This window comes from Monodelphis domestica, chromosome 3 (assembly GCF_027887165.1).
Source record: "Monodelphis domestica isolate mMonDom1 chromosome 3, mMonDom1.pri, whole genome shotgun sequence".
NCBI classification, from domain to species: Eukaryota; Metazoa; Chordata; class Mammalia; order Didelphimorphia; family Didelphidae; genus Monodelphis; species Monodelphis domestica.
In genome coordinates, this window is record NC_077229.1 from 107235308 (window position 1) to 107307396 (window position 72089).

General features: G+C 40.4%; 2 protein-coding genes across 2 annotated transcripts; both read left to right on the top strand.

Annotated features, from left to right (window-relative positions):
- The first annotated feature begins 10379 nt into the window (after positions 1–10379).
- LOC103099053 (zinc finger protein 135-like) lies at positions 10380–46409 on the top strand. Its single transcript, XM_056820746.1, has 4 exons — positions 10380–10631; positions 38067–38193; positions 39974–40075; positions 43602–46409. The coding sequence occupies exons 2-4, from the start codon at positions 38160–38162 to the stop codon at positions 44585–44587; spliced, it is 1122 nt and encodes a 373-aa protein (XP_056676724.1). The 5' UTR covers positions 10380–10631; positions 38067–38159; the 3' UTR covers positions 44588–46409.
- Positions 10485–30575, top strand: JRK (Jrk helix-turn-helix protein). The gene is made up of 2 exons (XM_016431928.2): positions 10485–10617; positions 17083–30575. Exon 2 carries the CDS (start codon positions 17720–17722, stop codon positions 19430–19432), a length of 1713 nt encoding a protein of 570 aa, XP_016287414.1. The 5' UTR covers positions 10485–10617; positions 17083–17719; the 3' UTR covers positions 19433–30575.
- Positions 46410–72089: the final 25680 nt, after the last annotated feature.

A 72089-nucleotide genomic window follows, 5' to 3' on the forward strand; every position in this document is an offset into this window, starting at 1 on the left:
TCTATCCACTGAGCTATCTAGTTACCTCTATATCTTCATGGACCCAAGCCTCATTACTCAGCAGCTACTCCCTGGCTGACTCCAGTACTCAAATGGAACTGTGATCGAAAGGATATTGTCCTACTCTTATTATTGTGTTTATGTTTTTGTTTCCCTTGTTTGAAAATCTATTTTTGTAACCAGAATTATGTTGGAAGCTTTGGAGAGACATCCGATGTTTGATGGGCACAAGGAGAGAGGGACCTGATGACTTGTTATGGACTATGCAACTGATGCCAACTCATTGTGCCTTTCCTAAAATTAATGCAGGAAAGGAAAGAGTTAACTAACTGTTTCGTATTTATGTAAATAGTTTGATGAGCTCCATAATAAAAAGAGAAGAAAAAAAAAAGATGCCCAGCAGCTAGCTGATGAGGCAGAAATGGAATTCAGAAGAAGACAGTCCTTCTAGCATGCAGATCACAACCTCTCTGTTTCTTCCTCTTCTCTATGACTCTAAGTTTGCTGCAGGGAACCACTGAACATGCTCTCCTTGCTTGGGTTGAAGCAAAAGGATCCCAGTAGAAATGCATCAGTTATTTCTCACTCTCACTATGTGACCAACCCATCTTTTTCACTTGTACTTTTTTTTTTAACCCTTACCTTCTATCTTGGAGTCAATACTGTGTATTGGCTCCAAGACAGAAGAGTGGTAAGGCTAGGCAATGGGGGTCAAGTGACTTGCCCAGGGTCACACAGCTGGGAAATGTCTGAGGCCAGATTTGAACCTAGGACCTCCCATCTCTAGGGCTAGCTCTTAATCCACTGAGATACCCAGCTGCCCCCTCACTTGTACTTTTTAAGAAATACATTTTTGCCCAGAGATTCTAGAACAAGGGGGCAATACAGCCACTGACAGAGCTCACAGAACACCTTCTACACTAAACCCCCAAAAGACAACTCCCAGGAATGTAATTGCCAAATTCCAAAGCTATCAAACAAAAGAAAAAATCCTACAGGAAGCCAGAAAAAGACAATTTAGATATAAAGGAATGCCAATCAGGGTCACACAAGACCTTGCAAGTTCTACTCTGAATGATCGTAAGGCATGGAACATGATCTTCAGAAAGGCAAGAGAGCTGGGTCTCCAACCAAGAATCAGCTACCCAGCAAAACTGACTATATACTTCCAAGGGAAAGTATGGGCATTCAACAAAATAGAAGACTTCCAACTTTTTGCAAAGAAAAGACCAGAGCTCTGTGGAAAGTTTGATACCGAAAATCAAAGAGCAAGGAATACCTGAAAAGGTAAATATTAAGGAAAGGGGAAAATGTTATCTTCTTCTTTTACTCAAACTCTCTTCTATAAGGACTACATTTATATCAACCTATGTATACTAATATGTGGGGAAAATGTAATGTATAAATAGGGGGTAAAGAAAGACCAAATAGAATAATCATTCTCACACAAAGATTCATATGGGAAGGGGAGGGGAAGAAAACTCCTATAAGAAGGAGAGGAAGAGAGGGGGGGGGGGATTTACTTAAACCTCAATCTCAGGGAAATCAACTCTGAGAGGGAAAAACATCCAGATCCATTGGGATCTTGAATTCTATCTTACCCAACAAGGGTAAGGAGAAGGGAAAACCAAGGGGGGGAGGGGGAGAGGGAGAACAAAAAGGGAGGGAAAGAGAGGGGGGAAGGGGAGGGAACAAAAAGGGAGGGACTAAAAAGGGAAACATCAAGGGAGGGGACAAGGGGGACTGTTTCAAAGTAAATCACTGGACTAAAAGGTAGAGCCAAAGAAGAATAGGTTAGAATTAGGGAAGGCAATCAAAATGCCAGGGAGTCCACAAATGACAATCATAACTTTGAACGTGAATGGGATGAACTCACCCATAAAACGTAGACGAATAGCAGAATGGATTAGAATCCAAAACCCTACCATATGTTGTCTTCAAGAAACACACATGAGGCGGGTTGACACCCACAAGGTCAGAATTAAAGGATGGAGTAAGACCTTCTGGGCTTCAACTGATAGAAAGAAGGCAGGAGTGGTAATCATGATATCCGATAAAGCCAATGCAAAAATAGACCTGATCAAAAGGGATAGGGAAGGTAATTATATTTTGTTAAAAGGGACTATAGACAATGAGGAAATATCATTAATCAATATGTATGCACCAAATAATATAGCACCCAAATTTCTAATGGAGAAACTAGGAGAATTGAAGGAAGAAATAGACAATAAAACCATACTAGTGGGAGACTTAAACCAACCATTATCAAATTTAGATAAATCAAATCAAAAAATAAATAAGAAAGAGGTAAAAGAAGTGAATGAAATCTTAGAAAAATTTGAATTAATAGACATATGGAGAAAAATAAATAGGGATAAAGAGGAATACACCTTCTTCTCAGCACCACATGGCACATTCACAAAAATTGACCATACATTAGGTCACAGAAACATAGCACACAAATGCAAAAAAGCAGAAATAATGAATGCAGCCTTCTCAGATCACAAGGCAATAAAAATAATGATTAGTAATGGTACATGGAAAACCAAATCTAAAACCAATTGGAAATTAAACAATATGATACTCCAAAACCGTTTAGTTAAAGAAGAAATCATAGAAACAATTAATAATTTCATCGAGGAAAATGACAATGGCGAAACATCCTTTCAAACCTTTTGGGATGCAGCCAAAGCAGTAATCAGAGGTAAATTCATATCCCTGAATGCTTATATTAACAAACAAGGGAGAGCAGAGATCAATCAATTGGAAATGCAAATGAAAAAACTGGAAAGCGATCAAATTAAAAACCCCCAGCAGAAAACCAAATTAGAAATCCTAAAAATTAAGGGAGAAATTAATAAAATCGAAAGTGATAGAACTATTGATTTAATAAATGAGACAAGAAGCTGGTACTTTGAAAAAACAAACAAAATAGACAAGGTACTGGTCAATCTAATTAAAAAAAGGAAGGAAGAAAAGCAAATTCACAGCATTAAAGATGAAAAGGGGGACAGCACCTCTGATGAAGAGGAAATTAAGGCAATCATTAGAAATTACTTTGCCCAATTATATGGCAATAAATACACCAATTTAGGAGAAATGGATGAATATATACAAAAATACAAACTGCCTAGACTAACAGAAGAGGAAATAGAATTCCTAAATAATCCCATATCAGAAATTGAAATCCAACAAGCCATCAAAGAACTTCCTAAGAAAAAATCCCCAGGGCCTGATGGATTCACCTGTGAATTCTATCAAACATTCAGAGAACAGTTAATCCCAATACTACACAAACTATTTGACATAATAAGCAAAGAGGGAGTTCTATCAAACTCCTTTTACGACACAAACATGGTACTGATTCCAAAACCAGGCAGGTCAAAAACAGAGAAAGAAAACTATAGGCCAATCTCCCTAATGAATATAGATGCAAAAATCTTAAATAGGATACTAGCAAAAAGACTCCAGCAAGTGATCAGAAGGATCATTCACCATGATCAAGTAGGATTCATACCAGGGATGCAGGGCTGGTTCAACATTAGGAAAACCATCCACATAATTGACCACATCAACAAGCAAACTAGCAAGAACCACATGATTATCTCAATAGATGCAGAAAAAGCCTTTGATAAAATACAACACCCATTCCTATTAAAAACACTAGAAAGCATAGGAATAGAAGGGTCATTCCTAAAAATAATAAACAGTATATATCTAAAACCAACAGCTAATATCATCTGCAATGGGGATAAACTAGATGCATTCCCAATAAGATCAGGAGTGAAACAAGGATGCCCATTATCACCTCTACTATTTGACATTGTACTAGAAACACTAGCAGTAGCAATTAGAGAAGATAAAGGAATTGAAGGCATCAAAATAGGCAAGGAGGAGACCAAGTTATCACTCTTTGCGGATGACATGATGGTCTACTTAAAGAATCCTAGAGATTCAACCAAAAAGCTAATTGAAATAATCAACAACTTTAGCAAAGTTGCAGGATACAAAATAAACCCACATAAGTCATCAGCTTTTCTATATATCTCCAACACAGCTCAGCAGCAAGAACTAGAAAGAGAAATCCCATTCAAAATCACCTTAGACAAAATAAAATACCTAGGAATCTATCTCCCAAGACAAACACAGGAACTATATGAACACAACTACAAAACACTCGCCACACAACTAAAACTAGACTTGAACAAATGGAAAAACATTAACTGCTCATGGATAGGACGAGCCAATATAATAAAAATGACCATCCTACCCAAACTTATTTATCTATTTAGTGCCATACCCATTGAACTACCAAAATACTTCTTCACTGATTTAGAAAAAACTATAACAAAGTTCATTTGGAAAAACAAAAGATCAAGGATATCCAGGGAAATAATGAAAAAAAACACACATGATGGGGGCCTTGCAGTCCCTGACCTAAAACTATATTACAAAGCAGCAGTCATCAAAACAATTTGGTACTGGCTAAGAAACAGAAAGGAAGATCAGTGGAATAGACTGGGGGAAAGCGACCTCAGCAAGACAGTATACGATAAACCCAAAGATCCCAGCTTTTGGGACAAAAATCCACTATTCGATAAAAACTGCTGGGAAAATTGGAAGACAGTGTGGGAGAGACTAGGAATAGATCAACACCTCACACCCTACACCAAGATAAATTCAAAATGGGTGAGTGACTTAAACATAAAGAAGGAAACCATAAGTAAATTGGGTAAACATAGAATAGTATACATGTCAGACCTTTGGGAGGGGAAAGGCTTTAAAACCAAGCAAGATATAGAAAGAATCACAAAATGTAAAATAAATAATTTTGACTACATCAAACTAAAAAGCTTTTGTACAAACAAAACCAATATAACTAAAATCAGAAGGGAAACAACAAATTGGGAAAAAATCTTCATAGAAACCTCTGACAAAGGTTTAATTACTCATATTTATAATGAGCTAAATCAATTGTACAAAAAATCAAGCCATTCTCCAATTGATAAATGGGCAAGGGAACTGGATAGGCAGTTCTCAGATAAAGAAATCAAAACTATTAATAAGCACATGAAGAAGTGTTCTACATCTCTTATAATCAGAGAGATGCAAATCAAAACAACTCTGAGGTATCACCTCACACCTAGCAGATTGGCTAACATAACAGCAAAGGAAAGTAATGAATGCTGGAGGGGATGTGGCAAAGTAGGGACATTAATTCATTGCTGGTGGAGCTGTGAAATGATCCAACCATTCTGGAGGGCAATTTGGAACTATGCCCAAAGGGCGACAAAAGAATATCTACCCTTTGACCCAGCCATAGCACTGCTGGGTCTGTACCCCAAAGAGATAATGGACACAAAGACTTGTACAAAAATATTCATAGCTGCGCTCTTTGTGGTGGCCCAAAACTGGAAAACGAGGGGATGCCCATCAATTGGGGAATGGCTGAACAAACTGTGGTATATGTTGGTGATGGAGTACTATTGTGCTAAAAGGAATAATAAAGTGGAGAAGTTCCATGGAGACTGGAACAACCTCCAGGAAGTGATGCAGAGCGAGAGGAGCAGAACCAGGAGAACATTGTACACAGAGACTAATACACTGTGGTATAATCGAACGTAATGGACTTCTCCATTAGTGGCGGTGTAATGTCCCTGAACAACTTGCAGGGATCCAGGAGAAAAAAACACCATTCATAAGGAAAGGATAAACTATGGGAGTGGAAACGCCGAGAAAAAGCAACTGCCTGAATACAGAGGTTGAGGGGACATGACAGAGGATGGACTCTAAATGAACACTCTAATGCAAATACTATCAACAAAGCAATGGGTTCAAATCAAGAAAACATCTAATGCCCAGTGGACTTACGCGTTGGCTATGGGGGGTGGGGGGGGGGGAGGAAAAGAAAATTATCTATGTCTTTAACGAATAATGCTTGGAAATGATCTAATAAAATATATTTAAAAAAAAAAGAAATACATTTTTATTGATGTCTTTGCTTTTACAATATCCAGATTTCCTTTATACCCCTTCCTCTCTTTCGTTCAGTCATTTTAGTTATCTGACCCTTCCTGACCCCATTTGGGTGTCCTTAGCAATGATATTGGAGTGGTTTGCTGTTTTCTTTTCCAGCTCATTTTACAGATGAAGAAACTGAGGCAAACAGGGTTAAGTGACTTGCCCAGGGTTGCACGGCTAGTAATTGTATGAGGATGAATTTGAACTCAGGAAGAGGAGTCTTTCTGACTCCAGGCCCAGTCCTTCATATGCCACCTAACTTTCCTTGTTTCAGAGGGACATCCTTTTAACAAAGAATTTTTATTTAAAAAAAAAAGTTTCAAAAACAACAAATGCGGAAGAAATCTGACATATGCAATGCAATGTTTTCCATGAAGAAGTAATCTTTCTGCCCAAACTTTCCTCTCTTCTAAACTTCCATATAATTGTGGATAACACCCAGGCTAGCAACTTTGGTGTCATCCTTGACTCTCATCTATCAAACAACATTGTCATTTCTCCTTTCTAAGCAGATCTTTGATACCTCTTTTCTCCACTATCAGCTACCACCATGATACAGGTTTTGTTTTGTTTTGTTTTTTTAATCACTTCCATTGCTGTTCAGTCATTTTTCAGTTATGTCAGACCCCTTTTGCAGTTTTTTTTTGTAAAGATACTGGAGTATTTTGTCATTTTCTTCTTTAGCTCATTTTACAGATGAGAAAACTGAAGCAAACAGGCCCAGGGTTTTACTGCTAGACAATGTTTGATTGTAAGCTTCTTAAGGGCAAGGACAATCTCTCTCTCTTTTTTTTTTTAGTAGTTGTGATGCCCAGTGTCTAGTTTTTTTTTTAACCACTCTTCTGCCTTATAACTTATATTTAGTAGTGATTCTAAGATAGAAGGGAAGAGTTTAAAAAAAAACAACAACAATCTAAAGTACATTTAAACTATTCATGGATTTCTTTTTCATAAGCTCTAAGATAGATTGGCCCCCAGAAGGTTCCTATCATTTCTTCTCAAGCAACTAGTTCCTTCCTGTTTTGGGGAGAATCAAGTCCAGAATTGAATTTTCCATTGTTGGTTTCTCCACATTTTGAAGGATGGAATTATTTTTAAGGTAAGCCAGAAAATTATTATTATCTGATCTGACTTTGTTAGAGAACTTAAGCAGATATTTAGATAACTGAAGTTTCTATTCACCAGTATATCATACTCCTGTACCAATTTTCTGATCTATTGGTCCCTTAACTCCTCTGTTTGTTGAAGAGAGCAAGGGATTCTAAAGGATAGAGGTGAATATTAGGAAGAGCATTTCAGGACTGGTACAAAGACTCAAAGATGGAAAAAGGGAATGCTGTATAAGGTTTAACTTAAAGACCAATACAGATGGATAGTAAAGTATGTGGAGGGAGTAATGGATAAGAAAATGGGAAGGGGTATAGCTAGTTCAATGGATAGAAAGCCAGTCCTAAATATAAGGAGTCTGGGTTCAAATGTGACCTCAGATCCTTCCTAGCTATGTGACCAAAGGCAAGTCACTTGACCTTAATTGCCTAGTACCTACCACTCTTCTGCCTTGGAACCAATTCTTAGTATTGGTTCTAAGACTGAAGGTCAGAGTTAAAAAAGGAAGAAAGAAAGAAAGAAAGAAAGAAAGAAAGAAAGAAAGAAAGAAAGAAAGAAAGAAAGAAAGAAAGAAAGAAAGGAAGGAAGGAAGGAAGGAAGGAAGGAAGGAAGGAAGGAAGGAAGGAAGGAAGAAAGAAAGAAAGAGAGAAAGAAAGAAAGAAAGGAAGGAAGGAAGGAAGAAAGAAAGAAAGAAAGAAAGAAAGAAAGAAAGAAAGAAAGAAAGAAAGAAAGAAAGAAAGAAAGAAAGAAAGAAAGAAAGAAAGAAAGAAAGAAAGAAAGAAAGAAAGAAAGAAAGGAAGGAAGGAAGGAAGAAAGAAAGAAAGAAAGAAAGAAAGAAAGAAAGAAAGAAAGAAAGAAAGAAAGAAAGAAAGAAAAAAGAAAGAAAAAAGAAAGAAAAAAGAAAGAAAAAAGAAAGAAAAAAGAAAGAAAGAAAGAAAGAAAGAAAGAAAGAAAGAAAGAAAGAAAGAAAAGAAAGAAAGAAAAGAAAACTGGAAGGAAAGTATTTATATTTGATCCTATAACTAATAGAGGCAGCAGAGTTTATGGCCTTAGAGGGACTAAGGTAGGAGGAAAGACACAATAGGTTGTGTGATAGGTTGTCTATTATAAAGTTAGGGAGAGAGATGAGAAGGTATGTAGGTTTTGTGTCTACAAAGATCCGTCTAGATGTGGCTCAAAGGGAGGCATAGACATCTCTAGAGACTTCTCTACTCACCTTCCTCCAAAAGAGGTTGATTTATTCTAGGGAGCAAACAGGAATTTGGGGCCAGAGGCTGGTCACTCTGTTTTTCTCAGAGAGAGGAGTATTGGAGTAGAATTATGTATATTGAGCAGCTAAGTGGCTCAGTGAATAGAAAAGCCAAGCCTGGAGTCTGGATGACCTGGTTTCAAATTCGGCCTCAGAATCTTCCTAGATGTGTGATCCTGGGCAAGTCACTTAAACCCAATTGCCTAGCCCTTACAGCTTTTCTGCCCTAGAAAAGCTAAGTAGTATTAATTCCAAGACAAAAAGTGAGAGTTATGCATTTGTATGTATACATAGCTAGTCAAGGGGAAATATTATTTAAATTTAAACTGTGCTCCTGATCATTTTTCCCTAGGCTACCATTCTTTAATTACTTTAAAGGGGAAGATTACTTTAAAGGGGAAGGAGTACCCCAAGCTATATAGTCAAGCTTGATTTCCTTTCCACCAAATTTCAGTTCTGTAAAGAACAAATGAAACAAATAGCATATAAACCCATTTATTTAAGCTGATGGCAAACAAAGGTCAGAATAGGTATACAGATCAGAGTACATCTAGAGTTGTTTTCTTTTTTTTCCCTTCATGGACCTCTCCTGAAAGAGAATTGGGAATTGCTTATCTTCTCTTTTAAAGTTTGAAGCCAGAAGTCTATCATTCTTATCAAATCCACTCCTCATGTAAGTATGGAGCACTGAGTAATCAATCTCTATTAATAAAAAAATGCCTTATGTAAATGGACTTGAAGTCTCAGATCATCTATAATTTATAGACAACCTCTGAAGTATGGCCAAGTTTCCTGAATCTATACAAACAATATTATTGTACAATGCTAAAACAGAATTTTGCAAACTCTAAAGTTTGTTATTGAGCATCTTATCATCTAGGTTAGGTGGAGTGATTGATTTACATTTGTAGGCCATAAACATGAAAAGGTAGATTAGGAGAGAGAGTGAATATTAATTAGCTTATCTGTGGCAAGGGTTCCTTTGGCAGGAAGAGCCACCTCTTAATTGTCAAGTCTTGAAGCATTTTGTTAAGTGCCTACTAAGGACCAGGGACTGTGTTAAGTGCTGGGGATATAAAGAAAGGTAAAAAATAGTCCTACTCTCAAAACAGATCACAGTCTAATGGAAGGAGATAGTCTGGGATAATGTCAGGAGATGAGAAGGGGAGAAGAGGGAGTTCCAGGTGAATGGCCTCATTTTTTCACTAATGAATGTATCAGTGGAGGTCCTTAGCTGAGAGTGGAAAAGGGTAGATGGTGCTTTAGAAGGTTTGAAGAGAAAAGAGAAGGTTTAGAAGAGCCACTGTGATGAGTTGGATAGAGAATCAATAGGGATGCATATAGGAATTGCCTGGCTGTAGTGAATGCCCAATTGAGATGAGATAATCTGTTTATACAAGAATTGGGTCACCTTCTTTATTTATTATGTGCCAAGTGATCAATAATAAAGCCCAGGAGAGGGCCCTTTTTAAAATTTGGGAGCTGAATGGCAGAGAAGTGATGACTCCTAGCTGTTTCTACTTCAAATTTCTTTCTTCTCCTCCCATCTTTTCTTTCCTACCTCCCCCCTCTTCTTCTTCTTTCATTTTTCCATCTCCCCTTATGCTTTTCTCCCTCCCCTCCTCTTCCTTTTCCCCCCTTATCCCTCCTTTCTCTCCCTCCCTCTTCTCCCTTCTCTCCTGTTGCCGTCCTCTTTTCCCACCTTCCCTTTTCTCCTCCTCCTTTCCCCTCCTCCTCCTGTTTCCCTCCTTCTCTTCTCTCCCCTTTCAGTCCCTCTGCTCCTCCCTCTCTTCGTCTCCCCTCTTTCCTTCTCTCTTCTCTCCCTTCTCCTCCCCTCCCCTTTCCTCTATCCTTCCCCTCCTCCTCTCACTCCCCACCTCCCAGACCACAGAGAGCAGCGAGATGCTCAGTCCTCCGGATTTCCTAGAGCGTTCCCGGAAGTAGCCTGAAGGGGGGACCAGCTGCAGCGGCTCGGTTGGGGAGGGGAGGCGGGGTCGAGAGGGTGTGGGGTCCACTTCCGTCCGGGGGCGCGGCTCGGGCTCGGGGCCTGAGGAGACTGGGTATAGTGTGTGCCTTCCTCTGGGTGCCCCGTTTCCCCCTCAAGCAATTTCGGTTCCGTGTGTCGGAGCCCCACCCTCGGGTCTGCGGGTCCCGGGGCGTCTGTGCTCCGGCCTCTGTCCCGGGGGGTCCCGCGGGGCCGGGGCCGGGGCTGCCCGAGGATCCTACGCGGAGCCTCGCTGGTGAGCGACCGCCGGTGAGTCGCACAGGGGTTCGGGGCCCTTGCGCACCGCCGGCGGGGAGAGGGGGCACGGAGGTCTGGAGGGTGGGATGGGGAGGGGGCGCCCTGTGTGGCTCATCTCCTCTAACCTCTTCCCATCTGTCTTTGGAACATAAATCTCCTCCCCATAAAGGCCGATCTAATTGTGTCTCCCTGCCCCGACCCCTCCATATCTTTGAGGTACCCCTCCTTCAAACTCCCCCCCCTTCCCCTGCGAGGACCCCCATCTCTCTCTCTCCTCTCCCCTTCTCTCTGTCTCACTACCCGCCTCCCTCCCGTTTCTTTCTCTGTACGTACATACAGACACATACACGTATATTTGACTCTTGAGTTTCAAATCCCAGACAAGAGCTGTGCTTTGGTGTCCCTTTTGCCCCCCTGTAAAAGCTCCTCTATGACCCTGTGTCATCGAGGCAGCTCCCTTTACTCCTCATACTCAGGTGCAAGGGCTCTAAACCTTTTTTGTGTCACGGACCCCCCCCCCCCCCCCCCGACTGTGGACCCCTTCTCATAAGATTTTTACATATATAAAATTAAACATGTAGGATCACAAAAGAAACTTAATTCTATTACAATACAGTTTATCAAACTTAGAGAAATCAAGTTCAGGACCTCTGCTCTAGTCACTCCTTCTCATACTACCTTTCCTTTCCCATCCATTTTTTATGGGATAACGGTCCCCTTGGCCCTGGTTTCACAATTTAAATGAATTATCCCTTATGATAATGCCAATGATTATGTGCCTAGTCCTACAAAGAAAAACTAAGAGACTAACTTTAATTACAGAGTTGTACTCTAGAGGTAATCATCTGACTCCTCCATCATAGAAAAAATAATAGAATTTTGACTTCTTTTTCTGACATAACTGAAGTAAGTCTTAGTTTTATGTCTTTAAAGCCCTAGTGTCAAATTCAAATAGAAATTAATCTCTGCTGGTCTCATATTAACTTAGAAAATCAAAGATTATCACAAAATACAAATTTTATATTGTGTTTTTATTTATTTTGTTAAACATTTCCCAATTACATTTTAACTTGATTTGAGCCACAATCCAGTAGCCCTGAGTTTGATACTTGTCTTTTTTTTTTTTAAATCCTTACCTTCAGTCTTAGAATCAATACTGTCTATTGGTTCTAAGGCAGAAGAGTGGTAAGAGCTAGGCAATAGGGGTCAAGTGACTTGCCCAGGGTCACATAACTAGGAAGTGTCTGAGGTCAAATTTGAACCTAAGACCTCAGGTTTCTGGGTCTGGCTATCAATCCATTAAACCACCCAGCTGCCCCCTGTCTTTTTTTTTTTTTTAAACCCTAACTTTATGTCTTAGTAATGATTCCAAGGCAGAAGAGCAGTAAGGACTAAGCAGTTGGGATTAAGTGATTTGCCCAGTGTTACATAGCTAAGAAGGGTCCTCCCAACTCCAGACTTGGCACTCTTATACACTGAGCCATCTAGCTGTCCTGACACCTCTGTTTTAAAGAACTTTTACATAATACCAGTTGCTACCCCCAAAGTACAATATTTCTTTTCTCTATGTTGAAATAAGATTTTTTTTCTCAATAGTACCTCCCCCAAACAAATAAAACTTAAAATGACCATATCTTCCTTATTAAGCCCTCCTTCCAGAAATCTTCTCTGGTTACTTTCTCTTTTCTGAACTACTAAGAGCTTATTTTTCCCAAACTAGTATTTTATTGTTTTGTTATTTTTAGTATAGTTTTGAGTAAAGTTATATATCCCCAACCATATTAAAAACTTCTTTTTTATCCTCTCCAGGGCCTTTCACAGGGCTGGTTCTGCAGCATGTTTCAGCAAAAATTTGTTGGTTGTTTTTGTAACACTTGGTACTTTTGAAAAATATCTTTGCTAGAGCAGTGATTTTTCTGAAGCCTGGTATCTTATAATTCACTTACTTGCCACTTACACTTGTATCATTCTTAACCAGAGATAAAACCTAAAACCTGGAGGAAAAAAAGGACTGAACATTGAGAATAATAACTGTAACAAAACCCAGAGACTTGAACCCATAGGAGAAATGTGATGTCACTAGATCATCCCTGAAACCACTGGGTACATACTACTGGAATCAAGCAAGATAAAACTCTGAAAACATAACATTTTCTAACTGGAAGAAGCTTTTGATTACCTAGCCTAATGCCCTCATTTTGCAAATCAGACTGAGATCCAGAGACCATAATTGACCCAGAATCATGTAGCCAACTAGTGATACATCAAGAATTACAGATCTCTTCTCCTGATTTCCACAGATTGAATGGTGCTTTCTTCTGATGTGTCAGTTGAAATGCAGTACCACAGTGGGAAGAGCACTGAGCTTAGAATCAGAAGGCTTAGATTCAGACCTGTGTCTGTGATCTTGAACAATATACTAAATCCCTCTGAGCCTTAGTTTCCTTATTTGTAAAACAAGTATAATAATACTATTTACCTCCTATTGTAAGGAAACCATATTGCAAATTTAAAACGTCATAAAAAATTATAGAGGTTTAAATGTGCTTTCTGCTATACCATAGCTGCATCTTAAATTGGTTAATTTCAGAATTGAGAGCTATTGTACTATATTACAGAACAGTCAGTTTAACAGCTGCTTTCTAAGCACAACTGTGTGCAGAGCATTATGTTTAAGGCACGAGATTTAAATGAACAATCTAGGGAGCGGCTGGGTAGCTCAGTGGATTGAGAGCCAGGCCTAGAGAGGGAGGTCCTAGGTTCAAATCTGGCCTCAGACACTTCCCAGCTGTGTGACCCTGGGCAAGTCACTTGACCCCCATTGCCTAGCCCTTACCACTCTTCTGCCTTGGAGCCAATACACAGTATTGACTCCAAGATGGAAGGTAAGGGTTTAAAAATTTTTTTAAAAAAATGAACATATTATCTGCCTTCAAAAATAGTGCATATCAAACATCTACAAATAAATATAATAAGTAGGATGTCCTTAGGATAAAGGAGAAATATAAGCATAGTGATCTAAGAATGGTTGAAGAGAGAGATCACTTTCGGTTTGGGGATCAGGTCAAACCACATGGAGGAAGAACTTGAAAGTAGAGAAAGATTTTAGCAGATAGAGATCAAGAAGGAGGTTGTGATGATTCAGTTTTTTTTCCTACTGCACTACAGCTGTATTTTTAATCAGATTACAGAGTCATAGAATCTCCAAGATTATCCAATCCAACTTGAGTGTGTGAGTCTGTAACATCTCTGATAAATAGTCATCTCGCCTCGGCTTGAAGATACCTGGTATTGGATAATTCTTGTTGATTTAATATTGGATGGCCTTCCTGAAAACATGAAGGCAGGAGAGGGCATGCTGAGCTTGGGGAACATTGAATGTTACATAGCACCTTTGAAGGAAGAGTATAATACTCATGATGATGTCATAGAATCTTAGGGTTAGGAATTGCCTTAGAGGCCATCTAGTTTAATCTATGCCTAAAGATTAGTCACTTTTAAAATATCCTTAACATGTGGCTCTGGTCAAAGCCCTCTAGTGTGTTAGAACCCACTTTTGGGTGTCTGCAATTGTTAGGTATTCTCTTCTAGCTAACCTAAATCTACCTCTGTAACTTTCCCCCTTTGGTCCCAGTATTGGCCTTTGGGGAGAAGCAGAACAGGCCCAACCTGCCTTCCATATGACTCTTCAGATATTGAAGAGGTTATTTGTCTCCACCAAGTTATCTTTTCTTCAGGTAAATATCCCCATGTGGAATAGGATCTTAGAGTCAGCTAGAAGAAACCTTAGAGGCTATCTAACAATCTTATTTTATGAAGGGGGAAACTGAAGACAGAAGAGGTTATATGACTTGTCCAAGGTCATATATGCAGATCTGAGATTTGAACTGAATACACTATACATCACTGATCACAAGACCCATTGTCAACCTGGCTGCCCTCTGTATTGTGTCTAGCTTGTAAATGGGCATTTTAAAATGAACTACTCAAACAGAGCACAGTACTCTCAGGGAAGAATACACACACAGCTGGACTATGATAGCCATAGTTTTTGGAAAGAGAACCTCTTTTTAATGTAGCCTAAGATCACAATAGCTATTTTTGGCTATCATGTATCAGACTGTTGGCCTAATATCAAGTTTACAGTCCACTAAAACCCTTGGATCCTTTTCAGATGTCCCACTGTCTAGCCATGCCTCTCTCCTCTATACTTGAGAAAGTTGGCGTTTTGAACCCCAGAATAAGGTTTTACATGTATTGCTGTCAAGATCTTTCATGCTAACTCTCTCTGGGAGACTGGAGTCAGGTCGTTTGGAGGATCCTAAATTATTTTCTTTCCATTCTATTTAAGCAGAGGAGTGACAATAATATACTTTGGTAATATTTTATCAGTTTTATGAATGATTATTTAGAGAGGAAAGAGACTGAATATTATGGTAATAGTTTAGGTGAGAAGTGATAAACAGGGCAAGTAATGTTCAAAATGATGTAATTACATTCAATAAACATTAAATTCCAAACACATTCAATAAACATTAAACATAAAAAAAAATAAACTTTCTGTGCTCAATCAATAAACATTTATCAGGTTCCTACTATGTGCTGGGCACTGTGCTAAGTACTGGGCATGCAAAAAGAGACAAGACAGTCCCAGCCTTCAAGGAGTTTACGATTCAATGGCATTATACTATGCAAGAGGCTGTGTTCGCTATGCTGGAGATACAAAAAGGACAAAGTAATTCCTGTAGACAAGGAATTGGTATTCTACTAATGAGTTAAAACATTATATGAACTAATTAAAGGTGTGATTGAGAAGGCTGAGACATAAAAATAGGGTGTTAGATCACTTCTCACTACAGGAATTAGGGAAGAATTTTTAGAAGAAGTCGCCTCAGAATTGAGTCTTGAATTTAAAAAAATATTTCAGCAGACGTAATTTTGGGGAAAAATGTCTTTGACATGACATTCCCTCTCACATTAGCAACGTGACTTTGGGCATATTATTTCAACTCTGAAATTTCAGTTCCTTCCTTGTTATATGGAAATAAGATCTGCCCTATCTCATGGGATTTTGATGAGAATAAAATATGATCATGTATGTGAATGTACTTAGTCATTGTAAGGTGCTATATACACATTAGTAGTTGTTATTTCATAGGCTAGTTGAATAGAGAAGTCTTAGTATGTGAAGCTCCTTCAGGGTGTCAGGTGACAGTATATGGTCAAATACTCAGCTCTGAGACAGCTTGAGGAGGAAGCAATTGAGGTAGGCTAGTCTGGTCAGAGATGGCTTCATGGGCCTTTATCAAGGCCTTAAAATTGGTATGATTTTCTCCTTGGTGCTACTTTAAAGGTATTTCATTCCTCACTGTTAAGGTGATTTGTGTTTTTGAGGTGACCGTGGAGTAAGTGGGGAGCCCTGCAGGGTCTTTGCCAAGATAATTTCAGGAAGAGTGTAGTGCAGTAATCAACCCCCTATGATAGGCCTATGTGCATATGAAGTGCTTGTCAACAGTTACTAAATTGTATGAAGTCCTTTATCTAGAAGATCAAGTTGATCATACCAAAGATTAGCAGTGAAAACAAATAGCATTTTGGGAAGGTGAGAAGTCTATGCTTAGATGATACACCATTCCTCCTGTTCCCATTCACTTTATATCCTCACAGTTATTTCCTATAGGAGCTAATACCCAAATGCAATTTAGAACCCTGTGCCACTTGGGTTTTGATTCTTCAGGGAGGCAGTCTAGTATTTGAGGATAAAAACAAACAGTATGCTGGACTGAGGAGTCAGGAATCCTGAGTTCTTGTTCCAGCTCTGCCACTTTCTGTGACATTTTGGGAACCTCAACTTCTCGGGACCTCAGTTTCCTTCTCTGCAAAATAAGGAGGCTAGGTTAGATGATCTTTAAGGTCTTTTCCACTGAGATTGCTTTGTGATGATGAACAACCATGAACCAAATTGTTCAATTTGTAGAGACCCTGCTATAGATAGACTTAATTCTCCTTCATTTTGATGTTCTTTAGTTTGTCCCATTTCTTGCAGACTGCATTGGTTACCCATTGGAGCTGTGATCATTGGTCTTTCAACCTATTCTTTTCAGGTGATCTGTGCTAATTTGATAAAATTTGATGGGGTGAGTGTGCATAATAATGATAAAGCTGACATTTCTAAATAATCACAGCCAGTCAAAGAATTTTATAAACCACCTCATTGATCCATACAATATCCCTGTTCGATAACTAGTGCAAGTGTTATTACCTTTACAGATGAGGAAACTGAGATTTAGGGAAGTTGTGAATTGTCCTAGGTCTTAAATAACTCCATTTCCCTTACATGGCTAGTGAGTGGCAAACTGGAAATAGAACCCAGGTCTTCTGACTTCAGTTCCAGTGTTCACATATTCTGGACAGACTTTCCATAACATTTTTTTCTTTTTTTTCCCTCCCCTCTGCTTTCCAGTTCATAACGTTCTGTGCTTGTAAAACAGCATTGTGGATACTGGAGAAAGCCACCCACAACTTAGACAGTAAAACCTTGATTAACCAGAACTCAGCTAACCGCTATTTTTGTGAGGGTGGAAGGAAGCTGCAGGCGGAAGGCAGGGAGAGCCGTCCCACCCACCACCAAGAAGCCTTGAAGTTCAAAGCAAAGCTCTGTGATTGGTTGCTTCATCAGCTAAGAAGATTTACCTTCCCAAGTCAGAGAAGCTCTGAAAAGTGGTCTGAGAACTGAACAAGTTGCTAAAAAAGTGTTATTTCTGTGAGCACCCAAGTGCAGAAGACGGGGAGAAGCTGAGGCAAACGGGGTAGGGTTGTGGGCAGTGGGAGAAGGAAGAAAAACGTGGTGGGAAATGGGAATGGGGCCAAGGAAGGAAGGGAAGACCAAATACTGGTGAAGTGGAGAGGTAGCCAGGAACACTGAGAGAAGGGGTGTGGTGGGAGCTGTGAGAGGAAAATTAAAAGGAAGGAGAGGAAACCTCAAGCAAACTGAGAGAAGGGGGCAGTGAGGTAAAAGAAGTCAGATCAGTACTGAGCAGAAGTGTAGCATACACCTGTATTCCTCTTTAAGTCACAGTGTGCATAAGCCATCCAATCTCATGGCTTCCAAACAGCCTATAGTGAAGAACAAAGGAGAGAAGCGTAAGAGAGTCGTGCTGACCCTAAAGGAGAAAATTGATATCTGTACCCGTCTTGAAAAGGGTGAAAACAGGAAAGCTTTGATGCAAGAATACAATGTTGGCATGTCTACCTTATATGATATCAAGGCCCACAAGGGACAGCTGCTGCGTTTTTTTGCTAACTCAGATTCTAACAAAGCGCTTGAACATCGCCGCACCCTACACACTCCTAAGCTAGAGCATCTAGATCGGGTTTTGTATGAGTGGTTCTTGGTGAAACGGTCAGAAGGCGTCCCTGTCTCGGGCCCGATGCTCATTGAGAAGGCTAAAGACTTTTATGAGCAGATGCAGTTGACTGAGCCATGTGTATTTTCTGGAGGATGGCTTTGGAGGTTTAAGGCTCGGCACGGCATCAAAAAGCTAGATGTTTCCAACGAAAGACAGTCAGCCGACCACCAGGCTGCAGAGCAGTTTTGTGGGTTTTTCCGAAGTTTAATTGCAGAGCATGGTTTGTCCCCCGAGCAGTTTTACAATGCTGATGAAACTGGTCTATTTTGGCGTTGCTTGCCAAATTCAACTCCTGAAGGGGCTAGTGCCTCAAGTTTGAAGCAGACCAAGGATAGATTGACTGTCCTCATGTGTGCTAATGCTGCAGGCTCCCACAAAATCAAACCTTTGGTGATTGGAAAGTGTAATGGTCCCAGGACTTTCAAAGGGATTCAGCATTTACCTGTTGCTTACAAGGCACAAGGTAATGCATGGATGGACAAAGAGATCTTTTCTGATTGGTTTCATCATATTTTTGTACCTTCAGTGAAAGATCACTTTAGAAATATAGGCTTACCTGATGACAGCAAAGCTATTCTTCTGCTAGACAATTCTCGAGCCCACCCTCAAGAAGCAGAGTTAGTTTCTGATAACATTTTTACCATCTTCTTGCCTGCCAGTGTTACCTCGCTGATTCAGCCTATGGACCAGGGCATTAGAAGAGATTTCATGAGAAATTTCATCAATCCTCCAGTCACTGTACAAGACCTTCAGACTCGTTACAACATAAGTGATGCCATTTTTAATGTTGCTTGTGCCTGGAATTCTGTTACTAGTGAAATACTAAGACGAGCATGGAGAAAATTGTGGCCTAGTGTTATGTTTGCAGAAGTGTCCTCTGATGAGGAAGAATTTGACCGCTTTAGAGTAAGGCCTCCAAATAACACACTCGTGCAGATTCTTGAAATGGTGAAGGATCCTCCTTCACCCCCAGTCAACAAACTGAATAAAAATGAGGGAAACAAGTGGGCTGATGCTGACCAAGAAGGTGAAGTGTCACAGGGTGTTAGTGACACAGAAATAGTAGAAACTGTTTGGAATCCTGACAATGGAACTGATTCTGAAAAAGATAGTGATGGAGAAGATTTTAGGGAAGGAGAGAAAACATCTTGGGAAAAAGCTGCTTCATCCTTTGATTCAATTATTAGTTTTGCAGAAAAGCAGCCCTGTTTTACAAATCAGGAGATTATGCAGTTGCATATGCTGCATGCTATTTTTATGCGACAAAGGCAAATGGCAAATAAACAAACTGAGATCAGGGATATAGTCAAGACAGAAAATCCCAGGGGATATCCTGGAGTTTGCACTGATTCAGCCCAATCACCTATACCGTCTACATCTACAGCACTGTATAGTGATAACTGATACTCATTTTGGTGTCCCTGAAGCCCTATGAATGGACACAGTTATATCCAGCAGGCTATATTTTTACTTAGGAAAAAAAAATCAAAAGGACTAAGACATTTTAGAGAGATTTTTCCACAGGGGTTAGTTAAAACCAAAGGTTGCTCATTGAATTTGGAAATTCATTTAATCACAACAATCCAAACTCCCTGTGAATTCCGGTTAATCGAGATTTTACTCTAACATCCTTTATGTAGTGTGAGGAACCCCCTAAAGGATGTCATCCAAACCAAAAGGCTTGTCCATTGTAGCACATAACTGAGTGTAGTACAAGCCTATATTTTATATTTCAGAAAGCACTACACATACAGAATTTGTACAATAGAAACAGGATCCAGAGAGATTTTAATTTGTGTAGAGGGAAAAGTGTAAGATGTTCAAATTATCACACAATAGTGTCTACAGACTTTTTCCTAGTGGGGATTAAATGAGACTTAGGGGCTTGTTGCTTTTCTAGATTTCTACCAAAGAAGGGCTTGGAAGGTCTGACTTTGAAAGGTTTATTGGATAGCAGAAATCCTTCAAACTAAAGCGAGATTCTTTGAATGAGTCTATGGAGGGCTTTGGGGCCATCACATTTCCCCTGGAAATAAAAACGATAGTCCATTTCAGTTTTTGAGGTAATTGTTCTATGAAATCAGAACCAATAACATTTCCAATTTAATATAATTACATTCCAGTAGAAAGAAAAATTGTTCTGTGACTTTAGGAAAGTCAGTCTCTACCCTCACTCCAAATACCTGTTATCCCTCTTAGTAAAATTGGGAATTAGATGACATCTAAAGTCCTATTTCTAGCATTCCTTGATTCTTTGGAAATACATTTTTGGCAATTCATATCTGAAACTAGGCACTGGCAGCAAGGTACAGCCACTTTGAATGTTAAAATGATTTTTTCCTAAGAATATTAGAAGTGTCATCCTAAATTAGACTGCTCCTCTGCAGTCCAGCCCCACATGGGGACAATGATGGGCATTTCGAGGATGTTTGCCTTCTATTAGGTGATTTGGGTCAAGTTGCTTACTTTTTCTGGGGTGTTTCCTTACCTCTAAAAGGTGAGGTTTGGATGAGGCAGTCTTGAAGTGCTCTTCTGTCTTTAACTGTGTATAATTAATATGTTAATTTTAGGGGTGTAGTTTATGTACTCCAGTCTTCTATATCACATTCCTAGGAATCTCAGTTGATTCTATTTTTGGATTTTGATAATATCCCAATATCCAAACTAAGACTTAGGAAATTTCTTCAGTTTTTGTTCTATGTGAGTTGCTGAATTTCCATGCCAAGTTGTTGAGATATATAGTGATTATTTGGACTTTTCTTTGGAGCCTTAGACATTCTTATCTCAGTGTTAAAAAGTCTAGCTGCTTTTTTCCCTTTGTTTTTTAGGCCATTTTGTGGAAAGATTTAATATTTCCCCCCATTTATACCATGTTAATCTTTGATTTATAGCCATGAACCATATGTATCCCTTCTTAAGACCTCCCTTCCATCTTATCAGTATTTCTTGGAAAACACATTGAATGCTTATATTTTTCCATTCTTTTTTTTTTTTCATTTTTGGCTCTCCAACTACTTTTAACTTTGGGTTAATGTTGTGGCAATGGAATCAGCACATACTTTTCATTCCAGAGTTTCCTATCCTTTCCACCTAGAGGTATTTAAGACCTGGTGGATAGAATTTTGTCCATAGCCTGTTTATAACTATTTTTACATGTTTCTTGCTTTAAATGGAATAATCCTATAAATTACAAATGCATTGTGTATATTTCTTGCTTTATATGCATGTATATAGATTATGCAATATCTCAAATAGCTTTTAAAAAAAAAAAAGCCTTTTCATTATTTCTACATAAGGTCAAATCGACTTTGTGTCCTTATTACTCCCAGGTCACTTGCTGTTGAGTCCCACTGTGTCTTTGAGGTGATGTTTGTGTATTCATGTATTTTTGTGCTGTTTCTGTGCTCTTTTCACTGTTGACCCTTCTACAAAAGACTGTTAGGATCACATCTGCCTGAAGGATGTGAGAGTGATTTAAAGACACTGCTTTCCTCTTTCTCTCCTTATTGCTTGTGACTGAGAAGGGCAGTGCATTCAAAAGACCCCTTCCCTGAAGCAGTTACCTCTGCTCAAACCTCAAAGTCTTTAAAAAGGAAAAAAACAGCTTTGTAATTGCTATGTGAAGATCTTGACCAGCAGAAGGACTTAGGATGAGTGCTGCCTTAATTAGATACAGATACTGAGTTCCTGAATTTCCCCTGGAGGTGTTCAAACTCCTAGTAAAATGCTTTGCTGTGCTTATTGAACTGAACGGAATGCAAGGCCCATTGCTGTCAGGGATATGGGTAGGGGAGATTCTTTTATAGATGATCCCTCTGACTCAGATTCTGTGATTCTGTGAGTTCCTGTTTTGGTCTTACATTGTTTCCTGTGTGTGAGTCCTGTCTCCAACCAGATTGTAAGCTCTTGGTGAGCAGGAATTATGTCATATATTTCAGCACCTGTCACAGTTGCCATGGGCTGAACATTTAGTCAATGATCAATAAATACTTGGCTGATTGAGGGGGGGTGTCTCCCAGAGGCTCTCATCTTGATAGCCCACTGCTACATTTCAGAAGGATGGTGGGAAGGCTGCATTTTATAGTAAGTTTAATAAACATAATATTTTCATTCAGTTATGGGCACCCTTGTGATGAAATACCGGGATATGATGGCAAGTGATCCTTCCTTTTGCCATTGGTGACTTATAGTACTGTCACCCAAAAGCTTTTTCCTTTTGGACTGAATGTAGGATTGCCATTGCCTGTTCTTCCTTACCCTTCCTTGATTGAAGGGCCCCAGCAGCTTTATTCTTAGGCAAGCTGATGATAGTGCACAAACTACTGTGATATGAGGATGCCTAGGGTACAGATGATGAGCAGATTATACCGTAGTTTTTTTGCCCAATTTAGGAAGTTATAGGCTACTCACAAGTTTAGCTTCTCCTAGCCCTGGCTTTTCTCTCCTCAGTTCCCTGAAAAGCCAGGTTTTCTTTTTGTACTTTTCACAGATGTGTTCTCTATGTCTCAGAAAGCTTACCTGGCCACTGAGGAAATGAGATCTTTACTATCTGGTTGGTCAATCCAGACCTCTTGATGGCCTCAAAGTGATAATACTTTCCAGTTCCCTCACAAGTCTTCTTTTGGGGGAAAATACCCAGTTTCTTATCCTTAATCCAATTTCCCTGCTTATCCATTCACTGACACTTTCTGTGACTCCTTTTGATGCTGGTAGCTCATTGCTCTGGTTTTACCTCTGTTGACCAAGAGCATGCTTAGATAGCTTATTTTTCACCTGCCTAGGGAGGCAATGTGATGTGAAAAAATAATATTAGGAGCCTGGTGACCTGGGTTCTAGTCTCAGCTTGTGCCTATTTTTAAATTTTGTGACATCAGTCATTTTCCCATGTAGGGGTTGGAGAGATTAGAGGACTTTTCCACCTATAGTATTCTAATGGTTTCTCATAGCCTATCTCCTGACTTTCTTGAGTCTTAGTTACTGAGTTCTAGAAATTCTAGAAGTTTTCATTTGTGACTGAAGTGTGCTCTTCCCTTCACATTTAGCCTTTTAATGCTTTCTACAGCTATCCAATCAGTATAAATAAAGCAACGTTTCCAAGTATGTAAAATGGATGAGCTGATTTGGAAGATTGATCACCAGCTTACTAACTTCTGTTCCATGATTAAGATGAGTGATGGCGGTAAGAGGTCACTGATAAAGGCCTCATAACTCAAAAATGACCCAACCAAAACTTTTCTAAACAGATTTATTTGGGTTAATATGGCATGCCTTACTTCCCTGAAGGTAGGACCTTTTACATTCACATCTTTATGTGAATTGCTTTGCTTAAAATCTGGATTAGGGTAGTGAAAAAATGCTTTCTTGAAAAGGGCCACATATGTATGTGGAATGTCAGTATAGCAGCTTACCATAGAGCCAAAAGTAGTTTCCTGAAACCTGGTGAATTGATTATAAGGTAGCTTCTGTAAGTTGGATTAGAGATAGAAAGGATAATTTCCAATCCCTTCATTTTATGGGTTATTAACAGGTTCAGAGCAAAGGAAATGACTTGTCCAAGGTTACAATTAATGGTGAATATGGACAAGAATGTTGTCTTTACTTATTAATTCAGTGTTCTTTCTACTAGTCCACTGAGTGATGCCTTCTAGTTTTACTTGAGCTTCTAGTGTAGCATGCTATCCTCTGCCTTGAAAGCAAATGGGGAATGGGACACTTATAAAAGTCATGGGATTAATAGGATTATTAGATATTTGGATAGCAAGAGTATGAATCAGGGATGTGACATTGGTTGTATGGTGTAAGGTAACTCTGGGATCTGATGTTAGCCCTGAATCAAAACAGACAAACTATTCCCTCCTGTATTTAAATTTTCCTTGTCAGAAAAGTGGAAACTAGAAGAAACATTAGAAGATTGTATAGTTCAAATCACCCTTTGCAGCTGAATAAATTTAGGTTTAGAGAAGGACATACTCCTAATGAGTGATACACCTAAGGTCTTCTGACTCAAGTTTAGTTCTCTTGCCAGTAGTATATGGGTCTCTAGTTTCCCTTCCAGCTTAACATTTGTATTATTCTAAAATAGATTTCAAATTGGTAATTAGAAGAAACTGGAAACTGACAAAAAAGTGACCTCAAAGCAAAACATCTGTTTTCCCTAGGAATGGTTTATAGCTGTTACTGTAGATATGTATAAATCCTTTGATAAAATATTCCACCTACCTTTTCCATCTCTGGGGAATAATATTACCCACTTCAAAAAAGTAGTGAAATCCGTTCCCCCTAAATTTGCTTCCTGTAAGGATACACACTCTTTGAGATTCTCTGAAATGTGGTGACTTACTCTTACATATACCCTTATCTAGTTTGTGGGTTTTGATCAGGTTTTAGGATTTTGTCTTTCCATACTAAAGAGTTTTAATTGACCCCTTTAGTCTATAAACAGCAGCCTTTCCTTTGATCCCTTTGTCCTTTTAGTTACCTTATCTGTATCTTCAGCTCCATTTTATCAGAAAACAAATGAACATGTGCAAGGTAGCTTGGTTTCTGGGTTTTTACAAGAGAAAAGAAAGATAGAATAACCATTCTTGTAGATCTAACAACTAAAGGCACAGTTCATTGCAAGAGCACTAGATTAAAGGAAATCGGGGTTCTAATCCTACCTTTGTTATGGACTCAGGCAAGCTGCTTACACTTTTATGAATTTCACTTTTTTTCATCTGTTAAGTGAGGGAATTTAACATGGAAGACTAGCTTTGATAGTCTGTAATAAACTCACATACTTAGAAATTTATCTGCCTACTTTGGTGTTTCACTACTCAGAGAAACTTAGTATCTAATAGTAACCTTGGAAATTAGATGGTATATTCTGTCTCAATTGTTTATAAAATGATTGGGTAGTCCACCACCTGTCCCTGGAAGGCTTCATAGATTGTTCCTCCCAAAGGAATGAGCTGCCTTTCAAAGTGTGAAAGAGCTGTGATTCAGTGGGAAAAAACTTCATTTTCAGTCAAAAGACTTAGCTTTGAGTCTCAGTTGTCACTAGATATGTGACTATTTTTTAACAGCCTTAGTTTCCTCATTTTAAGAATGGGAATGATAGTGCACTAATCTCAGGATTGATGATAAGGATCAAATTCAATACATACAAAGGACTATATAAATAGTAGGTATTATAAGACAGTAATGTATCCATGATAGAGCAGCCTCCCTTCTCTTCCCTCTTATGCTAATTCAGTTTTAAAAATTAAGAAAAAAAGAAATTCAGTTTGTTTACCAGTTCAGAAATCTGAGATTAATAAGCTCAGATTTATTCTAGCAGAAATGAGATGTCTTTGTTGGAGTAGTTTGGGTCACTACTATGACCCTGCTCTTTTTTATAGTCTTATGAAATTTTTGATCCAAAGTAAATTTTACTAGTTTATTGTTGGAAATTCTTTCCAGGACCTTGTCATATAGATAGAACCTGTGTTTGTAATCCCCCACTTCTCAGGCTCAGCAGATATTGATACTATACTGATTTGTTCTCTGGCATAGAGTTTCCTGGTTTCTCCTTTGGGGCACAGTTTTATAGAACCAAGTCCTTTGCAGACACTGTGATACTATGTTCTCTTGACTCATTGGGTTAGTAGTACACTAAGGTATTTTTCCTTCAATGCTGCTATCTCACTGGATGCTCCCTCATCTTTGCATGCAGTTGCTTTTGAACCCCAAACCAGACTTTATTGTTCCCTTTCTAAATTTTATCTTGTTAGTTTTGATTCCTTTAAAACATCTGGATGGAAGCTATCTGAGGCTCATAATTTATCTACCCACAGATCAAGTACCTCCAAAATTAACTTCAACAGACAGTTGAATAGGAATCCTTAGGTTCTATAACAGAGAATTCACATCACCAGAGGAGTCTGGCCAGAGCAGAGAGAGACTACCACAAGATCTCATGCTCAGGGAACCAGTGCTGTTTTTTGTATATCTGCCCATTTCCCTGTCTGCCCCTCCTCAGATTGGCCCTTACTCTATCTTTCATCTTCATTGAAATTTCCTTTAAAAATTACCTTGGACTTCCTTGCTATAATGTTTTTTTTTTCCATTGCAAATGTCCTGAATGTCGTTAATGTTTTCACTGTGTTCATAAACAACAGATCTTGTTGATTCATTATTGATTCATTTCAGTGCGTTTTACCAATCTCTTAATATTTTTGGAAGAACTCGCAGGATCTTTGTTAAATACGATTTGGCCTGCTTATTTCATGTGCTTTGATGAAAGTAGTCTCCATACCATTGAAGTTACTGATTCTCAAAGTAAGTAATACAACTTCAGGTAACAGGGATTTAAGAAGTTACGTAGCCTAACCTCTGTCTTAGTGTGAATCTCTCTGACTGCCCTGTGTGACAGGGAACCTACTACTTCATGAGGCAGCCTTTTCCTTTGTAGGCTAGCTCTCTGATTATTGAAAGGTGCATATGTTGAATCAAAATCTGCTTCCTTTTAGCCTTCCATTGATGAGTTCTGTCTTCCAGGGCTATACAGAATCAACTGCCACTTATTCCTATACATTCTAAAGGTAGTCTAACTAAAGCATAGTACAATACGACTGTAACCCCTCTAACTCTGGATGCTGTTGAACCTAATTATTGTAGCCTAAAATCAAATTAGTTCTTTTTTTGGTTCTGATTCCTGTTGATCCTGCAACTCATTAATCAGACTTCCTTCCTTTCCTCCTTCCTTCCCCATTCTGGGTCATCTTCAAATGAACTGTCCCATATCTCCTGCATCTTGTACTTTCACAGCTGATTTCTTTGAATATATAAATGCAGAATTTTACTTTCATCATTATTTTATCTCGTTAGGTTTAGCCTGGCCAGACAATCCTCTTATATGATTTGAGATGGCTTTTGGTTCGTAATTCTGTTGTCCAGGTTAGTGGTGTCAAACTCAAATAGAAACAAGGGGTGCTAAAACATACATAAAAATCTCTGTAGGCTACATATTGACTTAGAAAACCATATATTTAAATTATGCTCCATTACATTTTCATTTATTTTGCTAAACATTTAAATCAAATTTGGACTGGGCAATTAAACATTTAGGATCTATTATGTCAACTCTTCTTGATAGGATCTGTGATCATAGATTTAAAACTAAAACGGACTTGAAAACCAGCCAAGTACAACTCAACTTACAGATAAGGAAATTAAGGCTCAGAAATGTTAGGAGCTACATTCCCTTGGCCATATAACTACAAATGCCTGATGTCTCCAGCCCTGACCTTTTTATTCTTCTCTTCCTAAATAGTAAATTTTACATTTACATTTACATGCCAGGACTCAAACCCCAAGTCTTATTTCCATCTTCTCTCCCCCAGCCTGTGAAAAGATGAGGACCAGGGGAGTCAAGCAAGAGCAAAGGGAGTCTGCTACAAGTCCTCAAGCTTAGAGAACTAGTGCTTTTTTTGTATGTCATCTGCCCATTTCCCTGTCTGTCCTTCTTCAGACTCTGTCCATCTTCATCAAAATTTTCTTTGATAGGACCTTGGACGTTTCTACTAATCCTGTCTTTTTTATTACAAGGGCCCTAGATATCTTTAATTCCCACCTTCTCTGCCCTTCTCACCTACCCTCTTCCATTTTTGGAAATTCCTAATTTCCTTTAAGGCCCAGCTCAGGTACCATCTGCTTCTTGGGCCTTCCCTACTCCCATATCCCTAAGTAAGGATTATATTCTCCTGGCATTCCTCATTTAATTTACCAACACCTCTCCTTTATGTCTACCTCATGTTACTTTTTTCTTGTTTATATGTATTTTCCTTATATTATGGGATTATGATCTTGAGCAAGATTGGTGTCATGTCAATCTTTGACATATCTGTGCATCCCTAATGACAAGTGGATGATGCTAGAAAAGTAAACGCCTTCTACAAAATGACTCAAATTGATCTTTCCATCTTAAACTATTGTTCCCCTACATTAACCTTTTGCTCTATCCAGACTGCCCTATTTCTACCCCCATATACATTCCAGGCCCATTTGTTTGTGCTGGCTCCTTCTCTCAGATCTTAACCTCCCAAGATAACCCTTCTTTGACCACTTCACTCCACAGTGATTTGTCCCTCCTCAGAACACTTATGTGACATTTTTACCTTACCTTCTATTGTGAATTAACATTTTTCTTTCTTAACTAGATTGTAAGCTCAAGGTCATGAATTGTGCTCCTTGTATTCTACACAGTGCCTATCTCAGGGCCTTATAATAGTAGGGCTCAATATATCTTTGACTGATTTATGCAACTTTCTCTTGAGAGGCAACTTGGGTAGGCAGAAAGCTCTGGTTTTGTATTCAGAAGACCTAAATTCAGCTCTCAGTAACCAACACTGTGTGACTGGTTAAGTCTCTTAAGTTTTCCTTGCTTTTGTCATCTATAAAGTGGAAAAAATATATTTTATTACCTCTTACAGAGTTGCTATGAAATAAATTCTTTAAACGTCTATAAGTGAAGTTATACTAAGTATTATTTCTGACTCGAAGGACAAGTTCATCCTATTCTGGAAAGTCAATCCCTTTCCCCTATGCCCTATCATTTCTTGAAAGTTTCCAACTCTTTCATCTTCTCTCTCCTCACTGGCCCATTAGATTGAGAAGTCATTACAGTGTAATCTAGCCTAGATCCCTTCATTCTTTGAGGCACACCATGACTTCATTTGCTCTCTACCAGCAGACTTCTTTTGCCTCTTCAGTATTTTTGCCCTCATCAGCTGCTCTCTGAGGGCATAGTTGATGGCTTTTCTGACCAAATTTGGCTAGCTCTTCAGTATCTTTTTGGAACTTTCTACACCCTCCAGTACTGAAGGCAAGATCTTGTTTTTGGTTAAAGGCCAATGGAAGACTTACAGAACAAAGTCAATTCAATAAGATCTTCAAATAAGAAAGCTCTGGGGTGGTTTGAAAGTAAGAATAGGGTACTCATAAAAGGAATTATCAATGTATCGATACATTAGTTTAATCCAGCAAACTTTTTATTGAGTACCTCTCCATGTAGGCAATATAGCCCTTTTGTCTAGCATTTGGTTTTTGAAGCAGTTCAAATAGGTTCCTGTATTTACTTTTTGTAAAACTAACACCATATACAGTATTGTTCTAGGGTGACTACTAGTTAAAATTATTCCTACCACAGTCAGGGAGGCAAGGCAACTGAGCTATAAGAGTAGGAATTGGAAGAAGCATACTATTTTCTTCTTTTCAAAGACTAGCTATAGATAACGTATAAAGACAGGGAATATCTGGACCTCTGGGCTGGCATTCCCTAAACTACACTGAGGACAAGAGAACTAGAGAATAAACCAGTGAGGCTGCTTTGTGGCAAAGCATTATAACTAGTTGCCTGAGTGATTTTCCTTCTGTGTCTATGTGCTCCTATGTTGTGTGTTCTTGGGGAAAGTTTCATGCATTGGGCTGTATACACAAAGCTGCCTGAAGTCTTAGACATAGTGTACACTTAGACTTTCAGGCATAAAATCATTGACAGTTGTGGCCTTGGCAGCACCTTTTGGGTTCTTATTTCCTGGAAGTACCTATGTTACAACTGGCACTGTGGTAGACTGGAGTCACAAAATCTTGATAGATTAATGCTGTGGTTCCATACATAGAGGGCAGATAAGGCATTTCTCTGGTACAGGAGACTCCATAAGTACAGGTCCACTGGATTAAGGGGGTGACTATTTTCCCCTTGACATTCTTCCATGGTTGTCTTAAACACATGATTATCTGATATTAAGCAAATGTGTTATACAAAAATCTAAACTCATAGAAACAGATACACTAAGGCACAGTTAGCTGCATTACTAAAATATTCCTTGCTTGGTGAAAGAATTTATCTACCGTGATAATCCTATAAATAACAAGCCCCCTGGATAGTTTCAGAATATGACTTAGATTTATAGAAATTCAATCTATTTCTAGCTTTTCAGAACTATGTATTACAGAAAACATTGTATTTTCCTCATATTCTCTGTGCATGGGTATTGTCCATTTCAAGGCTTTCTGAAAATTTTGAACTAATCAGTATCCTACAGTGGTGATTGAAATGAATTCTTGGGACAGCTTGGTGGCTGAACCTGGATTTTTGAAAAGAAGTGGGGTTTCCATGAGCCAACAGGAGCATGAAATTGGGTCAGCCTTGCTGTAATTGGAAGGAGTCACTCTATCCCTAGCATTGGAACTGTGGGTGTTGACCAACATCCTAAAGAGGATTGGACTTTGGTGATGGATGGATTATACTTGGATAGTCATCAGTGGACTCTGCTGGACTTTGTGATTTATTTCTCAGAGGTTCAGAGAGTAGTGTGGAGAATACATGAAGTTGTAGTGCTTGTCTGGAGTCAACTGCTTGGGTATGAATGATCTCATCTCTCCAACTGATAGAGAAAAATGGTTATCTCTGTATCTTACTCATTTATTAGACTGTGAGCTCCTTGAGGGCAGGAATCATTTCATGTAAACATAGCTGCCCCAGTGCCAAGTGCAGTAGATCCTTAATAAATGCTTTTTGAATGAATTTATGGAATGGAAGAGATTTGTCATTTTAATTTGATTATGCTTAGGTTTTTTTTTTTATTCAGCATAGTTTGTTTTCCATCATTGCTTCCTAGTATTTAGTGTTTGCTCAACACTTCCATCATCAGTAGCCATGAGGCTAAATTAGGAAGGAGAGGTAAAAAGGAAAGTGGGCGTATAATTGGATGGAATATTAGAATGCTTCCAACTTTCAGAAACCAAGTTTGCCTTCATTTTTCAGGACATGAAATTTTGCTCATTCTTATAATTTCAGAGCGCTTGTTACCTGATTCTCCTGGATCTTTGGGGCCACTTTTTGTCTTGCTTTGGCTGGTTCCCAGTAAGAAGCCTTGGAGAGTGGATTGATGATATTAGTTTATGAGAAGACCTAGGCCTCTAAAGGAATGAAGAGAGGAACCAGAAACATGAGATGGCAGCCAATAACCAAGAATTATTTCTCACACATGGGACAAAGATGAATCATTTGCTAGAACTTTCCAAACCCAGTTAAGGGAAGGATATTTGTCATGTAGGACAAATAGATAATAGACGTAGTAATCGGTGCTGGATTAGCAGAATTTATTGTTTCATGTTGGAAAATAGGGAGGGATGGGATTAGGTGGGTTATGTGTAAGGGTTTTAACATTATAAACCTGAAAATTAAAGTATGACTTGTGTTGTATGGAAGCAATTAACTTGAGGTCCTAAATCTTTGACATTCCTGAGGACTCACATGACCTCAGCCAAACCTTTCTCAGCTCCCCAAGATATTTTTTACACTAACTTATTTTGTCTGTCTCTTCTGTCTTGACAAATTTTCAGGGCCTAGCAATCTAGCATACTTAGATCTTTACACACACACACACACACACACATACACACACACACACACACACACACACACACTCTTTCTCTCTCATTTGAGAACTCCTGGGATGGGGGCTGACATTTTTTTTTAATAAATGTCTCCCCCTCTTCAGAGCTTTAAGACAAGAAAAGATATGAGAGAGGTGGTAGGGAGGAGAGAGGGTTGTTTTTGTTATCTTCCAGTCCTCTAATGGGAATGAAGATATTAGCATGAATAGTGAAGGAATCTCAAACTGAGTGATTTTATTCATGGTAACTTTCTCCTCCCTCAGCTTCTGCTTACCTTGGGCCTACCCTTTTCCTAGAGGGAAGTCCAAGAGACCAGGTGATGACAGCTACTACAATCTTCCCAACAGCCAGGCCCCAGGTGAGCTGTCCTTGAAATCTTATGGCTGTTTCCTTTATGTGACCCAGCTCCTTCAGTTTTGAGCTTCTTCGTTCAAGATACCTGTTTTGATGCTCAAGCTTCAAGTACTTTACTAAAAGAGTATTGAAATTTGAGTCAGAAAGACTAGAGTTCAGATCTGGCCTCAGAAACAGACTAGCTATGTGATTCTGGGCAAGTCACTTAACCAAGTTTGCCTCAATTTCCTCATCTAAAAAAATATTTATGATAACAGACTCTAACACCAGGGGTTATTGGGAGGATAAAATGAGATAAACTTGTAAAATATTTTGCAAACCGTAAAGCTTATTTATATAAATGCTAATGGATACTCCTCATTTTCCTTCTGATGAGGCTGGGACTGTCTTATTAAAGTCCAACTCTGTTGCCATTGTGGTCTATAATATTAGAATCCTTTCAATTTCCTCTTTTGTGAAATAAGGAGATTAGATTAGAGTACTTCCTTAGATCTTAGACTACCAAAACCCCTTTTTAATACTAACAACTTATAAATCTAGGAGGAACTTGATGTAGATAACTCATGCCTAAATCCATATAACACATTTATCTAGTACTTTCTAGTCATAAAACATTATATATGTATACATATACACACATAATATGTATAAATAAAATATATAAATGCATATCATTTATGTGTATTATTGTATGTTTTGATATATATCTACATATAAAATATATGTATATGTAAAAGGTTTAGGAGAACCATAGGGGAATGTGTTTCTGTGTATGTGTATTCTCTCATGGTTCCCCTAGAAGTTTTTTTTTTTAGAGAATAGTGTGTTTTGCCTGGTGAGGGACTTTCCCTCCCCAAATCATTGTTCCTTGGTAGTTGAATGCCATGAGTCACTGCTGCAGAAAAGTTTGGCATCTTGGTGGCTAACCTCATGAGTTTTTCCAGATTTTGCTAAATTGGTGATTATGTGACAGATTTACAGTATATTGTGAGGCTCCCCAAACCCGCGAGAAGCCTCAAGGTAGGAAGATAGAAAAAGGATAGAAGTTTTGGATACCCCAAGGGGCGTGGTAGAGCCAAGTTATAGATATGAGGTGGCAGAAATGAGTCAGAAACCAGGCCTTATTGATTATAATAGGGCCACAGCATAACCCTGATCTTTAGGATGTCACAGAGGCATGATCCATCCTGAGATCCGCAATTAATACCACACAGGTCGGAGACATGATAGAGAAAAGAGAGTGCCTGGCCAAAAGCCAGGTCCCAGGTGGGAGAGGTAGATAAGGAAAGGAATTAAGCAAGGACAGGCATCAGTGAGAGCTGAGATCCAAGAGAGGAAGAGAGGGCGGAGCTTGCTGTGGCCCTGTATTTAATCTCTTTGATATGCAAACATACACAATACATAGGGATGATTATCATTGGTTAATGACAAGGTATAGGTGTGGTTTCTCTAAGCCAGGTGAGCACAAAGAAACCTGTTTTCCCGCTCAACCTGGGGAAAGCTGGGGTCAAGGGTCAGAAGCTTTCCTAGCCATGCGCAAGACTGAGCATGCTCTCTTCTAAGCCACTCTGTACATACTGTTTCCCTTGTCCCTAGATAGGGGTGGACTGCTACATATTGCTAGGCCTGTACTTGAACCCTTGCCAGCTTGCTATAAATTGTCTTATAATTTAAACTCTATTGGAATATCCTCTGAGAACCCAGGGACTCTTCCAACTCCAGATAAATTATCAGAATGGCATTTAGTAGAGCAACAATGACCTGCAAAGTATTACTTGTTGCCTGTATATAGCTGAAGCCTAGCTGAAATGACTTGCCTGAGATAACATGGCTAATAAGTACAGGAAGCAAGACTCTTAACTTTTCCTGACTTTACCCCTAGTGCTCTTTCCACTGTGGTATGTTGCCTCTTTAACTCAACAGGCAACCAAACTAGTCATGGTATCTGTACCATTTTGTAAGGGAAGGGAAAACATTTATATCCTTCACTGTACTATTAATTGCAAATTTTGAATATTGGCTCTTCCCCCTCATAGAATTATATACAGCTGGATTCTACAGGATAATTCACTATAATTTTCACACATATTAATTTTCTTGTTCCTTCAATAAGAATATAATAGGCGGTCAAACTCAGGAGGAGAGGTTGCCTAAGAAAACATCACGAATGATATTTTCAAATTTAGGAGCAAAATCTCAATTCCCAGTGCTTTGTAGGACTGGAATTTTTGGGCAAATGAAATTTCTTGGATCCTTCCACTGGGCTCATAAGTGTTTACTTGGGGTGTTCATTTTCACTTAAAGATCAGTAAACTGGGAAGAGCTCAAAAGGGCTTTTAATCGCATGTCATCTTTTTAGGTGTTCCCACTACATAGACATACACAGAGAGTCTTTTATGTCACTAGATTCCTTCTCAGTTACTTCTCTCTGATACTATTATCACAATGTAGGGGGGGGAAATACTATACTAGTTGTTTGGTCATTCAATTGTGTATGACTCTGTGACCTTGTAGACCATGGCATGCCAGGCCCTTCAAGCCTGCCCAAGTTTATATTTGTTGTTTCCATGACACTATCTATCCATCTCATCATCTCATTCTCTGCCTTCCCCTTCTCCTTTTGCCTTCAATCTTTCCAAACATCAGGAATTTTTCCAGAAAGTCCTGTCATCTCATTATGTAACTAAAGTATTTAAGTTCCAGCTTCAGTATTTGATCTTTCAGTGTATAGTCTGTATTTCTTTAAGTATTGACTCATTTAATCTCTTTGTGATCCAAGAGATTCTCAAAAGTCTTCTCTAGAACCACAATTCAAAGCATCGATTCTGAGGTACTCAGCTTTCCTTATAGTCCAACTGTTATAGCCTTGCATTGCTACTGGGAAAAAAACATAGCTTTGACTATACAGACCTTGTTGGCAAGGTAATGTCACTGCTTTTTAGTATGCTGTCCAAATTTGCCATAGCTTTCCTTTCAAGGCATAAGTAGTGTCTTTTAATTTCATGACTATAGTCACTGTCTGTAGTTATCTTTGAGCCCAGGAATATAACATCTAACACTGTTTCCATTTCTTCTCCTTATTTGTGCCAAAAAGTGATGGGACCAAATGCCTCGTGGGGTTTTTAGAAAAGTTAAGTTTGATACCAGCTTTAATACTTTCCACTGTTCACTCACAAGAAGCTTCTTAATTCCTCATTTTTTGCCATCAAAGTGGTATTGTCTACATATCTGAGATTTTAGGTATTTCTCCTTACAACCTTAATTCTGGCTTTTGTGATTCATCCAGCCTGGAATTAAATGCGATGTACTCTGCATATAGGTTAAATAAGTAAGGTGACAGTATATAGTTGAGTTGTACTCCTTTTCCAGTGTAAAATTTTTTTACCTTACTTTCCATCTTAGAATCAATACCATGTATTGGTTCCAAGGCAGAAGAGTGGTAAGTGCTAGCCAATGAGGGTTAAATAACTTGCCCAGGGTCACAATGCTAGGAAATGTCTGAGGCCAGATTTGAACCTAGGATCTCCCATCTCTAGGCTTGGCTCTTAATCCATTGAGCCACCCAATTACACCCCCTTTTTTTCCAGTCTTAAACTAATCAGTTGTTCCATGTACAGTTCTAATTGTTGCTTCTTGGCCCATATAGAGGTTCCTCAGGAGATAAGTAAGATGATCTGGTACTACCATCTCTTTGAGGACCATCCAAGTCAAAGGCTTTAATGTAATCAATGAAGCAGAAGCAGATGTTTTTCTGTAATCCAGCAGCAAGTGTTGGCAGTTTCCTCTGCAGCTGGTTCCTCTGCCTTTTCAAAAACCAGCCTGCTCACCTAGAAATTCTCAGTTCATATATCACTGAAGCCTAACTTGCAAAATATTAAGCATAATCTTGCTGGTATGTGAAATGAGTACAATTGTTCAGTAATCTGAACATTCTTCGGCATTGTTTTTCTTTAGGATTGGGATATAAACTGATCTTTTCCAATCTAATGGCCACTAGTTTTCCAGATTGGCTGGCATATTGAGTGTAGCACTTTGACAGTATCATCTTTTAGAATTTTAAGTAGCTCAGTTGGAATTCTGTCACCTCCATTAGTCTTATTGTTAGTAGTGCTCCCTCCCTAAGACCCACTTGACTTCATTCTTCAAGATGTCTGACTCTAGATCAGTAGCCATACCATTATGGTTATGGGCAATGTTAAGATCTTTCTTGTATAATTTTTCTGTGTATTCTTGCCATCTTTTTTTCTTAATTTTTTTAATTAAACCCTTCTGCCTTAGAAAGAACTCCAAGATGAAAGGACAAGGACTGAGCAAAGGGCCATTAACTTGACTTGCTCAGGATCACACAGCTAGGAAGTATCTGAGTTCAGATTTGAACCCAGGTTCTCCCAACTCTAAATTTGACACTATCTGTTGTGCCACCTAGCTACCCCTGCCATCTCTTCAATATCTTCTACTTCTGTTAAGTCCCTACCATTTTTGTTTTTTATAATGCCCATTTTTGCATGAAACATTCCCTTTGATGTCTCCAATTTTCTTGAAGAGATCTTACATTTCCCATTCTATTTTTTTTTCTTCTCTCTCTTTGAATTGCTTATTTAAGAAGACCTTTTTATGCCTCCTTGCTATTCTCTGGGATTCTGTATTCAATTGGATATATCTTTCCCTTTCTCTTTTCCCTTTTCCTTTCCTTCTTTCCTCAGCTATTTGTAAAATCTTTAGATAGTCATTTTGTTTTCTTGCTCTTCTTTTTTCTTTGGAATGTTTTTGTTGTTGCCTCCTGTCCCATATTGTGAACTTGTCTATAGTTCTTCAGGTACTCCATCTACCATATTTATTCCTTTAAATCTATTCATCATTTCCACTTTGTAGTCTTAAGAGATGTTATTTAGTTCATAACTATGAAATCTGATGATTTCTCCTACTTTTTTCAATTTTGTAGTAAGAAGCTTATGATTTGAGCCACAATCAGCTCCAAGTCTTGTTTGGATTAATTGTATAGAGCTGCTCCACATTTAGCTGCAAATTATATAATTAATCTGATTTCAGTATTGACCATCTGGCGATGTCCAGGTATAGAGTCATCTTTTAGGTTGTTGAAAGAGAGTACCCACTATGACCAGCAAGTCATCTTGACAAAACTATTAATCTCTGCCTTGTTACATTTTGTATTCAAAGACCAAACTTGCCTGATATTCCAATTATCTTTTGATTTCCTTCTTTAGCATTCCATCCCCTATAATGAATGTGACATCCTTTTTTGGTGTCATTTCCAAATGTATGGGTCTTTATAGAACTGATCAACTTTGGCCTCTTTCAGCTTCAATAGTTGGAGCATAGACTTGTATCACTGTGATGTTGAACAGTCTGCCTTAAATTCAAATAGATATTCTGTCACTTTTGAGATTATACTCCAGTATTGCTTTTCTTACCCTTTTATTGATTATGAGGGCTACTCCATTTCTTCTAAGAGTTTTTGCCCACAATAGTATATGTAATGATCACCTGAATTAAATTCACCCATTCTTGACCAGTCAGTCATATCCAATCTTTCCATCTCTTTTTTTCCCATATCCAGTTTATCCTGGTTCTTATATTCCAGATTCCTATACAGTGGTGATCTTTTACAGCACTGGATTTTCATTTTGTCACCAATCTGCAACTGCACTTCCTTTTTGGCCATGGCCCAGCTGCGTCATTAGTACTGGAACTTGTAGTTGTCTTCTACTTTTCCCCATTAGGGTATTGGATCCCTTCTGACCTAAGGGATCATCTTCCAATGTCATATCTTTTTATTATTTTGATACTGTTCTTAGTGTTTTCTTGGCAAAGAAACTGACGATGTTTGCCATTTCCTTCTTCATCAGTTCACCTTTTATTAGAACTCTCCAAAGTGACTTGTTTGTCAACGGTGATCATGCACGATAACTCATAGTTTCATTGAGCTACATAAACCCCTCCTCCATGAGTAGGCAGTGATCCAAGAATGGAAGAGTACTAGATTTGGAGTCAGATACCTGAATTCAAATTCCAGCTCAGCTATGTATTGGGCATGTGATCTCAGACAGGTTATTTTACCTCTTCTAGACCAGAGTTTCCTCTTTTGTAAAATAAGAATATTGGATTAGATGAATTCTGAGGTCCTTTCTATCTCAGTCTCCTTACCTACCTTATATGATCCTGTGACTTCCATTTTACCCTTTCCCTACTTTCCTACCCTTGCCTCATATGGCATTGTCCCAGTAGGAACATGTTGTTTCAGGGGTTGCTGACCTTTGAGGATGTGGCCGTATCCTTCAGTCAGGACGAGTGGGGTTATCTGAACTCTGCCCAGAGGAGCCTGTACAGGGATGTGATGCTGGAGAATTTTGGGAACATGATCTTGTTGGGTAAGGATTCTTTCAACTCTATCTCACTGACTCCAGTTCTGCTTATGTTGGCCTTAGCCCTCCCCATGATAATAGATGTGAGAACTCTGGAAGCCTCCATTGAGTTTGGTCAAGGACGGAAATATCTAACCTTTTATCCCAGACATATGCCTGTTTCTAAAGGGCTGGTCTCTACTAAGTAGGAATGGGAATAATACTGGAAGGTGTAGAGCAGAGGTTCTTAACCTGGGATCTGTGGCTTTGTTATTTAAATTATTTTGATCACTATATTTCAAAAGAATTGATCTCCTTTTTGATCCTATGCATTTCATTTTATCCATTAAAACATATAATTCAGAGAGGGGTTCCATAGGCTTCACCACACTACCCAAGCCATCCATGACACACAAAAGATAAAGAATCTCTGCTCCAGAGGCTTCACGGGAGGTAAAGTATTAGAATATTAGCCTGAATCGAGTTTGAATTCTAGCCCTAAACTTGACTAGTTATATGATCTAGAATAAGTCATTTAAACAATAGAGTCTTGATTTTTTCATCTGTCAAACAGGATTAATAATTCTTGCTCTATCAACTAACTGTACACAATTTTTATGAAGATCCTATCTGGTGAAGCTCTAAAGAAATGGAATCCTGCTTTCCTGCCTTCATGTTGAAAATTCTTTCTATTATGCCAAAGTAACCCAGATGAAATGAGGCTTGAAATGAGTGTTCCCTGCTCTTCTTTAAGAGCATACCCCTGAGTCCTAAGGGTTTGTTCACCCCTACCCCCTGGTATTGAAAGGGGGGAGGGGAGGAAGGACTAGACATTGAAAATCACAATAGTCCCCATTTCTATAGTACTTTAAGAAGGTATATGAGACAAGTATAGTACAAGTATTATCTTCATTTTACAGATAAAGAATTTTAAACTCTAGATAAGGTAACTTGCCCCAGGTCACATAGCTAGGAAGTATGCCTCTTTGGGGAACCTCTTCAAGTGCCCAGATGGCAAATTCAAGCTGTCTGAGAGTCCCCATTACTGGAGATAGTTGAGGGAGAAAGTGCTTGCTTTGGGTAGATGGAGGGGGGGGGCATGCAAAAAACTGTTCTCAGATGCTGGGAAGAGGGGAAACCAATGATCTCTGAGTGCCACACCCAACACTGATATTTAGCATTCAAAGCTGAGCCTATTGACTCCAAACCTAATTTTGCTCCACTGCACCATACACTTACATTAGAATCTTAAAGGTAGATTCTAGATGTGGCCATACACTTACATTATACACTTACATTAGAATCTTAAAGGTAGATTCTAGATGTGACCAAGGACACATGGGAAGTGGCGAATCCAGGACTCATTCCTAGGTTTCTAGATTTCATGTGCAGAGCTCTTGGCATTCTAGAATCATAGGATCCTAGTAGATCTAAGGTGATAAAGTCCTTAGAGATGATCTAGTCCAACCCTTTTCAGTTTATAGAAGTCTGATAGTTGCTTATATTCACATAGTAAGTGGCAGTTCTAGTATGTGAACACAAGTGCATAAGTCCTAAAACCAACATTCTTTCTACTGTGCTGCCTCTCCATTAGTTAATCGAATTGCTCTCCCAGTCATGAAAAAAATAGCAAAAGGAGAAATTTGCAAAACTCTCAAGTTGCACTTATAAAAACCTCTTTTGCCTGGCTGGTGTTCATCTGCAAGACTTCTTTAGAGAGAGAAGAAGGGATGGCTGGGAATTACAACAAGGGGTGGCCTGAGTTCCCCATAGACACCACCCCTTCTTGTTTCCTTTCTATGCACAGGGTTCCCCATCTCCAAACCTGACTTGATCTGTATGCTAGAACAAGAGGAAGAACCCTGGAGCCTGGATCCAAGAGGAGCTGAAGAAAGAAGCTTCCAGGGAGGTGAGTAAAGTTTCTATCTTAATCAGTCACCCTGGAGCCAGGGTGAAGGAACAGCCAGGTTCCTTGGATCATGGCCTCATAGGTTTTAGGTTTGGATGGCTATCTGGGGCAATCTCATTTGGCAGATATGGATCTAGTTAATAATAGTAACTGTTGGAGCATCTAAGTAACATAGTGGATAGAAAGCCAGGGCTGGGAGGTCTTGGGTTCAAATTTGCCCTCAAATATTTCCTAGCCATGTGGCCCAGGGCAACTCTAATTGCAGTTGCCCAGGGTCATGTGGCATATTTATTAGTTCCCGTTATAGATTAAGATCCTAAGAGATACTTAGTATCCATTCCAAAACAGAAGATAAGGATTTTTCAAAAATAGTAACTGGCCCGTATATAGCAAATAAGATTGGCAGAATGCTTCACCTACTTCATTTTATTTGATCCTCCCAGTTACATCGAGTTCTGTAGTAGTTATTCTCCCTATTTTACAGATGACAAAACTGAAGCTGAAGGTAGTGCAGTAACTTGGCCAGATTTGCATAGCTAATCATTGTCTGAGGAAGGATCAGAACCCAGAGCATCTGGTGAAGCTCAATGAGCTTATAGTAGAGCGAGTGCCATTCACTTTGTGCTTTGCTTTAAGACTTCCAGTGAAGAGGAACTCATTACCTCTTGAATCATCCTCCCAATTTTAGAAAGCTGTAAATATTTGGAAGTTTTTCTTTTATCAAGTGTAAAACTACCTCTCTACAAATCCTACTTGTTGCTCCTTGTTCTGCCCTTGACGAACAGAAACAGTCGTGATACCTTTTCCATATTCCCTTCTAAATCCTCTCTTCTCCAGACAAAACATTCCTAGTTTCTTCAGATTCCTTATATGCTATGAATTTAAGACCTTTTACCTTCCTATCTAGTTCATTCATTTACTTCCTTAAATAGAGTGGTCAAATCTTGATTCAATTGTTTTACTATTGTAAAGAGCTAAAATTTAGGGAAACTGAGGCAAGATAAAAATTAGTTTCTCTCTGCAAGGAGTATTATATTTTAGAGGTTTATTGAAGATTAAAATATAAAGAAAATACAAGTAAGAGAGGCATGTGTCTAGGCCCAAAGAGCCTGTTCACGACCACTCACATCTTGCCTGCTAGGTGGAAAGCTGCGTCTCATCCCAAGTGGAAGTAGGAAAGAGGGCTGAACCTTTTTACAACCAGGTTAAATACCCTATCTCGCTCTCAGCCCAGGTGAGGTTACAAGGCATTCTGGGGAAGTGGAGCAAGGACTTCTGGGGATTGAAGTCCTGGATTCAAGTCTCCATTTTTACACTATGACTAGGACAAAAAATAACAAGAGTGCTGCCTCCTAATCCTTTGATGCGATGCTTTTCTTACTGCTACCTAAGATACCACCAGCTTTTATTATACTATCCTTCCCCTCAGGTTCTGTTTGATGCCTCCTTATGACACAGAGGTCATGAACTGAGGAGGAATGGTTAGTCACTTCGCACTTTCCTCACAACCATCCTGTAAGGTTTTGAGTACGTATTTATTAGATTAAGAACCTGATTGATATCAGCCAGGTTGGAGAATTGGGATTCAGATTTAGGTCCTCTGACGCCCAAATCCAGGGCTATTTCCACTGTACAACACTTCTTCAATGCAGGGCCATTTTTAAAATATTAAAAAATATAGAGTCCTTTCAAATAGCATTATTGACTTAAAATATAGTGTAAAAATTAGTCCAGGCAGGATGGTGCATTCTCCTAATCCCTGTGCTCAAGGAGGTCACATGGTATATACATACATACATATATATATATATATATATATATATATATATACATACATACACACACACACATATTAGAGAGTTGAAAAATCTGGTGCTTTTTGAGATCTAAGGGAGAATCCCATTACTGATTGGGGAGATTATGAAAAGTTTCATACTGGAAGTAGTATATCTCTTAAAATTTAAAGGCTGAGTAGTATTCATTCAACAAATAAGGAAGGAAAGTGAAGATATTCTGAGTATTGGTAATAACATGAGAAAAAGCTCAAAGTGGGAGAATTCAGAATCTAGAACTGATCTAGAAGCAAAATATAATCTTGGTTGGTAGGTATATAGATTATATGGAGAGGAGTACTATGAGATAAATCTGGAAAGACTGGATGATCTAAGATTGTGAAGGACCTCTAATACTAAGGGAAGGAGTTTGAACTCAATAAGCAATATAGGACCATTTAAGAATTTTGAGCAGAGAAATATTGTGACCTTTTTTCTGCATACAAAAGATTATGGGTAAATTCTATGTATATGTGGATTGGAAGACAGAAGAGAATAGCAAACCCGTTCACAAGCTAATGTAATGGCTTAGATACAAGCTCTGAATTTGAGTTGTGGTTATGGGAATAGAAAAGAGAAGGGGTGGTAGCAAGAGAGTTTGAGGAGGTAAAATATGTAAACTTAAGGTAACTAACTAGATCTAGCAGGTGGGGGGATAGAGAAACATAAAACAAAAACAAAACCCCAAGGTTTCCAGTGTGGGAGAATTGAGGATGGTGGTACTACAGACAGAAATAATGCAGTTAGAATAAGTTTTAAGCTTAGAAAAAATATATATAATAAACATAGTTTGGGTAATTTAAATTACCAGTTGGAGATGGACTGGTATGACTGGAGCTCTGGAGAGAGAACAGGTATAAATATAGATACCAAAGTCATTTGCCTAGAGGTGGTATTTGTTTTGTTGGAGTGACTAGGATGGCCAAGGAAGGGAGCATAGAAGAGGGGACTGAATCAGGACCTTGGGGAACATACATTTTAAAGAACAAGGAAGAAGATGAAGAGAAGAGAAATAACCAGTCAGAGAGGAAAAAGAACCAGGAACATCAGGCGTTTCTGAGGTCAGTAGAAGAGAGAATAGCCAATAGGAGGTGATGGTTAACAATATCAAAACTTCAGAGAAGTCAAGGAAGATGAGAACTGAATTTTGAATTTAATAGGGATGAAGTCATTGGCAACTTGAGTAGTTTCAATAGATGGTTGGAGTGGATGTCATGTTACATGGGTTTGAGGAGATAAGGAAATTTGAGACAATGGGTATAGAGTTTTTTTCAAGAAACTTAGCAGTGGAGGGTGGGAGAGAGACAGGTTGGTAGCTCTATGGGACTGAAAAGTTAAAGGAAAGTCTTGTTAGCACCGAGGACACTGGAGTTTGTTTGTAGTTAAAGGAAATCAAGAAGAAAAAGGAAGCTAGAAATGGAACAGTGGGAGAAAGGGAGAAGAGAACTCTCTGTGCTCTGTTTTGACCTTTCCTCTCTCACTTCCCTTCCACTGCTTGGATACTCTGAATTGCTATTCTTTTCACTTCTCTTTCCCCTCTCCTCAGATCTTAAGACCTTTTTTGAGAACCATTGATGTGCAAATCATTGACAACATGCTATTTCCCATGTTATGATCCTAGCCCTGTTTCAGCAGTTTCCTCAGGCCCAGAACAGGGCACAGCTGACATCTGTGTTTTGTGTTTGTTATTTCAGATTGCCAAGACAGGACTGGGAACAAGGAGTTGATATTAAAGCAGAAAATTCCTGAAGACATTGACTCAAAGACAGAAATATTTGAAATACTGTTAGGTGGTGTTTCTCAGAATTTAGAGCTTGAAGCATCCTGTGAACTTGAGGATCATTTAGAGAAGCAAATGGAAAATCTAGTAGGAGAGAGAGAAGACCCTTTCCTGCTCCAGCAGAGTTCAAAACAAATGATAGTCGCCTACCAGGAAATTTCAAGAGAAGACAGTGACCGAGTAGTGACCTATCCCAGGTCTCCTACAGGAGAGAGACCTTACAAATGTGATACATGTGGTCAAGGCTTCAAGCGTAGCTCTGACCTTATTAAACATGAGAAAATGCATAGTGGGGAAAAGCCCTATGAATGTAAGGAATGTGGGAAAACTTTTAATTGGAGTTCAGCCCTTATTCAGCACCAGAGGATTCACACTGGAGAGAAACCCTACGAATGTAAGGAATGTGGGAAAGCTTTTGGGTGGAGCTCAGAGCTTATTCGGCACCAGAGAATTCACACTGGAGAGAGGCCCTATGAGTGTAGTGAATGTGGGAAGGCTTTTGTTAGAAGCTCAGCTCTTATTCAGCATCAGCGGATACATACTGGTGAGAAGCCCTATGAATGTAATGTTTGTGGGAAAACCTTCCGTCACAGGCCAACACTTGTTTACCATCAGGGAATTCATACTGGGGAGAAACCCTATGGGTGTAGTGTATGTGGGAAAGCCTTTACCCAGAGCACAACCCTTATTGAACATAGAAGAATTCACACTGGAGAGAAGCCCTATGAATGTAATGAGTGTGGAAAAGCCTTCAGTCGGAACTCAGCTCTTCTTCAACATCAGCTAATTCATACTGGAGAGAAACCTCATAAGTGTAATGACTGTGGAAAAGCTTTCCGTCACAGGTCAGCTCTTATTTATCATCAGAATTCATACTGGCGGGGAACTCTTTGGATGTAATGGAAATTGGAAAGCCTTCAGCTTTTCTTTTGTACATTAGCATCACTTATCTCACATTTAACCTTGGAGAATTCACACCACAGGGAAATCCAATGGAGGTGATGCATGTAAGAATGTCTTTCAACACAGGTCAATTGCTATCATTGAAATTCAGTATTGTAAATTAGATGTTTCCATCACAGTGAAGGGATTTGTGTGTTGGGCTGTGTTCTAAAAATGGTTCTTTAGTTCTTCTATAAGCAGTGCTCCCTGTCCTTTTTCCAGTTTTTCCTAGTATGTCCTTACTTATTCTCAGCTCCTAAGTAGCCAAAGGGTGTTAGTGTCAGTTCATTCCCTTTGTACTTACTAGGAACAACTCTGTTTTAACCACACCCCAAGTTTTCCTGGTCTGATAATTTCACAGATCTTCCAGAGCAAAGAGATCTTGTTCAGAGTTTAGTTCTCTGTTCTTCCTGTTTTTTTGTTTTGACAGTATTAGTTTCTTTTTAGAAACTGTGATGCGTTCTCTTCCCCTAATTGACCAATTTTCTAAATAGACATTCTTTTTGGAAAAAACACATTAATTCAGCAATTTACAACCTGATGTTTTAAAGGAGCCAGATGGTTTTTGTTTTCCTTTATAACCCATATCTTCTGTCTTAGAATCAATCCTGAGTTTTGGGTTCCAAGATAGAAAAGTGGTAAGGGTTAAATAATGGGAGTCAAATGACTTGCCCAGGGTCACATAGGATGTATCTGTGGCCAAATTTAACCCAGGGCCTTTTGTCTTCAGGCCTGGTCCTATCCACTGAATCACTTATCTAGCTACCCCTCTATATTGTTCTTTTTTTTTTAACAAAACCAAACACAATTTAAACAAAATTAAAACAACAAATGCCTCAAAAAATATTAGAAAACTGAAACAGATATCTTCTTCATATTAGTTAATGAGCCAGATCCTTAAGTAAACACAGATCTTGACCAACACCTGAAAATCCACACTGCCACAACATGAATGGAATTCATTTGTGAGCATCATAGCTCTAAGAATTGACATTTTGTCAAGACCATTAACAACTATAAGCTCACAAGCAGGGCAGTGAATCCCATGGAACCCTTAACTCAGGATCACATGCAAATAAGCTATTAACATTTGTTGATTGATTTTCTGAAGGATAAAATTCTTGAATAAAGTTTTTATCTTGCCCTTCTAAAGCAACAGTCAAGGAAAAGCTTTAGAAATTAGAATTTGTTTCTACAAAATCTTTCTTCATTGGGAAAATAGAGCTGACTAACTTGACTTTATAGTTCCCACTTAGAGGGACTGAGAATCCTGGCAGCTGCTTATGATCTGAAAGCAGGCTGGTACCTAGAACAAGTATTTAATATTTATAATGTCTATTTGGGAATAAGATGATGAATTCTTGATAAGCAGAAATGCAAGGGCAGTGACCTCCAGGAAACTAGAGATACAGATTTTGGAGCCCTCAACAAGTGGAATAAAGCTAAGTATTCCTAAGCTTTATGCTACCATTTAACTGCAGTTAGGCTATATCTAAGAGAGTCATCATTCTTGTGGGGAACATACACATTCAGTACAGTAATGTTCCTGAAATTTTGAGATTTTGCAGATGGATAGATTATTACTATTTCTGGTGTCAAGCACTTGTTTCTGAACTCCAGAAATGCAGATATTGGGTTTAGTTGCATTTGCTAAAAACCAGAGTGATAATTGCAAGGCAAGCTGGAGGAGGGAGAGAAGAAATAAAGGAAACTTGCTATAACTGCTGTTACTTGATTTATGATTAACAATAAAATGTCTCATGATATGTGTGATATGATGCAGTATGTTTCAGTATTGTGATTTTGTTCTTAACTCTTTCTCAAAGTGGATCAGTGAATCAATAGGGTAGACATCTAATCAGGCAGCAAAATCAGTGGAGAAAAGGTATTTGTGAATGACTCCAGAGATTCAGGATGGTGTGTTAGAGAGAGTATTAAATGGAGAAGTAGGGAACCCAAATTCTAATCTTGTTTCTGTTGGTAGGTATATGATCTTGGACAAGTCACTTAACTTCTTGGCCTCAGTTTCCTCATTTGTAAAATGAGAGTAGATTGGAATAGGTGATCCCTAAGGCTCCTTAGAGTTCTAAAAAAAAATTACTTCTGGGCACTTTTGCATCAGCCTCTTAAAATGTGTGACTGAACTGAATTTGTGTTGGTTAGCTTGGGAAGGAGCATTTATTTCCTTCCCTTCAACCTCCCCAACAGTGATGCCTGAAGTGGAGAATTTTGGCTCTTCCCTTTTTTATAACTCTGTTGTCATGAAGAGGAATTGGTAGAAGGTCAAGCTACATCCCAGGGAAAGGCACTTATGACTAGTACCTGTTGCCCTGCTCTCATTCCTACTAAATCACAGAATCTCAGAATTGAAAGAGACTTCAGGGGCTCCTTAATCTAACTCATACCCGAATCAATATGCCCTCTTAAGATATCCCTAGTAGGTGATCATTCAGTTTCTGTTTGAGCCTTTTCCCAAGGCAGCCAATTCCTCATTGAGTCAGTACAATTCCCCCCCCCCCCTTACCGGGAGCCCAAATGTGTTTTTTTTTTCAAATGTATTCATCCTCCTAGTTCTGCCAAGCAAAGGAAGTTCAATCTAACCCCTGATATCCCCTCCAGTACTTGAAGAAAACTATAAAATGGTACTTTACTTTAATTTTCACTTCTTGAGGCTAATGATTCTTTCCACCATATTCATACCATGGTTTCTGTCCTGTAATCATTGGTTACTCCTCTTTGGATGCTTTCCAACTCAGTATCCTTCATGGTGCTCATAACCAAACTCTTTAAGATGTGATCTGCCTGGGCAAAAGAGAGTAGATTATCTATTATTTTGGATTAGAACCAAGGTCCATTGGCTCTATGGCTAGTGTTCTTTCAACTGTTTCACCTTACCTCCTCTTCCAAGTTGACGTGCACCTGTTAATGATTAGACTTTGTACCTTGATCATACATTCTAAGAATTGGAAAGGCCCTTCAGAATCCCACTAGTTCAGCACAGCATAAGTATGTGGTCATCTAGCCTTCAATGTTGTTCTTCAAGACTTCAAATGTGGTTTACTCAATTTCAGTGGTGTCCAAATTTTTGTGACTCCCTTTGGAGATGAAAAAAATACCAGAGTAGTTTGCCATTTTCTTTTTCTTTTTAAAAAAATAAAACCCTTACTTTCTTCATAGTAACAAATCTAGGACAGAAGGGCAAGGGCTAAGCAAACAGTGCTACCTAGCTACCCCTGATTTGCCATTTTTCTTCTCCAACTCATTGTACAGATGGAGAAATAGAGGCAAAGAGAGTTAAGTGACTTGGCCAGAGTCATATAGCTAGTATCTATATACATACCAGCTATTATTATTAAAATTACCACTGTTCCTGCTGTTATTACTACTACTACTACTACTACTACTACTACTACTACTACTACTACTACTACTACTACTACATCTTAGTCAAATAATAGCATTTAATGCATTCAGTCCAGTGCTCTATCAAACCTGCCACGAGTTTTTTGAATCTTAACTCTTATGCATCATCCTTCCCCTCATTCTTCTCTTCCCCTCTTCTCTTTTCTTCCCTCTCTCCTCTCCTTCTGTCTGTCTCTCCCTTCCCCCAATGGCCAACAGTAGTTACTCTTTTTGCTTGGGGGCTCTCATCTTCTCTTTGAACTCTGGAAGAGAAAAGAAGGGAATAGAACAAACATTTATTAAATGCCTACTATGTGCTCTACAAATATTATTTCATTTGATCCCCCAACCACACTATGAAAGCAAGTACTATTATTATCTCCACTTATAGTTGAGGAAACTGAGGCAGACAGAGGTTAAGTGACATGTCTAGGGAGACAAACTAGTACATGCCAGGCCAGATGTGAACTTAGAGCAACATAATGGAGATGAATGTCAAGACATTGAACAAGTATGCCGACGCACTGGGGTATGCATGCCGCCCCTCAGGAAGAGATCATCCCATAAAGAGATAAGAAGCTGGAACTGCCTTTCCTTTCTCCTTGGGGTTAGGAGCCCAAGTGACACTTGGCGCAGGGCCCCTGGATACATTTCCCGTCCATGATGAGGGCAAGAGGCAGAGCCCAGAACAGAAGAGAAGGCTGAGAAAGCCTGAAAATTCACACCCAGCTCAGGAGCAATCTCTCCAGTTTTCACCCTGTCCTCTCTTTTTCATTTCAGTTAATGTTCTCCCCCCCCCCCCCCAATAAAACCTCCTTTATTTAGTAAGAAAATTCAGAGGGAGGAGAGCCAGCAGGTGGATGGACTTGCTACCTCCTCTCCCTTTTATGTTCCCCCTTACAGCTTACAACTGGTAAGAGGGGAGCGCCTCCTGCATCTCCCTCCTCATCTTCCCCAGTGATAAGCTCATTCATTTCCCGTCGCTCCTCCAGCAACTCAGAGAGAAGATCCTTTCAACACTTCCCTGGTGGGGAGGAGAATTTCAAAGGTTCCAGAGCAGGGCTCCAGAAGTAGAAGAGGAGAAATGGAAACAGTCGCTGTTGTTTGTACCCAGAAAGGCTCCTTCCAGCTCTTGAAGCCCCAGAGACAACGGGACTCCCGCCCTCCTGCCTCCTCTTGCAGATGGGCCACGGATGCTCCTTTCCCGGAACTAGCGTTCTTTTCTCTGTCTGGGAATGAGCTCAGGGTCGTGCTGAAGACGTGGAGGAGAAGAGGGAATGGAATGGACCCCAGATTTAGAACTGGGGGCCTCCAGAGAGGTCGTTCAGGCCCTACTTGGTTTTGTAACTGAAACAAAACAAAACAAAACAACAATTAAAACGGAGTCTCAGAGAAGTCACAGAAGAAGGGACAAAGTCATCATTTGAATCCAGGACCGCTGATTCCAGATCCAGGGCTCTTCAGGGGAAGGGTGTAACAGGCTAAAGTAATGAAGGCTTCCTAGGGTTTAATTTCACACATTCTTGCTGCCTGGGGAATGGACAGGCGCAGTAAGGGCTGCAGCATGGGCTTGGAGAGCCACCTGGTGGCTCGAGCAGATATAGCACCCCATGGAGTGGCTCTGTGTGCAGCCTTCATGTGCTTTACCTTTGGAATGGGCTCCCTCCATATCTGCCCCGCCTCCTCCACGGAGCCTTCCTCAGGTAGGAATGTTTCCCTCCCGTTTTTCAAGACTACTTTGCCACGATAGCTCCTTTGCCCTCCTAAAATCCTGCCTTATATTCATTTGGATATAGGCGGTATATTCATATTCGTAAAGGGGAGAATGGCCAAGGAGGGAGCCCAGTGAAGGTTTGGAGAGGCTGCCTCTGGAGGGTCCTGGGGCGCAGAATAGAGAGGCCCAGCTAGCAGGTGTTCTGACTCTTTTCTCACTCTGCACTAAATGGCAAGGGAACAAAAGTCCGTCGGTTTGGCTTTTGAGCTGGAAGCCGGTGTGCGGGCAGAAGCGTGCCTTGTGGCCTCGATCGTTCTCCCTCCCTAGATACGGACGTTCAAATGAGGAGGATAAACTACAGCAAGACTGAGTCGAGGCAAGACTCGCCTTTATCTTCTCAGCCAGGTCTCTGCCGCGTGCTGTCCGAGTGCCGGAGCCCTGCTGCTGCTTCCCTCTCGGCCATGCCTCTTCTTTCCAGCCCTCCGGTGAAGTATTGGAGACCTGGATGGCGTTGGGAGACTCAGAAGAAGTCCAGATGTCCAGCGACAGGAGCCCCACAACCGGTGTTAGCTCAGAGGAGTGTCTGTGAGATGATGTCATGTCCAGAGTTAAATTCAGGGTGAACAAGGCGTAATGGACGTGTGTAGCCACTGTTTCAACTTTGAGCCCGCTGTCCTCAGGAACCAAGGCGGTAGAAAGCAGATGGCGCCCACCTGGTGTGGATGCATGCTTTTGTTCTCTGAGTGCAGCTCCAGGCTTTCTTTGGAGCTCAGTCATTCATCGCTAGCCTCATCTCAAATGGGATGTTCTGTGGGTATCTCAAATCCAGCATGTCCAAATAACTCACATTTTCTCCCAACAAACCCTCCCTTCTCACATTTTCCCAGGGCTGTTGAAGGCACTGTCCACCTCCCCGGCATCCATGCTTGTAACCTCCCTCTCTCATGCCCGTATTTCCAACTCATTGCCAAACCTGTTTTCTACACTCCCAGCATCTCCTGTTTACATCCCCTTCTCTCCATCTGTACTGCTACAAGCTTAGTTCAGATTGTCATCATCTCATGCCTTGAATACTGAAGTAGCCTTTCTGCCTCTTCCCATTCCAATCCATTATGTACTCAGTCGCCAAAGTGATCTTCCTCTTGGTGGGATCATACCATCCTCTGCTCAAGGAGTAACAGTGGCTCCCTATTACCTTCAGGAGCAAATGTAAACTCTTTTGTATGGCATTTATAGTTCTTTAAAGCAGAACCCTTTGCCTTTTTAATCTTTCTATGATCCAGAAACACTGACCTGCTTGCGGTTCTTAAAACATGACTATTTCCCATCTCTGCCTTTGTACCATCTATCCCCCATGCTGTGGAAAGGAGAGAAATTATAAGGCATACAAAAGGTCAAGAAGCAAGACAAGAAGCTGGAGATTGATCAGCTGTCAATCAAAGGAAGATTCCATTTGGAATGTTACCAGGAAACAGTTGAAGGCAAGAGTCAACTGCTGATTGATTTTCTGGCTGCTTGGCTGATGGTGTGACTTTGAAGGAAGAAGCTGGGTTTATCTCTGGGACTTGGGATAATCAAGTTGGAGGTGGCCTGGCTGATTTGAAGACAGAAGAAGAAGGACAATAGTCCATATATCTCTCTCTCTGACTCGCTGTTTCATGGTAGTGGCTGAATTGCCATTTCTCTCAGTATACGCCAACCTAAGACTCACTGTAGATAATAGGGAAACCTCCAGCCCTCTTACCTTCATCCTCTATCTTTCCTGTTTCCCCCAGCAAACCCTTACTTGAGATAAAGAAGAGAAAGAAGTATTTCCTTTGGAACCTCATGGCTCACCCTGAGTGACTTAGGAGGCTGAAGAAGAAAGGGGGAGGGGAAGAAGAAGAGACTGGAAGAGGGAGAAAGGGAGATATAGAGGGAGGAGGGTAAGCAAAAGAAGATAACCACCTGATCCATTAGTTATCTAGTATCCATCTAATATACCCCTTCCAGCATTATTTATTGCAGTGCCTAGAGTGCCTTAAACCCCTACCTCTGCCTTTTAATCTCCCTGGCTTCTTTTCTCTAGGAAGCTACTCCTTCTCTCTTCTCTGCTAGTGCCTTTCACTTCCAAATTGTCTTTGTAGACTTGGCCTGTGTTTCATATTCCTAGATATTTATATGCTGTCTCTCCCTGTGTTATGTCTTTCTTTATATTCCCAACACTTCACAGTGCCAGGTCATGCAAGAGAAACACCTAATATGTGCTTGTGGACTAATAAATAGGAACGGGATTTTGGGAAACCTGCATTGGGAATTTGGAAGCCCTTCTTGTTGGACCTCATCCTTCCTGTCTCAGCTTCAGATCTTCATCACTAAGGGATCTTTAGGGGCAAACAACTCAGGTCTCCTAAAGGCCTCTCTCTATGCAGGGTCTCCTAAGCTGGGTCCAAAGTCAGGGTTCATGTGGACCTCTTTCCCTCAGCTCTAACACATCCCTCTCTCATCCCTCGTGTAAAAAGGAGCAGCCTAGACTGCTCCTCCTCTAGTCACACGATTCTCCCTGACAGACTAAGGTCAAGCCAATGAATCCATCTCCTTGGGGGCCACCACTCTATCCTGCATAGACCTCTCAATGTGCTTCCTCAATTGTAGTCCCCTGATTTGGGCCCAAATCTCCAAATGTAGTCTGAGCAGAGTAAAATCCAACATCGATGATCACTTTCCTTATTTTGGACAAGTTAGGTTTCTTAGAGTGCGGTCCAAGATGGGATTGGAGTCTTTTGGCAGCTGCATTCTATTGAGCTTGAACATTCAGATCTTTCCCCATAAATTAGCTTCTAGTCTCATCTTCCCCTTCCTGTCCTTGGGAAATTAATTTTCCTGGGTGTGTCTTCTGCTTCATAAATTCCATGGAGTGTTGGTAGCTGTGGACTGGAGAGCCTCTACCACTGTCGATAGGAGTTGGAATGAGCTTTCTTCTGCCTTACAACTTGCCTTGAAGAGCTCCCCAGTTAGCAGACAGAGTCCAGAGAATGGATCTCGGCAGTGATTGTCTTGACTGACAACTTTCGTGTACTTGGTGGCCCCTTCGAGTGACCGCCTTGTGTCTGGATCGACCACTGTATCATAGGACACCAAACTCTTATAACCTGAACCCCAGACCTTGCTCCTTGCCAGCTCCAGTCTCAGACCTTGCTTCAATCCCTGATGCCACGTTCCATCCTGCCACTGGTTCTTTCCAGCTCATTGACTTGTCCATCTGGCTCCTGGCCTCCATCTGTGCTGCTAGGCTCTCATTACTTTTCCCACCACCCTGTCTTCAGAAGAGAGTCTAATCAGCACCATCCTCCTCCTTCTAGCCCCCATCTGGCACAAGGGCTGGCTCCTATTTTCCGACACAGTTATACTTTACATTTATTTATTCCTATCAGCTATCTTATTGGGAAGCAGGAGAGAGCAGCTGATAGAGGTAGGAATAATAACAGCTAATAAATAGCACTTGAAGGTTTGCAAAATGTTTTCACATATATCCTCTTATTAAAAGTGTGATATCCCAACTCATCTGGGTGGCAGGCAGGAAGATTGCCTCCCCTTCCTTATTCCAGGTTGCCCAAAGTCTATCCAGGTGCCCGAGACCCTGAGGGAGTAATTGCCACGGGATGACCTCCTTCAGCCTGGCCACTGACCCTCCTCATCCCCACATCTCCAGAAAGCCATTCTACTTAGACTTCCTACTTTCCCTTTCCTAATAGTGACTGATACAGTCCCTCTATACTTCCCCACCCTGAATGGAATGGAAGGAAGGGCTTATGATGTTTCCACAAGCAGAATATCATTCATTTTAATCCCTCCAATAAGACATGGAAGACCTCTAGGCTTTGACATCTTTCCTCCCACTGTATTCCAAGGATTTACTATCTGTCCTCTTGCCATATCCTCCAGATTGCCTCCCCACCTCACTCCCACCCCCTAAAAAGTCTTCCACTACATCCTAAGGACCTCTGGGTCTTGCCACCTACCCTACTGCTGTACTGTTGGGGTTTCCATGCCTTTCCATCCTCCATGCAGATAAACTTATATGTTTTACCTCTCCAATTAGAATGTGAGCTCCTGGACAGACAAGAGCTGTCGACATTTTTTATTTTTACTCCCAGATAGTAGAATAATATTTTATATTTGCTATGTATAAAATATTATTCTACTATCTTGGAGTAAAAAATTAAATAGCAAATATTTAATAAATACTTTTCTGCTATATTTTCTGAGTTTTTCATATTCATTGAAGAAAGATAATTTTCACATAAAGGATATCAAGTTATAATTTCTGTCTGATAAAAACCCTTCTTGGTTTTTAAAAAAAAACTTTATTATTCTTTTTTTTCAATTACACGTAGAAAACAATTTTGGACAATTATTCTCTGACATTTTGTGTTTCATATTCTCTGCTCTCTTCCCCAAAATTGGACCCACCCTAGTCTGAAATGCATTATTCCAGTGCTTAAAGTCCTTCTGAAGAGAAAAGAGGGCAGATTTGGGGGAGAATCTTTACCCTTTATCTTGAGACTTCCTCTGTAGGAACAGAGCTCTGGACTAATGCAGCCTTGGCTCATGGGAACCCCTGGGCTGAGGGGCATGCTTAGCTCTTGCCCTCAGGGAGCCTCTGGTCTAAGGGAGGACATTTAGTCTCTGTCTTTTGGGAAATCTCCAGGCCAAGGAGAAGCCTGGAACAGAGTATTAGGGGGAAGACTCCAGTACAAGTGAATAGACATTAGACTTTTAAGTTCAGAGATCCAATGTGGTCCAAAGAGGGGAGGATAAGCAGACAGAAGAAACTGGCCCACATCCTCATTCTGCCATTCTCTCTTGAGTGACCCTGCGGGATTTCACTTCCTCCAGGAGCCTTAGTTTGCTCATCTGTAAAATGACCGGGTCAGACTAGAGAGTGTCTGAGGTCCCTTCTAGTGTGACCCCTCCTGGAGGAGGTGAGTTTAGAACCCGACTACAAGGGAGAGGGGGGCCAATAGGGGGCTCCAAAGTGCCTACAGCACCAGGCTTGGAGTCAGGGAGGCTCACCTTCTTGAGTTCCAATCCAGCCTCAGACTCTTATTAACTGTGTGAGCCCAGACAAGTCACGTAACCCTGCCTGCCTCAGTTTCCTTATCTGTAAAATGAACCAGAGAAGTCAATGGAAAATCACTCCATTATCTTTGCCCAGAAAACCCCAAATGGCACCATGGAGAGGCAGACACTCCTGAACAGCAACCACCACCAGAGAGGAGAGAAACATGTCAGAGCTGGAAGGAACCAGCGATCACTGAGTGTAACTCCACGATTTTCTAGGAAGCCGAGAGCCTCATGGGATGGGGAGTCAGTGACGGAGGCCAACCTCCTGCTTCCCAGTCAGGGCTTTTTCCCCAGATGCCCTTGGCTTCCGTGTCTGCCTCCCATCCGAGCCCCAGCCTCAGCAGCGAGGCTTTGATTTACCACCCGGAGTCCAGTTATTTATAATGCCTTCCTAGCTGAGTTGCTAGCACAGCACCTCCCAGCCCAGCAGTCCCTCCAGTTCCTTCTTCCCCCTTTTGAATAAGTCATTTTCTCTCTTTTATGGGGCAATAAATTTTCATAAAGGATTTTCCCTGCAAGGCCCAGAGCGTGGGGCCTCCCTCCCTCTGCGCCATTTTGGGAATATTTCTTAGCCCAGCCCACAGCTCATTAAGGCAAACAAAAATTCACCTTTTTTGTTTGTTTGTTTCATGCGGTTGAAAAAGGAAAGTAGGCCATGATTTTGCTTCATTTTTTAATAAGGTAACAAGTATTATTTAATTTTAATTTAAACCCCCATCAAGAAAATGTCAGGGAACTTAATAATAATAGCTAACATTTATATATGGCTTTAAGGATTGCAAAGAGCTTTCCATAGATTATCCCATTTGATCTTTACAACAACCCTGTGAAGTAGGTGTTCTTATTATCCTCATTTTATAAATAAGAAACTAAGGATAAGAGAGGTTGATTTTGTGTCTGCTCTCAGATTGACTTAGAAAACCATAAATTAAGATTATTTATGTTCTTTGTATTTTGATTAATTTTGTTAAAGCTTTCCAGTTACATTAAAAACAACACAAACAAACCCTTCCCTTCCATCTTAAAATCAACACCGTGTATTGGTTCCAAGACAGAAGAGCGGTAAGGGCAAGGCAATGGGGGTGAAGTGACTTGCCCAGGGTCACACAGCTAGGAAGTATTTGAGGTTTGATTTGAACCTAGGACCTCCCGTCTCTAGGCCTGGCTCTCAATCCACTGAGCTACCCAGCTGCCCCCTCCGGTTATGTTTTGATATGGTTAAAGGCCATTAGGGAATTTTATGAGTATCAGGCAGTTTTAGAGCCCACGTCTGGGTTAAATGACCTGTCTAGAGTCATATAGCTAAGGAAGCATCTTGAGGCATGCTTTGAGATTTTCCTAATTCTAGAATTCTATCTAGTTATCTTCATTAGAATTTATTTAGAAGTCTTGAAAGGAGTTAGCTAGGTAGCAAGGTGGGGTAGAGAGCCAGACCTAGAGAGGGGAGGTCCTGGGTTCAAATTTGACCTCAGACACTTCCTAGCTGTGTGACCCTGGGTAAGTCACTTAACTCCATTTGCCTAGGCTTTGCCCTTCTGTCTAAGAGCTGTTAAAAAACCAAAAAGAATTGTGGTACAATGGAAAGAACCTTAGACTAGGGAGTCAAGAGCTATGGGTTCCATTCCTGGCCATGTTGCTGACCCAATGTGTGAGCTTAGAAAAGCTCCTTCTAAGCCTTAGTTTTCCCACCTGAGATAGGATAATATTAGACAAGATCAGCATTTCCTAAACTAGTTTGGTCAAAGAAGACCTTCAGGCTTGAAATACATGACAACTTCCCCAATACTTAAATTTCCAGTTTGAACATTCACATCTCAGAAATCTGCAAGCTGAAAATCAAGGCTTGCTTAATCTAGACTCGAGCGAGAGGGAAAATGTTCATCACGTAGATTAAATTTTAAAGTGTGTTCTTCTTCCATGACTCTCTTCTCCCTTGCCCAATCTGGTTGTTAAACATTTTACTACAACGCCACTAGGAACCCCCAACGGCATGAAGCTCTAACGTGTTGTGTTCCACATTCTAAGGTCCCTTCCAGCCTGGAGATGCTAAGATTTCAGATTCCCCCCAGCCCTGAGGTTCTAGATTCTCTCAGCTCTTCCAAGCCCTCCTGCCCTTTTCTGTGTCCTAACATTCCCAACGCTGTGGTTCCTCCCAGCTCTGATGGTCTTTGCTGGAAGACAGATGGTTCAACGTGAGGGAAGCCCTCAGAAACCTGAAGAAAGGGGATCCGGAACAAGGTTTCCACAGGGCTTTTTGCCCCTCATTTTTCATTTGATCCTTGGACTAATCCTGGAAGGGAGAAGATGATCTATGTTCACCCTTTAGCCCAAAGAGGAGAAGCAGCTTCTTACTCAGGGAATCGGTGGCAGAACCAGAACCTGGATCTCTTGACCCAATGGTAGTTCCATTTAAACCCCTGCGAGAAAGCACATTTTGAACGGCTTGATTCGATTCCCACAGGCAGGCAGGTGGTTTTAGGCAAGTGTGTTGGCCCCTGGGCCAGGAATTTGCTCATTTTTCAAGGTACCAGCTTCAGAGAAGGGCATGACTCAAAGCTTTAGACCCAACGACGTTCATAAAAAATAAAATTATTTAATTGCTGAGGAAGTGATTAAGTTAATAAAGCCATTCTCTCTGTTTAGTGAACTCAATGAAAATGCCCAATTAATTTAACTGGTGTGTATGTGTGTGTGTTTTAAATTGAGACTATTAACTTAGTATAAAGGCTTGAGGGTCTTTAGTAAATTATTTATCCTCCCTACTCGAAGCACTTGATTTTTTTTCCTGAAAAGAATCATGGAGGCAGCTTGCAGTACAATATGATAAAAAGACGTGGGAGACAAGAGACCCCACGGTTTTGGTCCCCAGCTCAGCCACCATCGTGCTGTGTCCTCTTGGATGAATTAATGCCTCTCTCTGGGCCTCAGTCTCTCCATCTGTATAAAGAAGCGATCTTGGAAACTTTATATTAGATCCACAAGTATTTTTTAGTAAAGAGAAAAAGAGAAAGAATGAGCTGCCTACCTAGGAGGTCTCCGATCTTAGCCACGTTTTTATTCTTTGTGCTTGGCCCATAGAAGGTGCTTAATAAAATGCTGGTTCCCCTACTCTGTTGTCTTCCATTCCCTCCCAGGTGCTATTGTACCCCACCTCCAGAAATTCTTTTTTATTTGCTAATGTATGTGCAAGCTCTTTGCCCCAGGAAGAATGTGGTGAAGTAGCAAAGCACTGGACCTGGACTCAAGACAGAGCTGGGTTCAGAACCTGCCTTAGACCCTATAGAACTCTGGGCAAGTCACTTCACCTTTCTCAGCCTCAGTTTCTTCATCTGTAAAATGGGACTAATAATGGTACCTACAGAAGCAAGGTTGCTGTTATCAAATGAAGTAGTATAAAAAGAGCTTTATAAATCTTAAAAGTGCTAATTATTATTATTGTCATCAATTATCTTTGAGGACAGGGACTGTTTTGTTTCTGTGTGCTCAGCACATAGTATAGTGTCTTGCACATTCTAGGTAATTAATAAATGCATGTTGAACTGAATTGAATCATTTATTTTATCAGGGAGAAAACTGAGGCCCAGAAAAGGTCAAATAGTCGGGCACCTCATGATTGACTCGTAGCCTGGGACCCAATGCATAGATCAGGCGGGACCCAGTGGATAAGAGACGGGATGATGGAAATCTGGAGAGAACCACAGCTCTAACCCTCCCAGCCCCAAAATTCAGGCCCTGGCCAGGAGGATGGGATTGGGTCTTTTGTGGCATCCCCTTCTCTGATTTTCCTGTTCCCTCAAAGAGGGGGTGAGGGGGTGCAAGTGAGGACAGAGGAGGGAGGCTATGTGGGCCCCTCCCCAGAAAAACCTGGTTCCTGAATCATACACCATCACGATCCCAGAGGGTGGGGGAGTCCTTCAAACCCCGTCCCTTCTACAGTCATACCTCGGTCTCCCACATCCCCTCACAGCCCCCTGAAAGGGGGCTGCTGGAGAAAGCTTTTAGTTTAAATATAGAAGCTGAGACCAGCTGTAGTGTGGTTCTCTCTCCCTCTCCTGACAAATGAGGCTGCTCCCTCCTTCTCGCTAGTTATTTTAAACCAAGAGGACCTCTTCCCATTTTGTCTAACCCTCTGTCGCTGGGCAGAACCATATTTAGAACAGCTCCAGACCAAGAAGACGTACCCTTCTTGAGGCAGGGACATGACACCTTCAGGAAGCCACTGGTCTAAGTGGGAGACCCAGCCTCTGACCTCAGGGAGTCCTTGCTGGGAGAGAGGGTCAGCCTCTGTTCCCCCTGGGAGTCTTTGCTCTGAGAGAAGGTCAGCCTCTGCCCTCATGGAGTACTTGCTGGGAGAGAGGGTCAGCCTCTGCCCCTCTGGGAGTCTTTGCTCTGAGAGAGGGTCAGCCTCTGCCCCTCTGGGAGTCCTTGCTGGGAGAGAGGGTCAGCCTCTGCCCCTCTGGGAGTCCTTGCTGGGAGAGAGGGTCAGCCTCTGCCCCTCTGGGAGTCCTTGCTGGGAGAGAGGGTCAGCCTCTGCCCCTCTGGGAGTCCTTGCTGGGAGAGAGGGTCAGCCTCTGCCCCTCTGGGAGTCCTTGCTGGGAGAGAGGGTCAGCCTCTGCCCCTTTGGGAGTCTTTGCTCTGAGAGAGGGTCAGCCTCTGCCCTCATGGAGTACTTGCTCTGAGAGTCAGCCTCTGCCCCTCTGGGAGTCCTTGCTGGGAGAGAGGGTCAGCCTCTGCCCCTCCGGGAGTCCCTGGTGTGTGTGTGTGCCTGTGTGTTGGGGAAGGGGCACACCCCCTGCTGGGATCTGAGGCCACATTCTCTGACTCCAAATCCAGGAATCCTTCCTGGGCCATCACTTACAGAAGCTTTTGGGGTCGTTCTAAAAGGAAGAGGGGAAATCTTCCTATGCTTTCTCCCATCCTCATCTTGTCTCTCACTCATCAAGAGGCTCCTATGTTTAGGCTCCAGTTGGCAGATTTACACAGATGGGAGCTTCTTCAAAAACCCCATCATAATCCCATTCTATCAGGTGGAAGGGACCTTAGAACCCAGAACAAAGATTATCAAGCCGGGAGAGACTTCACAAATCATAGCATCAAACTCCCACATTTATTTTTTTAAACCGTTACCTTTCATCTTTGAATTAACACCGTATATTGGTTCCAAGGTAGAAGAGTGGTAAGGGCTAGGCAATGGGGGTCAAGTGACTTGGCCAGGGTCACAGAACTAGGAAATGTCTGAGGTCAGATTTGAACCCAGGACCTCCCATCTCTAGGCCTGGCTCTCAGTCCACTGAGCTACCCAGGTGCATCACACTCCCTCATCCCAACTCCCACATTTAAAGATGGACCAGAAGGAGAGGATGTGGAATCCTCAGGCTTACGCAGAGATGTTGATCAAAGCCAGGACACAAACCCAGGTGTTTCAGAGCTCCCATCCCAGTATTATCCCATAATGCAGAAACTGGTTGATGCTAACTGGAGTCCAAGAAGGATGGAGAAGGAGGCTTCCAGATAGGGCAAGGAAGAGGAAGGGGGTACCCAGGAGTTTCATCCCGCAGTTGCCTTGTTGGAAAGCTGACAGGGCCAAAGAGTTCTTGAAATGCCCTGCTGGCTTGGCCCCCTTAAGAAGGTGCCTAGGTCTGTGGTTTTCTGAATCACCTAAATTTCTACCTCCAGGGATCTACCTCCAAATACTTTCCTATTGCAGCAATATTAGAACTTTAATTATAAAGGGCAATTGGGTCTGGGAGGCCTGATGCAGCCAGGGTCCCAGTTCTGGGTCAGGGAAACCTATGAAGGAAAGCCCCAAACCCACAAGCAGGTATGAAGATAGATGACTCCTTATAAGCACAATTCCCAGCTTCCTAGGCTTCAGCCTTCTCAGCCTCAGTTTCCTGAAGAGATCATTCTCACTGGCTTGTTGTGAGAAAAGCGTAGTATAAACTTGAAAGTAGAAAAGAAACATCTTGTTTTCATTTTCATCTTGCTAGTGCCTTGAATGTTCAAATCCACATGGTTGAATTAAATTGGGCAAGAGACATTGCTAGGTGGTTTGGAAGATACCTTCGGGGAGATAATCTAGTTAGAGATAAGGGGAAAACCCATGACACAATTAGAGAATAGCACAAGATGATTTATAATTGCTAGGTCACGGGATACTTTCCTTTAAAAGAGTTCAGGGAAATGAGAAATGTGTAGGCTGGCATAGTTGAGGAGGTATTCAAGGAAGGTAAAGAGCTGAAGCTAAGCCTCAAAATATGGATAGAAATGGGAAAAATGGACAAGAGGAGAGAAGTCATTCCAGGTGGGTGATCACAAAAACAAATCCTGGCATTGGTAACTAGGAAATCTATATCTATTTGTAAGTAATGGGGGATGAAAATGACATGGGTGGGGGAGGCTTATGAACAATAAGAGAAGCATTCTTCTCCCACCCCAATCCCCTGTGGAATATCCCTAGAACCCTGAGAAGAGAAACAATAGTCAAACTCTAGGGATCCTGGAACCATGAAAATGTGATTTCTAAGACTGTGAATTGCCAAAACTGTAAAGGTTTCGGCCAAACTGTAAAGATAATTTTTAGTGTCTTGATTTAAAAATCTAAAATTAAGTGGTCACCATGGAAAAATTCCCAAATATGAAAATACCCAAGTCAGCTGGGTTTTATGGAGATTTTAATTAATACAAATGAAGGAATTAAGGGAAGGAGAGAAAGAGAGAGAAAGAGAAAATAGTAGAAAGGGCTTAAGGGAGAGCGAGTCAGTCTTTATTACTCACCACAAGATCGTCTCAAGCAAACTCCAGTCCTCCACTGAACTCCTGAACTCAACTGAGTTCAGAGCTCCAATTCAGCTTCCAAACTGAACTACCCCAAACTGAAGCTGAATTCTCTTTTTAAAGACATTTTTTGTTATGTCACCTCCCCTAAATTTTCACATCTATCAATCAAAGTAGATGCTTTTCCCCCCAGGACTGCCCATTCCTAGTTCTTATCTTCTTTTGTTCTCACCTTCTCTGGGTAGACTAAAACTTCACACCTCTTTTGTTAAGCTTGCCTTTTGTAAGTTGCTTGACCTTTTAGTGATTAATTTAACCTTTATAGGTACTTAGCACCTTTTTGTATTAGATCTAAAAATAGACCTAGTTTAAGGTTCTAGCTTTACTATAAGTATGAGTTAGGGACTTTCATTGTTCAATCAGGAGTTTACAACTTTATTTTCCCCTAAGGCACTGTCTGAGCAGGGTGGAGTAATTTTAAAAGTTGGCAATACATTCCTGACCAAGTACCTCCATTGTTACAATAGGGGAATAGCTTAACCAAATCTTCTAAGGTACAGTCTGAGCAGTTTTTAAGGTTCACAATCCAATCCATTAGTATTCACATAGAAGTTGGGTAAATCCAGAGTTTCTGCTATAGATTTGTTCTTCTACCATTTTTTCAGTTGTGTCTGATTCTTTTTGACCCTACCTGGGATTTTCTTGGCAGAGTCTGCATCAGTTTGCCATTTCCTTCTCATTTCACAAATGAGCAATGGAGGTAAAAAAGGCTTAGGTGACTTACCCAGTGTCACATATTTATGAGCTAGTGAATATGAGACCAGATTTGAACTCATGAAGATGAGTCTTTCTGATTCCAAGTCCAGTGCTCTGTCCACTGAGTCACCTAGCTGCCCTTGTCCTATATATAGAAAGTATTTAATCTGAGAAATCTGAGGTCCAGAACCAAGAGGGATCTTCTGGGTGACCTAGTCCAATTTCCTCATTTTATAGAAAAGAAAATTAAAACCCAGGGAGGCTAAGTGATTGGCTTACTAGATAGGTAGTATCAGAGGCAAGATTTTAATCCAGCTCCTCTGATTCCAGAAGCAGCTGTTTTTTCCTAACTTCTTCCCTATTTGTCGTGGTGAATTAAATAGAATTATCATCTCCACCAGCCTCAACAGTGATCTTATTTTTTAAATTTTCTCTTTAGAACTCTCACCTCAAAAATTGTCAGTTAACAAACATTAAACTTACCAAACTTTATCAAAATTATTATATTTTATTATTAAAATTCATTAAACCTCTTATATGCCAGGGATTCTATTAAACAAAAGGGATAGAAAGAAAGAAATAGAGGAAGAAAGAAAGAAATACAAAAATGTGATCCCAACTCTCAAGGACCATTCTAATGTGCAAATAATTGTATATACAAAAAAATATACATTGTAAATGAAAGGGAATCTCAGAGAAAAGGGATTAGAGGGAAGAGAGAGGTAGGGGATGGGAAAAGCTTCAGGAGGAAGGTGAGATTTGGTTTGATTTTTGAGAAAGGCCAAGGAAGCTAGGAGACTGAGGTGAGACAGCATAGCATGGTAAACATAGTGCAAAAAGCTATTACAAATACTATGAGTCAGTAGATAGGGTGTCTGTGCAAGGCAAATAGCAAGAATGCCAATGTAATTGTGCCTTAGAGGGTGTAGAGAGAAGAGAAATCCTGGAAAGGGAGGAAGAGACCAGGTGGGTGTACTTGGCTCTAAGTGTGTGTGTGTGTGTGTGTTTGTGTGTGTGTGTGTGTGTGTGTGTGTGTGTGTGTGTGTGTGTGTGGTGTGATATATAGGGTCAGGGTCAGTCCTTCACTCTGGGAAATCACTTGGACCACAGAATGGAGAGACTGTAGTAGGGAGAGATGTGAGGCAGGGAGAAAAGCCAGCAGGTGATCAAACAATCTAGGTGTAAGAGAATGAGAGTCTATACAAGGGTGGTAAGTGCAAGAAAAGAGGAGAGAGAAGGGAATGTCTACAAGAGATACTGTGAAGGTCAGATTGATGACATTTGGCAACCCACTGGACATGGGAGTGAATGAAGAATTGAGAATGATATCAAGGCTAGGAGGACAGTGGGGACTTTGACAGTGGTAATTTGGGAAGTGGAGAGGATTCAGAGGGACAAGCTCAGTTTTGAACCCGTTGAGTTGGAGATGCCTATGGAATATCCAATTTGAGATGCAGGACTGGAACTCAAGTTGAGAAACTTGATGCTGAATATATAGAGCTGGGAATCTGTAGAGAAATGACCATTGAACTCTTGGGAGCTGATGAGTTCACTAAGCAAGATCATACAGAAGAGGCAGCTAGGTGCTTCAGTGGATTGAGAGTCAGCCCTGGAGTCATGAGGACTTGGGTTCAAATCTAGCCTCAGATACTTCCTAGCTTTCAAACCCTGGGCAAGTCACTTAACCCTCATTGCCTAGCTCTTACCATTTTTCTGCCTTGGAATCAATGCTTAAGATGGAAAATAAAGGCAAAAAAGATAATAAAGGAAAAAGAGAAGAAGAGGGCTCAGAAAAGAGATTTGAAGGATACCCCCAGTTACTGAGGGTGACCTGGATGATGGTCCAGGAGACTGGAAAGGAATGGCCTCCAGAACCAGAAGAGAGAAAAGAGTGTCCAAGGAGTTAGAGAGTGAGTGTTGCTGTCAAATAGTACAGAGTATTAGCTGATGGTGTATACGTGAAATATATGGGCTGTTCAGGAAGAACTAGCACCTCTGATGTGAGGGCTTGCCAAGCTGTTTATCCACTCTTGGTGCCCACCTGCCACCTTGATCTCACAGGTGGCTCCAAGGACCTGTAGCACATGCAGTAGCCACACCCCAGGAAACCCATCTCAGCACATGGGCTAAACCAGATAGTGGGTAACCAACATGCCTTAAACCCATCAATGGGGGCTATGTCTACCCCAAGCATGTGAAAACTTCCCTGGTGGAATAGGTGGATGCAAACAATTGATTTCAACGGGCTCATGAATGTGGGGAAACAAGTATTGTGCTTAGAGCTTGGTTAGACACTGAAAAAGTCAGATTCATTCTCTACATTCTGAGCCATTGTCAGTTGTCTCAACTTTTGTCTTGCCACTATACTCTGATGACTTTGGAAGACAGTCTGATGACTTGTGTAACTTTGCCTCATTTAAATCCAATTTATGCACAAGTCAAAAGGTATCACCAATGATGCCATTTGTCCTCCCTTCAAGTATGAAGCATATATTGGTACGTGTCCTATCTCACCCACTAGCTTAGGGGCTTGTTGATGCAATGACAGAATTCCTTTAATCATTTCTGCTTATTTAGAGGCTCAAGAGGTTCTCAGAGAATTTGCCTTGATTGTTAAATTAATAAACTGTGACTTGAAGCAGGTGTTTGTAATGGTGGCCCATGCTGACTTTGTCATCCATATCCTGCAGTCCAGATGTTGTGAGTTGGGTAAGATGTGATAGGAAGTTGACTTCTTTTGGAGGCTTGGGGAGGGTGAGGGAAGGGGAGAGAGATAGAGAAAGAGATAGAAAGACAGAGACAGAGAGAGGAAGGAGGAGGGAAAGAGAAGAGAGAGGAGGCAAGACAGAGACAGAGAGACAGAATGTGAGAGAGAGACAGAGAGGGGGAGAAAGGGAAAGAGAGAAGAAAAGAGAGAGGGAAAGAGGGAGAGAGGGAAAGAGGAGAGGAGAGAGAAAGAGAGAGTATGTATATGTGAGAGAGAGACAGAGAGAGGGAAGGAGGGAGAATGAGAGCATTGTATGTGTGACAGCTACATCCAGGGGTTAGTAATGGAGGGTAGTAGAAAGATACAAAAGGGGTTGGGGCTTCTTGTGCTTTTAAATGAATTTGTATTTCATTAATCTACATAGGTTTGAAATGTATGAGATACATTATTTATTCAGACTACAGATGCTGTTTGCTTATTGATTATATTGAGTCATTTAGTGAGATGACCACTGTTTTTCTGCCACTTTAAGAGATTAACAGTCTAGTTGAAGCCATGAAAGTTCTTGGAACAAGGAATTAACACAAATATATAACACAAGCTAATATATAAATAATCAGAGCATGAATAAACAGTTCTTAAAAGAAGAATCACAAACAATTTACCATTCTCCAAATAATCAGCAAATAGAAACAACTCTGCGGTTTTACATCTCATCTAGCAAACCAGCAAAGATGACAGTAGTTAGAAATGATCTCCATTGGGCTGCAGAAAGATAGATACAGTAATCCATTGTTGATAGAGCTGAGAATTTATTCAACCACCTTGGAAAATGTTTTGGAATTATGAGGGTAGGAAAGTGACTAAAATGTCCATATTCTTTGATGCAGAGATCCCACTGCTAGGTCTAGCATAGTGACTAACCAGGCAGAGCTCTGATGAGGTCTCAGGGGCTGGCAAGCCAAGTCAATCTGATCCTTTTCTTGCTATTTCATTTGACCCTGGGCTCATTGATCTGGTGTGACTTGACTCCACAGAAGTTCTCATATTCACTGACTTTTCGTTCCCATTTTATCTCTTCAGGGAATCCTGCTACTAATAGATTGCTAATTACAGTGTTAGTTATGAACTAAAAATCTAAGGTTGGGATGGTGGACCTATGGCACGGATGCCAAAGATGTCACACAGAGAGCTCTCTGTGGATACTCAGCTGCCCTCCTACTCTCCCACCCCCTGCCCCAGTTCATTACTAGAAAGGCAGAGGGACTTGGACAGAGCTGTTCCCCCTCTCCACTCTGCTTGATGACATTTTTTTCACATAACCCATCTCTCTGCCTAGCAGCCCAGTGGGAGTGCACAACGGGTAAGGTGGACAGCTCACAGGTGGCAGAGCTCAGACAGCTCACAGTGGAGTGCTTGGACCACTTACTTCTCTCTCTCTCCCTCTATACTTGCTGAAGACATTCCTCACTTCACCCACCCCTCTGTCTTAGCAGCCTAATGGGAAGAGTTTCTCCCTCCCCTAAGTGGGGTAAAGGGTTGGGGAGCATGGCATTTGGTCTGCAGGGTGGTGTGGGGATGGGGCTTGTCATTCCATCTCTAAAAGACTCACCATCACTGGTCTAGGGTATTTCCTCTATGAGAGAACATAAGAAAGTACTCAATTTACAAACATGAATCAGATATGGAACAGGTAGTTTATTAAGAATCATGAAAACAGAATATAGCAACTTATTACTTTTGTTATGATCAAATGGAAGTATAATATCCAAACCCCACTGGCATATAAACCTTTCATATTTGTTTTTCAAGCCTGTGGATTAGCCCCTTCAATTTTTCTGAGCCCAGTGGTCCCTCCCTCTTGACTTTTCTCTTTTAATCAGTTCATTTTTGTTGCTGCAGCAGCTCTGCCTGCCCAGGTAGACAATACAGCTAGTGCCTTGATCACCTCCCAAGAATACTCAATATTGATTCTAAGATAGAAGGTAAGGTTTAAAAAAAAAAAGATTGCTGCTCCGTTACCTATTTGGGTAAGGAAACACACATATAAATATTAGCCATACTATTAGTATCATTAGATAGATATGTGATTATCTATATCAGATATAGAACATTTATTATGTATTTCCCTGGGTGGCCCCAGACTAGGCACAGACTTACCCCAATGGGACATAAGTTCATAGATATATGGAACCATATGGAGAAGACCTAAATGGTTCTGCCTGTCTCCTCCAACTTTCTCCTCTGTCTCTGTCAGCATCTGTCGCTCTTGCTTAATTATTTCCAGCCTCACAACTCTACTCCTTCCATTAGATAGCCTTAATCAAAGCCCTCTTGTCTAGGCTAAATATCCACAGTAATGTACAGCATGCTTTCCAGTCTTACCATCCCGCCTTCTCTCTGATAGACATGCCCATCTATCAGTGTCTTTCCCAGAATTTGGCATCCAGTGCTGAACTGGCCACAACAACATGGAACTCCAGACCTATTCTAATTTGGGCAGAGTACAATGGGCTTATTATTGTCCTTCTCTTGAACTCTATGGTTTCTTTTAAACCCTCACCTTCCATCTTAGAATCAATACTGTGTATTGATTCCAAGGCAGAAGAGTGGTAAGGGCTAGGCAATGGGGGTCACGTGACTTGCCCAGGGTCACACAGCTGGGAAGTGTCTGAGGTCAGATTTGAACCCAGGACCTCCCGTCTTTGGGCCTGACTCTCAATCTACTGAACCACCCAACTGCCCTGCTTTTCTTAATGTAGACTGAGTATTAGGTATTTTGGTGGATATGTTTTTGAGTAGGTGGATAATAGATAGCTGAATGGATGGAGATGTGATTAGATGGATGGCAGCTAGGTAATGCAATGGACAGAACATTGGACCTAGAGCTAAGAATACCTGAGTTCAATCACACCAACTTGATGTGTGACCCTGGGCAGGTCATTTAACTATCATCTGCCTCAGTTTCCTCAACTGCAAAATGGAGCTCATTTTATAATAATTATAATAATTTTAAAATAGCACCTCACTCCCAGCTTGTTGTGAGAATTAAGTGAGATAATAATTCTAAATTGTTAGGCACAGTGTTTGGTTCATAGTAATTACTATATAAATGTTAATAATTCTATTATTGTTATTTGCTAGATATATAGATAGACAGGCATAGAACATTTATTAAGTATTTACCAGGTGCCAGGCACTGTGCTAAGCTCTGTTGAGACATATTGAATCTGCATCCCCAATATCTTTTTCAAACAGTTCTCTAACCACATCTCTCCTTCTTGTGCTTATAAAGATGATTTATTTTTTAAAAGTAGATGTGTAGGCCTTTATTTTTGCTTATTAAATTTCATTTTATAAAATCCAACCCATTAGCCTAGACTATCGAGATATTTCTGGATCCTATTTCTGTCACACCATATGTTAGAAATCCATCCCAGCTTTGTGTAAATTTGATAAACATGCCATTGATGTCTTCATCCCAGCAGTTGATTAAAAAATATTGAAAAGCACAAGGCCAAGGACCCTGAGGCACTCAATTAAACATCCCCTTATAAGGTAACATTGAACATGAAGGGCTCCCCTTTAGGTCTGGTCATTCCAACTATTCTGAAGGCACCTCGCTGAACTCTCATAACCTATATCTCTCCCTGTTGTCCATTAGGAAAGCGTCTGGAGACTTTGTCAAACTCTCTGCTGAAAACTAGGTATATTGTATCTATCTATGACTGTGTCTAGATGGGATCTGCCAGTCGTGTAAGCTATCCAAAAAGGAAATAAGGCTAGCCTTTCATAGCCCGTTATTGAAGAAACTATGTGGCTCTTAGTAATTACTTCCTTTCCTTTCCTTTCCTTTCCTTCTTTCCTTTCCTTTCCTTTCCTTTCCTTTCCTTTCCTTTCCTTTCCTTTCCTTTCCTCTTTCCTTTCCTCTTTCCTTTCCTTTCCTTTCCTTTCCTTTCCTTTCCTTTCCTTTCCTTTCCTTTCCTTTCCTTTCCTTTCCTTTCCTTTCCTTTCCTTTCCTTTCCTTTCCTTTCCTTTCCTTTCCTTTCCTTTCCTTTCCTTTCCTTTCCCTTTCCTTTCCTTTTTCCTTTCCTTTCCTTTCCTTTCCTTTCCTTTCCTTTCCTTTCCTTTCCTTTCCTTTCCTTTCCTTTCCTTTCCTTTCCTTTCCTTTCCTTTCCTTTCCTTCCAGCTTTTTAATAATATAGGGCAAAGTTTTCTTATGAATCAGAATCAAAGTCATTGGCAAAAGTTTGAAGACACCACCCTTAGTACATTTGGCTTCTCTAGACTTGTAGTACTTGGATATCCAAGGATTTTCCAAAATAACTACAGCAATCTTGTTATTCAAATTCTTTCATAGTAATAATAGGATACATTTATATAGTGCATGGAGGCTGCCAAAGGGAGTGATTTATAAATATTATCTCATCTGACCCTTAATAATAATACTGGAGATAGGTGTTATTAATTATTTCCATTTTATGAATGAGGAAACTGAGACTGAGAATGTCCAGAGTCCCATACCTACTGAACGTTTAACAAATCTAGATTTGAACTCAGATCTCCCTAACTCCAGACCTAGTGTCCTATTTGTTGTACGACCTAGTTGCCTCATTACCCTAGAATGTAGTTTATCTGGGCCAAGTGACTCAAACTCAAGCCAGTTGTAGTACTGTTACCGTCCCCTCACATTACTTGCTTTTTAACTCCTAGTTGGAAAATGATTTTCCTTGGTAGAGAAAACAAAGGCAAGAGAGAATTTGAATAGTCCTTCCTCTTTTCAAATGCACAATTCATCTGTCTCAAGGAGCAGGGTTTGGAGATTTAGAACTGGAAAACACCTTAGATGTCATTTAATTCAACTATTTCATTTTACAGATGAGGAAACTGATTCTGAGGGAGGTTAAACTGATACCCAGAGAAAAAACTTACTGAAGTCAAGACTCTGGGAATTGAGAGACCGCTTCTCTTTGTGGGAAGACAAGAGGGTGAGGGTTTCCCCCAAGTCTGACACTGGGTTCATGGAGGACCTGCATCCCTAGGAATCGAAGTCTTGGGGCTCTAAGTTAAAAGAGAGATGGTAGAGCCCACTTTCCCTCTAATGGGAAATGAGGTCGTAGCTCAGCTAAGGTCTTCCAAGGAAATCAGAAACTTGAGACAGAAGCTCATAACCACATGGCCTCTAGCAATGATCATGAGATCTATGCCTAGCAATGGCCACAAGCCCATCGGAGCACATGTCAACAACATTGACAGACCAGAGGACTTCAGGGGCCCCACAGCGTTGGACATATCAGTTGACACATTTCTACTGGCACACTCTTATGTCCTTCTACATGTGCCTTTTCATGTGTGTATCCTACTGATGGTTTATGCATTTATGGAGAGTTTGCCCCAGATTTATGGGCAGAAAATATTCTCTTGCTACTTTTCTTGCTATAGTATTTCATTAAATTAACTCGTTTTGAACGAGATATGTTCTCTGGTCTAGCAAAAGCAAACAATTGGGGATTCAAGCCTGGTAACTTCTGGGTTCTCCATGTGAAATAAGGTGGGTCTCCAAATGTACCAATTTATATTTGTTTTTAAATCTAAGTTGGTCAGTTTCCTGTGTCTCCATTTTAGTCTCTTAAGACACGTCCACCTTTTCCTCCTCTTTGGGATTGTTTATCATTGCGATTTCTGAATTTCACCCATTAAATATTTCTTACCCTTCTGGCTGCCTTATTTTGTAGAAATTTTAGTTTGTGAGATTATAGTTACCCTTCCTCTACACACTTTGAAGAATCCTCTCCTAAAATCAAGGTTGCATGACTTTATCTGTTTCTTTGTCTCCTTTAACACACGTGTAAGACAGTAGGCTCACTAGCCCCAAAGCTCTAAATCATTTTTATTTCAGTAACTAGCTCCTCCTTATTGGCTAGAGTCAGGTCCAGAATAGCAATTCCTTTCCTCCCTGCCTCCACCTTTTGAAGGATGAAATTATCATTAAGAAGAATCAAGAAATTATTAGCTATTCTGCTTTTGGCAGAGAAAGAACTCCAGCAGATGTCCAGATAATTGAAGTCCCCCATCACCATTCTATCATGAATTTGTGCCAGGCCCAGTCTGTTTCCTAAACTCCTCATCTATTTCCTTTTTTTTTCCTCTGTCCAAGTGGTCGACAATATATTTTGATGACAATATTGATTCTGCTCTTTTCTCCATTGATCTTTGTCCAAATGTCCTCTACCAAGGCTCCTACCCTCTGGTTCCTGGTTTCCTTACCTAAATATATATATATATATATATATATATACATATATATATATATTCATATATTCATGCTCTTTGTTCTTTTTACTTATTCATTTTCTTTTGAACAAGATGCTCTCTTCATAGAGTTGTTTTCCCTCTTAGGTTTCATTTCATCAAGGTTCAGGGATACTTATAGGGCCCAATTTGACTCAGCATTAGGATTTCTAATTTATCTTGCTTGTTGTTTATAATTTCTGCATTCTATATGGAGATATGTTGAGCCATGAGTTCTTGTTTTCAGATCCTTCCCAGGATATTCTCTGTTGTAAACTTCTTGAAGTTGTTTTTCCACCATTGTGACTACTTTCCTAGAATCTAACTTGGTAAATATATATAACATGCTTCTCCTCCCCCCTTTCTTTTATTTTCTTTTTGAAATGTGGAAATCTTACACACACACATGCACACACATATATATATCACCTTAATTCCCCCCCCCCCCCTCCTCAATTGGATAGCCGTTCCTTCTTATGAAGAATAAAAAGAGAACAAAGGCAATTCAGCAAAACTTACTAAATAATCAACCAAGCATACTGCCCACCAGCTCCCCTACACATCCTCTCCAAAGAAGAGAGGGACGTGCATTATTGTCTTTTTTACCGGGTTAAGATTGGCCATTATAATACAGTGCTGAATTTCTCATTTTGTGGTGGTTGTCATTTTCATTTACATTGTTGTAGTCATTGCTTTCCTGTTTCTCC

Excerpts from the sequence above, each read along its gene's own strand:
- LOC103099053 (XM_056820746.1), top strand. The coding sequence starts at position 38,160 with ATGCTGGAGAATTTTGGGAACATGATCTTGTTGG. Across the intron at positions 38,194-39,973 it reads TGGGAACATGATCTTGTTGG|GGTTCCCCATCTCCAAACCT; the intron begins GTAAGGATTCTT and ends TTCTATGCACAG. Across the intron at positions 40,076-43,601 it reads AGAAAGAAGCTTCCAGGGAG|ATTGCCAAGACAGGACTGGG; the intron begins GTGAGTAAAGTT and ends TTGTTATTTCAG.
- JRK (XM_016431928.2), top strand. The coding sequence starts at position 17,720 with ATGGCTTCCAAACAGCCTATAGTGAAGAACAAAGGAGAGAAGCGTAAG.